At 35.0% G+C, this 56533-nt stretch overlaps 3 protein-coding genes and 1 long non-coding RNA gene across 5 annotated transcripts; 2 read left to right on the top strand and 2 right to left on the bottom strand.

Moving 5' to 3' along the window:
* Positions 1-22188: 22188 nt before the first annotated feature.
* LOC110805773 (uncharacterized) lies at positions 22189-25497 on the top strand. Its single transcript, XM_022011395.2, has 3 exons — positions 22189-22486; positions 24756-24865; positions 24939-25497. Exons 1-3 carry the CDS (start codon positions 22318-22320, stop codon positions 25233-25235), a joined length of 576 nt encoding a protein of 191 aa, XP_021867087.1. The 5' UTR covers positions 22189-22317; the 3' UTR covers positions 25236-25497.
* Positions 25498-26008: 511 nt separating this feature from the next.
* Positions 26009-38229, bottom strand: LOC110805765 (uncharacterized). 2 transcript variants are annotated; one of them, XM_022011387.2, is made up of 8 exons: positions 38098-38229; positions 37839-37976; positions 33653-33733; positions 33003-33078; positions 32784-32880; positions 30474-30526; positions 29248-29310; positions 26009-26745 (listed from the first exon to the last, which is right to left on the bottom strand). In XM_022011387.2, the coding sequence occupies exons 2-8, from the start codon at positions 37949-37951 to the stop codon at positions 26266-26268; spliced, it is 963 nt and encodes a 320-aa protein (XP_021867079.1). In that variant the 5' UTR covers positions 37952-37976; positions 38098-38229; the 3' UTR covers positions 26009-26265. The 2 variants fall into 2 exon arrangements, with proteins under 2 accessions (XP_021867079.1, XP_021867080.1); XM_022011388.2 differs by having other exon boundaries at positions 26163-26745; positions 33030-33078.
* A 6988-nt stretch (positions 38230-45217) lies between these two features.
* LOC110805767 (uncharacterized) lies at positions 45218-48691 on the top strand. Its single transcript, XR_002538103.2, has 5 exons — positions 45218-45721; positions 46264-47091; positions 47191-47404; positions 47492-48060; positions 48334-48691. It is a non-coding gene; the product is annotated as an uncharacterized lncRNA (long non-coding RNA).
* A 1890-nt stretch (positions 48692-50581) lies between these two features.
* Positions 50582-53079, bottom strand: LOC110805769 (ribosomal protein S1, mitochondrial-like). Its single transcript, XM_022011390.2, has 2 exons — positions 52176-53079; positions 50582-51117 (listed from the first exon to the last, which is right to left on the bottom strand). The coding sequence occupies exon 1, from the start codon at positions 53062-53064 to the stop codon at positions 52195-52197; it is 870 nt and encodes a 289-aa protein (XP_021867082.1). The 5' UTR covers positions 53065-53079; the 3' UTR covers positions 50582-51117; positions 52176-52194.
* Positions 53080-56533: the final 3454 nt, after the last annotated feature.

Here is a 56533-nt window from a genome sequence, read left to right as displayed (position 1 = left end):
TCTTGCATTCTAATCGTCTAACGTTTTCTATGCGTCCAATTTTATAGAAAACTCCGAATAGGGACCATTTTCAACCTTTGACTTTCAAGTTCACTTGATAGACATTTCTTAGTCACAGGACTGGTCCTGACAGTCTATCTTGAATATATCGTCAAATTTGAAGGGACTCATCATTTAATACTAAACCAAGATTAAATGGAATATGAAAATACATTTCATATATGATAAATGTTCAACCCCAATGTTTTATAACCATGGGCCTCAAACCCATCTTCTAAAACAATTCATGGAATTCAAAGCTATGCTTGATTTCCAGTGCTACAACGTGAGTGTTGCTTCTCACTTGTTGCATAGGTTTAGTTATCATGCTTTGCCAATCTTAATATCCTTTTCATCGAATGTTCTTCGAGATATGATGATAAGATCTTTTCGAGTTTGTTTATTATGTGATCTAGTCTTTCTTACTTTGATGGTGGTTCTACGCATTTTGCAATGAAGAGCCATCAAGTTAGCAGACATGTGATCCACCAAAGTTCAATGAAGAACTCATTAATATAAACAACTCTGTTTTATTGCTTCTTAGGCAATAAGTACTTTTACTTCAACTGTTTAGGTTGCTAGTGATGCTTTGTTTGGATTTACTTATCCAAGCAGTTCACAGACATGTGGAAGACTTTCCAGCTGTATCTTAGAACATAGAAATTATTATTTTAATTTCCCACGCAACAACTCATGGTCTCCAACCCATGTTGCCATTTTCAAAACACGATGCTCTATAGCTCGTCTTTATCAATGGTTAACTCCAAAGGGTCTTGCTTGATCCTTTGCCAGTGTTTATGCGTGTAGCATCAATATTTAGCATATCTTTATTTCCTTGAATCAAGAACTATTCCTATGTACCTTTTCAAGTACCATAAGTATTCTTGATCTCAATCTAGTTGATCTTTACTTAGATCAATAGAGATTGGTATATGTTCGTCATGGCTAAAGTCACACGATACATTTTTGGCGATCCTCATATTATATCATACATGATAAATTCTTTTGCAGAATAATTCCCAATTGAATTCTATTCATGTAACTTTAGCTCATTCAATTTCAGTAGATACTGAATCCAGCTAAATTCTTTGACATATAATATAGGTGAAGAATCTCATTAGATTCTTTGATGTTTTAACTTAGTAAATGCTTATACATAGTTCAAACATTCTTTACTTAGATTTATTCACATGGGTCGAATATCTCCAATGGAGACTTTCGTGTTTGATTTAGTAAATGCCATTTACTTAATCCAAAACAATATCATAAGATCTTTGTAAATAGATCTTAATACCCAGTATGTACTAAGTTTCGCCTTGGTCTGTCATTGATGAATAATCTCAAATCTAAGTATTTAGCATTTGAATGTTATTTCACAATAGAGAGATATGTGTGTGATACACATAGGACCAATTAAGTTTTACGTACTCCCACTAAACTTCTTATACATCTATAAGAATCATGTACATTTTATGAAACTAAAATACTTATTAGCTTCACTAAAATACAGTTCCAACTCCCAATTGCTTGCTTAAATCTGTACTTAGATTTCGTAAGCTAGCTTTCTTTTCAAGCATTTATTTGGATCCACAAATTCTATGACATACCATGTACATATTATATTCCAACATTTGACTGAGGAATACGTTTTGTCATCCAATTGCCATATGTACCAATATGCAATCATTGCTTGAATTATAGACTTAAGTATTACGATTTTGCATGAGGTTTCAACACAATCCATGCCATGAATTTGCTTGTAACCTTTAGCAACTAATCTAGCTTTGTGTGTGAACACAATTCCATGTTTGATGGTTTTTATCCTTAAAACAAACTTGCAACCAATAGGTGTGAAACTATTCTTGCAAATCAACAAAATTTCAATTTTGTCATCAAAACATTGAGTATGTTTTATGGCCTTTAACCAATTAAACATATAGTCTATATATGGCCTCTAACCATTTTAGGGAATCTGGGTTTCGTCATAGCTTTCTTACAAGTCACAAACTCATTAATCTACATGATAATAGTTTGACTGCAAGTTGTAGGTTTCTTCACTATTTAATAGAAGAATCTCATAGTTTCATTGACCTGATCTCTATGTTTCTTCACTATCTAATAGAAGAATCTCATAGTTCCAGTGACTTGAACTCTATGCCTACTAGGGTATAGAACATCAAACAATAGAATATCAATAGCCACTTGAAAGTCCTTTGAATATTCTGTTCTCCTTGAAGCACTTGTAAAGTCTTCTAAGAGATGTCTATTCTTTAAAGCCACTTCTAAAGTCCTTAAAGAATAAGTTCGGATTTTCTGAAGCACTTCGAAAAGCCTCCGGAATGTCCGTTTATGTTTGTTGTTCGCCTCGAAGACTTTCGAGGTCTATTTTCTCCCACTTGTCATTTTGGAAACGAATCTCCAAAAGGACATTATTTCGAGCAAACAAACATTATGTTCTCAAAAATTCGTGGTAGAAACAATACCCTTGTGCCTCATTTGAATAAATCACAATGAAACATATATCTATACTTGGGCCTTAGTTTGTCGAATGACAAACACTAAGCTCCCACTGAGTTTTGCAACTCTCTAGATATATTTTATGAAAAGTTATTCTGAAATTACTTTTCAATAGCTTTGACGAATTTGGTTTAGTTTGGTGGTAGTTGAGCATTTTGTTTTAGAAATTATAGGAAAAGTCTTTATGATTCATCATTAATCGAATCAAGTACTAATTGACTTCGATTATTCCAACTAAGATATGCCATATCTTATGGACCTAGATTGTGAAATTACACCACACAATCATTGATGATCATCTTTGGTCTCAAGTAATCATCAACATGATCTAACCTAGATCTTTTATGATTTCTTGCCAAGTGGATTTATACTTCTGAATCTTTGAACTAGCCAAACAGATTCAAACTTATATCACGTTGAGTAAATAAACCTATATTCACTCAAATCTGTGTGAAATAATAAAGTCATAAAATCTTTCTTTAGCTTTGAACTCTATTGTCTAGGCGTTCTAACAATAGTTCATATCTTTTGTTACTTTCAACAAGTAAGACTAGTTGTCTTAAAATGATCTAGAAATCAATCAACTTTCAAAAGTCCATCAAAATAGAGCTTATGAATGTTAACTTGTTGATATGGTCTAAGCAACAATGCCAAAGATTAGTGGAACTCAAATCAAGGGGTTGATTTGAACCTAGTAAAGTTCTTTAAAGAGTTGTTTGTTTTAATCAAGCATATTGACTCAACCTGTAATTGACCATTTCATTCAAATAAACAAACAAACATTGTCTTTGTTTTTCTTGAATGTGAGTCTTTCTGTGTTTGAAGCAGAAATTTAGGTATGCTGATTATGTAACAAAATAGCCATTAAGTTCCAGCCTTTGAAAGGACTTAAAACAAACTTAGATGACCCTACAATTAATGTAGCAATGCCATGCTTCATTTCCCACTTGTAGGTCATTAGTGTATCCTAGCTTCCATTGTTTGAGTTATTACCGAAGTAAGAACCTCAAGCGGTATATGATACCAAGGAAGTTTGATTGCTAGGTCACTTCTCTATAAACATAAATTTATAGGTAGAAACGGAATCGTAAATTCCTTTCATTTGTTCCTCGTTTTCCTATTTCTTGTACCCTTTCTTATAGTCTTAAGAATTGAATTCTTTAGTGTTGACTTTTATACTTTGTTAGACATGTCCAATGTCACCAACAAGGTTCTTTACCATTTTAATTTATGTTGAATATTTTGTTTCAACTAGATGATCTTACCAGAAGCTTCTAAAGTTCTCTAAGCATCGATCTATTCGAATGTCTAGGGACTAGACTCATTCGAGAATTAAATGGACAAAGATATTAGGTTGTTAACCATTGGTAAAGCTGAGCGTTTAAGCTCAATGCTTTATGATCTCAAAACTACATTGTATTTTGAATTCACAAGCACCAATTGGTTTGCCATTCGATTTTGATATTCGAAAACAACCATAAAAGTCGCTATAAGAAACGTACATTTTAAATTGCTCACTTTCTCTCATTTCCGTGAATCGTTCTTGGATTCACTACCAATCGAGGAAATTTACTGTTACCTTTCTAAAAGGATTTATTGCAGTGCAAGATATTTAATTATAAACAATAATTAAAACATACATTGAAGCATGCAAAGTCTAAACATTTATCATGAATAATAACTTGAAATTAAAGCAACCATGCAATTCAAACAAGTTATTAGCATTTTATTCGATTTTATTGTTCCGGCAGGTGTGAATAAAATGATTCCAAGACCCTAAAACCATTGAAGAATTAAGCACAGTTTGTCGACTCAATTCTAAAACATTTTAGGTAAGCAAAAGCCTTTTGCTAATAGTCTAGAAACTACTCTTGGTTGATAGGTACGTCTAAGAACTTATGAGGTAAACCTATCGATTTTGCCACGACATAAAAGGACTCCTTACTTATATCGTTGAGTTTCACCAAAACTAACATGTACTCACAATTATTTGTGTACCTTGCCCCTTTAGGACCAATAAGTAACACCTCGCTGAGCGAAAACTATTACTAGATTGATGTAAAGGATATCCAAGCAAGTGTATATTTTGGCATGGCACCTTTTAACTCAATTTTTAAGTTTGGAACTTAAGGCTCTTACTATGTTGGTTAGATTTTAAGTGAACTAAAATCCTTAATCATGCAACATAATCAAGCTTTTGATCTCATGCATTTTAAGACATATTTAAAAGCAATAAATAACTTAAAACATGCATAAGATTAAATGTGATCTAGTATGGCCCGACTTCATCTTGAAGCTTTGACTTCAAAGTCCGTCTTGAAAATCTCCGTGGGAGGCACCATTTTCTTCAAATAGGATAAGCTATAACTAATTACAACTATTTGATGGTACGCAGACCATATTTGAATTGAAAAATAACTTTGGTACTTCAGACCAATTACATTCAAATTAATGGTACGCAGACCATATTTTCTATCCTATTTGGGCCATACTAGTCACTTCATAACCTGCAAAACAGTACATATACAATATATACCATTCACCCATTCATTATCATGAATGGCCCACATAGCTGGTTAGTAAAACACATTATGCATCACGTAAACATTTGCAGCAATTAATCAAGGGCACCAATAATCTACCAATTATTCAGTCCTTATTAATTCTAATCAAGTTGTTTTAACCTTAAGGATTTGTAGACCTAATCAAGAGTTTATGACTAAAAAGCGCTCCCACTTAAACCAATAAATTCATATGCTTTACTAATTTTAAACATAAAAATGTATTTCTAGTCTAACCGGAAACATACAAATTTAATTAAAATTTAAAGCTCATATAAATTTATAATTGAATCCAAAAAGTTTAATTTAATTTCAGTCGTTATTTAAATTAATTCATGATTTTAATTTTAGTAAAATAATTAGAATAAATAACATTTATTATAATTACAATATTCAAAATTAAAATCCAAGAAATAATTTAAATTATTAATTTTAAAATTAATTAAAATTATGTGAACTGAAATTTTCAAATTAAACATTCAAAACGATCTAATCGTAACGCAAACACCCTACGCATTGCACGCCCATGGGCCGCACGCACACAACCATCGCTGGCCATGTACGCGCAGCCCATGCGCTCGTCGCATAGCTGCTGCATCTCCATCGCAAGCCATCGCACGCTGTGCTGCTTGCTGCGCGCGCGCCAGCGCTCGTCGCACGCGAGCCATCGCTCGCTGTGCGCGCGAGCCAGCGCTCGCTGCGCGCGAGTCATCGCTCGCTGGGCGCGCGACATCGCTCGCTGCGCGCGCGACATCGCTCGCTGTGCGTGCGAGCCATCGCTCGCTGTGCGCGCGAGCAACGCTGGGCGCAGCGCTCGTGGCACGCGAGCTTGCGCTCGCTGCGCGCGAGGCTGCGCGCTCTTGCGCGAGGCAGTGCGCGTTGTGGCGCAGCTCGCTTGCTGCCCACACGCGACTGCCTTGGCTCGCCCTTCGCCCATGCCCATTCATCCATTGCTCGTGGCCCACGACACAAGGCAGGGCTGCTGCCTTGTGCTCGTGCACTACGCCCTTGCTCATTGCATTCGTGCCGCACGGGCGACGAGCTCCCTTGCTCGTCGTCGCATGCCCGCATTATACAACACCCCTTAAGGGTAACACGAAGCGTCCATTGCTTCGTGCGTGCAAGTTTTATGAACGAATCGCATAAAAAATTTAAAATTTATATTTAAAATTAATGACAAATTAATAAATAATATTAATTTCATAATTTTAGGGCGAAAAAATCGAAAATTTATTATCCAATTGATTTCCGATTGTTATGGATTCAAGTCTAGGTCATAAAAATTTAAAATTTATCATAAATTTACAATTTTTATGGTGGTTTTTAATCATAGGTTTCTAATTAAATTACAATTAATTATGAAAATCAAATTAATTCTAAATTATTCTAATTTTCAACAAATTAATCATAATTACAAATTAGATTGCATAATTAACAAGACTAGGCATTCAAACTTGTTAAACATATGCAGTAGGTCAATCAAAAATTCAAGATTTATCAACAAGAATCGCAAATATTTAATTTAACATCTTAAATTTACGAAATTTTGCATTCGAAAAACTAAAACCTTCGAAAAGTCATAGTTAGGCTTCGAATTTGAGAATTCTGGGTTCGGCTGAAAAACTCAATTCCTTTTACATGCGGAATTGACACAAAAATCACTCAATTCGGATGAGTAACGAAGAAACTGCCGAAAAACTGCGTACGTATAATTAAATAAACGCAATTTGCAATTAATTAACAATTACGAAAATTAATCACCCCTTTTAATTCTTGCAAATTTGTAATATTTAACCATGTTCATGCAATTTAGATTATGAAAATAATAAGGGGCTCGTGATACCACTGTTAGGTTATGATACATATGACATTACATAGATCATGCGGAAACAACCATTAACCCAGGACAACATATTATTTACACATAATCATATAGCATAATTTAGATGCATACTCTTTGTTGCGTGCCCTCCCTAGCTGCGCCCGAACCGAACAAGAACAAGTCTTTAGGACTCCAAGTGTCGTCCCTCCGTAGATAGTCCACAGCACGTCCGGATCCGCCTTAAGATTGACCAACTAGAATCGCCCTTAAGGTACTAGAAAATTTCGGCACTTTTATGAGCAAGATGTGTGTTTTAATTTTCTCTCAAAAACTCACTTTTTGAATACTTTTAAACTCGTTATAAATTGTGAACCCAGGCCACATATTTATAGGGGTATGGAAAGGGAATTGGAATCCTATTCAGATACAAATTAATTAAACCTAGAATCCTACAAGAACTCTAATTTAATTAATTTATCAAATAGAATTAGGAATTTAATCATTAACCGAACTCTGCACGTTTTAGGAAACGTGCACGAATACAAACACTTACACACGCACACACGGCAGCCACGATGGGCCGCCCATGCGTGCGCACGAGCAGCAGCCCACGCAGCGAGGCCTGCGCGAGCTGCAAGCCCACGCAACTCCCGCGCGCGCTGCGCGCGCTGTGCGCGCTGCCACGGCCTGCTGGGCCTGGCCTTGCGCTGGGCCTGGCGTGGCTGTTTGTGCGGCGCGCTTGGCTTGCTGGGCGATGGCCTGGCTTCGTGCTGGGCCCTCGTCCGGCAGGCCTCGTCCGATGCTTATTCGTACGATACGCTTCCGATTAAATTTCCGATTCCGGAATTCATTTCCGATACGAACAATATTTAACATTTCCGATTCCGGAATTAATTTCCGTTTCGAACAAATATTTAATATTTCCGTTTCCGGAATTATTTTCCGATTCCGGTAATATTTCCGATTCTGACAATATTTCCGTTTCCACTTTTAAACATTCATCACATGCTAAATTACGTACTTGCAATACATTAAATCTAGGAGTATAGCTCATAAGTAAATCACCAATTTGACTACAGTCATTGTTTATCAAACCCCATCAATAAAACATGTATCATGTAATTATACGAACCACATATCATAATAATTCCCATATTCATATACTATACAAATAGCATGTCGCACATATTCACGTCAAAACCATATTTCTTTACAGGGTTTAGTAAAGTGGTGAACGTAGTAGCTTACCTTATTAAGCTTAGCTTCACAAATCACAAACACGAACACTAGTAGTGATCTTCCCGCTCTACGGACTCTACAAACAAGTATACATCGTATATTAGGAGCTATCTATCTAGTATTTTTAGTACCCTAAGCTTTCGTATATTACCAATATTAGCGTCACGTGTTGTATAGTATATATCTATCAGCATAATAATTCATAGTGGGTGTATTATAGTGATTGTTCTCTAGGTTTAAGAAAGACTTTAATATAAGAAAACATCACCCGTAACAGCGTCAATACTACTACTCTATTTATTAATTTATTTTTTTTACCAAAATATCAGGATTTTTAGAAGAGTAATAATAGAATAAGAGAGGTTTGATCATGGTTAAGATAAGGATGTTGCCGCCGAAATTACAACTACCTAGTTGAGTGAAACTATGAAATGCGATATATATATATGAACGAGAGACCAACTTTGGTTGATTATCGTACCTCTGTTTATTGACGGTTCTTAGAGAGGAATGGTCGGTTACGAAGAGGGTCGTGAGGACTATGAACTAGTGTTTTTTGCGGTGGTTTCGAGGGTGGTTTGATGGTGCTTCGGTGAAGCCGAAAGTGGCTAGAAATCAATTTCGGCGATCGAGGTTTTCTTGCGGAGCTTTCTGGTGGTATTTGAGAGTATAAGGGTTTTTTGTTTTGCAAAACTAGTGTATTAGGGTTTTTGACTATTATTTATAGGGAGGGGTTCAAGAGATAGAAGTTACGATTTAGCGGTAGATAAGCATTATCTGTTCTAGCTTATCAGTTTGTTACAAAGTCAAATAAGGTTTGTAATTCAAATCTCCAATTTGGATAGGGAATTAGGAATGCACGTAGTTAGCTTCAAAATAGGAATTAGTTGTAAAGATATGCTTAGGGAGTTCTAGTATAGATAGAGGTCTAAGAATCTAGGATAAATACGTTAAGCTTCCTAGAATATAGGTAAATACAAGTGAGAAAAATAAATGGTTAAGGATGCTCCACTACAATATACTTTCTTCAACATTGATTTATTAATTTGGTAAGGTAAAAGGATCGTAATACACATAAGTGAAGCTTACTGAGTAATTTATTATGGTGGATATTTAAAGTGCATAAATAATATTAATAGCTAACTTTGTAAGGGAGTAGGAAACTAGTTTTAAAATACGGTACAAAGTATTTAGTATAAAGTATTACTATGTATTCAAGATGATAAATATTATTTTTGATAGTAAAATACGGGATATTACACCTAGAGTCAGCTGTTATTGTGTTCAGTTTGAATGATTTGGAGACATTATCTTTATGGGGCAACATTTGAGATCCTTACCAACCATAAAAGTCTGAAACTTTGGCAAAAAAGTCTAGTGAATCTTGGGGACGACATTGAAAATGAGTACTGCTTTCCACCTGCGATCGATGGACAAACTGAGATTACTAACGGAAAATATGTTGAGAGCCTGTGTTATTGACTTTAAGGGTAATTGGGAAGACCATCTAGATTCGATTGAATTTCTTGCAACAATAGTTACTATGTGAGCTTTAAGATAGCACCTATTGAGGCATTGTGTGGAAAGAAGTGTAGAAATCTCACTTGCTACGATTTTAGTGGACATATAGCGTTGGGGAAATGATTCGATAAAGTAGAAATATCCAAAGTTATTCCCTGAGATGAGTTACGAGGGCGTAACTCGATTTCTTTAAGGGGGGTAGAATGCGATAGAAATTCGCGCTTTTTACCTATTTTTATGGTATTTTTATGCATTTTTATGCTTATTTTAGCAAATTATGCACGTTAATGCAAGTAATTAGATTCTCTGCATAAGAAAAGCGTGTTCATGAGTAACACAAGCAGCTTTGACTTGGCAAAAGAGTCACATAGGTGGCATAAGTACTTCTCTAGTAAGATTAAGATAAAAGCTTTTGGGGAAAATATGGGAAATTTCGTGTCAAGTTTCGGGACGAAACTTCTTTTAAGAGGGGTAGATTGTAATCCCCTGTAAATTTATAAATTTTATTAATATATTTCAACGTATATTATTTATATTTAAATAGAATTGATGAATTTTAGTAATAAATATATAATTAACGTATATTTATTTTATTTTAATTACGTTCTAAATATTTAACGATTTATGAAATCAAAATAGTTTTGAATTTTACTTTGAAAAGAATTCGAATTCAGAAAACAATCCGAATCGATTTTTGATGCATACACTCAAACCCAAATCCAAATCCTAGCCCAATTTTGGAAAAGCCCAAATAGATAAAACCCAAAATTGACTCACAAGTTTCACTCCTCTCAAACCCACATACAATTCACGTAAAACCCAAAGCAACCAAAACCCTTATATTTCACGTGAACAGGAACCGCAAACCCCTTGCTTCAGCCACCAGCCCTCCTCCACCGTCGCACCACAGTACCTGGTTGCAGCCTCCAACACGCCGTCGCCTCCCTGCCCAGCCGCCGGCCTTTCTTCCCTGCTCCATTCTCCTTCGCGAGCACCATTGTTCCCTCCTCTCCCTCTTTTCTTTTTCTTCTTCACTGCTTGCACCAACAGCCACCTCCGACCACTTCGGCAAGCCTCCTCTGCAAACCAGCGTCGTCGCGTCGACCAACCACCGCCTTCAGTTGGCCGACGTCGCTGCCCTTCCAGCCAGCAACACCTCTTCTCCCCTCTCGTGTCTTCTCTCTTTTACCCTCCTCCTTTCTTCTTGCGCGGGTCAACTGCAGCCCCCAACGCGACCCTGCACCGCAATGGCACCAGCCGTGCACGCCACCTGTTGTCGCCGCCCAGCTTGCTCCGGCCAACCTTCCCTCCTTCTCTCTTTTGGTTAAATCTTAAACCCTAAACTAATTAATGTTTTAATTACGTTTTATTAATATAATTCATGTTTTCCTTGAATTAAATTATAGTTTTTATGGGTTAATGATGAATTTTAGATTTTATGTTTTGCATAATTAATAATTTTAATTTCAGATTATATGATTGAATTGAAATAAGCATTTTAATTATTAAAATATGAATTTTTAAGGTTTTTAATGATTTCAAATCATGGTAGGATGTTTATGAATTATTAAAGTTATGATTTTATGATTTTAAGCATGTTGAATATATTTTGGGAGTAGTTGAAATTAGTTATATTGCTGAAAATTTAAAGTACGATGTTTGCAAAGAGTTTTCAACGAATTTCAATCACTAATTCAATAATTATGATGCTAGGAAATCAAAGGTTTAAGTTTTGATATTGGGGAATGTTCTAAATATGTTTAGGATGCATGCATTTAGAATGCTTTATTATGGTTGCCAATGATTAGAAATTGATTGGGATTATTTGTTGGTTGTTTTAGGATGAGAATTCTCTTTAGGCGACTTTTGAATTATTAAAGTGGTCTCGCATTTTGTTTACACAAGGTACGTACATACCTGTGTGCTTGGAATGTGTGTTATCTGTTGAAACCAAATTGAAATTTATTGATGAACTTGATTGTGTTGGAATTTCATGTTTAATATTGTTGGATGGACATGTTGAAGATACGTATTTCGTTACAAGGATTATAACATGTTAGTAGATGATTGATTTAGATCGATTGTTCATTGTTCCCTTTTAGTTTTTCACTACTTTATGAGGGTCGTGGACCTTGTTTAGTAAGTTGAAACCTTATACCCATATAGAGGGGTTGATCAGTATTAAAGGAAAGGTTGGATTTAATTGGAATGAGTCTTGTTTGATACCTTTGTGATCACTTACTTAATTCCAAGATAAAAGCAGTTGTGAATAAATGTGGATTGTATGCCTTATGTGATTGTTGAGTCATAACAGAGTTTCAATTTGTAAATCGAGTAAAGTGAAACTGAGTAGCAATAGCTTTAGACTGTGCACGTCTAAAGTGACGGACAAACAGGAGTTGGGGTTCATGGTGGTAGCCCATGGCCTTCATCTCGGACCGAATTGATCACCGTGTCCTATTTTTATTCAAACGTTCCTCGATATCGCAGGTCACTGAGGTTACGGAGTCGCGCCCGTACCTCGTCTTCCTTAGTGAAGCCTCTAGCTAGAAAACTCGGTCCATTGTCTATTTCAATTAAAATAATATTATTGTTATAAAAGTTCTAGTCCAGTCTAGCCTAGTCTAGTCAAGTGTGATCTTCAAATTAATATGCTTTACCTGCGCTTATTTATGTTCATTAGTATCATGTTAGGATTGTTCGTTTAATAGTATCATGTTAGGATTATTATTGTTTTAGTATGTAGTACTCAGCTTTGCTGATTACGTGCTTTGTTTGTGTGTGTTGATCATGGCTATGCCTTATTGATCCTGTGATGACCCATCTTTGGTGAGCAGTCTCTAAGGATCAATAAGTGTTGCTCATCTACAGGTTTGAAGATGATGCATCATGGGGATCGGGATTAGAAAGCTTGTATTTAGTTTCGCTTTGCTAAGTAACTTGGTTTGTTAATTTAGACTTTAAACTTATCGTACTATTTATATTCCCTTATTTTCGTTGGTTGATTTTTGGGATTAAACCTGTAATCGATTATTTATAAACCCAAAGTTAGTTTTATGTTTTCCGCTGCAAAATTCTGAATAAGCCGTTACGTTTTCACACTGGCGATAATACTTTGATAATTCTCTATAGTTATATTTATAAAAAGGGTTATTTTAGAAAAAGGGAATTGTCGGGGTATTACAAAGTGGTATCAGAGCCAGGTTTTACTTCAAAAATACGTACTTTTTTTTGGGGGACCAAATTCATTTTATTTTGTTTGAAAGTATACTCATATTTCTTATTTAAGCTCTAAATTAACTTATTTATTCAAAACTTTTCCTTTATGTGAATTAAGTACGTTTTTCTTTCTTTTCGAAATTAAATTAAATATATTCAAAAAAAAATCTTATTCCTTAAGAATATTTATTCGTTTAATAAATATTTATTCGTTTAATAAAAATTTCTTATTATTTATTCGTTTTTTTTTTTAAAAATAAAAATTATTTTATTTATTCGTTTATTATTAACTCGTTTAATAAAATTATTTCTTACTAATCGTTCTTGTTTTATTCTTTAAATTCTTCAATGTTTGACCTATTATGATTTATTATGAGAGATGGGTAATATAGGAAGGGGCATATAGGATAGAATTATATGTGCATTGGTAGTTAATTGCTAGCACAAGAATTTATTTGTTATGTGCATGTTTTAAATGTTTAAGTGTTGCATTTAAATGTGCATTAGAGAGATTGTTTGATTCCATCGAACTTATTGCTTTATTGAACTTTGATTATGGTTTGGTTGGAAAATCGTTAGTGAGACCTTAAGTTGTTTCTTTCAGGAATAAAATATCTAGCATCCATCATTGTTCATTACTTACTTAACAAAATGCCATACCTAGAGCTCAAGAATAGGTTTAAAGAGATGAATTTTGAGGATGAAACCCCAAATTTGGCTAAGTATGGGACTAGGGATGGTGAGGTGGCAAGTGAGTCTCATCAAGATGAAGACATGGGAGAAGACTCAGACCCGGAGGAAGAGTTTGACGATTACTAAAGACCTAGATTTCACTCCGCAAGTTTCCAAAGAAAGAACAGATAGGCGAAATGCCACAAGAGTTTGAAGTTGTAATAGTTAATTAATGCTTTTATGTTTTAAGGAATAAGTAGCAAAGCTACATCAGTTTAAAGTTAAAACAATAGAAGTTTGAGTTGTTCTTTATTGTTTTCAAGCATGTAATAAACCTTTATAGAGTTAGCAATAAAAGTTAAAGCATTCGTTTCCAATTTGAGAATTCCATAATTCGCCCAACAATAGTTTAAATTTATGTCATAGAACCTTTATTTTATTTTAGGACAAACACAATGTTACGATTTAGGAATTGTTATCAACATTTTGTTTCGAGGAATAAAAGTTAGAATATTGATAATCCAAATGATCAAGAGTTTATTTTGGGCACGCGAATGGGAATATTATTACTTAATTGTTGTGATTGAACTTCCATTCATTGGTTTTCAAATTGTAGGTCCTTGATGGGGATATTTTTCATGAATGAGTGACGATGATTGCTCTATTATTGGTGTACATTCTTGAATAAGTGTTTGTTGATGCGATCTCTATGATCAAATCTAAATTTCTTTCGTAGAGGTGACATATGAGTTATGTATCGTAGAGTCATTAATTTTAGGTCGCACACTAGAATGGCAAGCAATAGTGAGTTAGTTGCTGCTATTCGCCTTTTGGCGGAAAGGCTGGCCCAAGAGAGAACTAAGCGTCCCGATTCTGATGGGGACATGTTTGAGAGACTAGCCAAGGTTAAGCCACCGTATTTCAAGGGTCAAGCAGATCCTACCTTCCTGGAGAACTGGATTAGGGAGTTTGAGAAACTGTTTGAGGCTGTGAGTTTCCTAGAAGTATGAGAGTAGGTCAAGCTGTCCTATATCTAAAGGATGAGGCCGATCTGTGGTGGAAGAAAAAGGGGGTTAGACTTAGGGATGCTGAAGAATTTAATTGGGATTCCTTTGTTACTGCTTTGAGGGGAAAGTTTTATCCTCCTTTTATGAGAAAACAGAAAGCCCGAGAATTTATAAACCTTAGAATGGGGAGTATGACTATTGCAGAATATTACAGTAAATTTATAACACTATCGAGGTTTGCACCTGAGGTTGTAGCCACGGAGGAACTAAAAGCTCAAAGGTTTGAGCAAGGGTTGACTGATGAGATCCAATTAGGATTAGGTGGGGAAACCTTTACATCCTTGGGTATTGTGTATGGGAAAGCTGCTCATATTTATGGTTTGCAGTCTAGAAGGGACAAGAAAACTATTGTTGTTGGGGAGAAAAGAAAAGAGTTTAATGTTGGGGAAAACCAAGAGAATTTTAAAAGAAATATGAATGAAAATGGGAATGAGAATGGAAACTTTCAAGGAAGAAACAAACAGGGTCACAACAATAGGAACCAATCTAAGAGAGTGTATCACTGTAAGATGTGCAATAACAACCATCCTGGTAGAAATTGTAAGGGAGAATTAATGAACTGTAACTATTGTCAGAAAAAGGGGCATAGGAAGTATGAGTGCTTTACTAAGCAGAAAAAGGAACAAAATGGTAATGGGAGTGGTAACCAGGTGAAGTCGTGATTTAACCAGACAAGAAATTAAAGTTCGAAGCCTATAAAGTCGCAGAATAACCTAGGGAACCACAGTAAGTCTGTCAATGAGAACAACAACCAGAATAAGGCTCCGGGCAAACCGTTCATGATGACTAAAAATGAAGCTGAACATTCTGCAGACGTAGTTCATGGTACTTTTCTATTAACTCCGTGCTAGTTAAAACATTATTTGATTCGGGAGCAACTTATTCTGTTGTTTCGTCATCTGTTGTTAAGAGTCTGAATTTAGTAGATTTTAAGGTGATTGATTTACCTGTTAATATACCTACTGGTGTAACCATAGGGTATATCAAGTTGTTTAAGAACTTGTCTTGGAAGATAAAAGATTGCATTTTCCTTCTGATTTGATAACGTTTGATATGAGGGACCTAGATGTAAGTCTGGGGATGGATTGACTAAGTTTGTACAAGGCTAAGGTAGACTGTGAAATTCAGAAAGTAAGTTTAAGGAACCCTATTAGAAGGTTGACCTCATATAGACGTTTTGGAGAAGTCGAATAACCTTTAGTTATTTCTGTAATGCAAGTGAGGAAATTGATGAATAGAGAGTGTGAACGATTTTTCTGTAATGTGTTAGAGGTGAGTAAAGAAGTTGGAGTGAAAATCGAGGATGTTTCCATTGTGAGTGGATTCATTGATGTGTTTCCGAGTGAAATTGCAAGTATGTTACCAGCTAGAGCATTTGAGTTCACTATAGAGTTAAATCCTGAAACGACACCTATAAATGAGCTAATTAGGACACAATTGCAAGAGTTGTTTCGTTAACGGGTATATTAGGCCTAGTGCGTCACCGTGGGGAGCTCCTGTGTTGTTTATTAAGGAGAAAGATAAGAGTATGGAATTATGCATCGAATTTAGAGAACTAAACACCATCAAGAACAAGCACCATTTGCCTAGGATAGGTGACATGTTGGATTAATTGAATTGGGCGAGTGTGTTCTCGAAGACTGAATTGTGTTTGAAGTACCACCAATTGAGGATAGCTGATAAGGGCCTAAGGCCTCATTAGGATTCGTATTGTCATTATGGGTTTAGAAAAAATGCCTTTTGGGTTAACCAATGCACCTGCCATAATATGGATTTGAGGAATAAGATTTTCTACGAATTCCGAATTAAGTTCGTTATTATGTTATTGATGATATCCTGATTTATTCAAGGAATGAGAAAGAGCATGACAAACACTTGAGGATTATTTGGAGACTCTTAGAAAGAATCTAGTTTTACTAAATGAAGTATACAAATCTTGAAGTTATGTGTGTATAAGTAACACCGACGGAAAAGTGAAGGATTGAATTGATTGAAAACTACGTTACGTAAGGGAATAAATTTAAGAGAAGATTTGAGTGGTCCAGGATCGTTTGAAATCAATTGTTGTCTTGAAAAGATGGGAATGTATGAATTGGTGAAAGTGCTAAGAGTTAAGCCCAAGAGTTATACATCCATGAACGGCGTAGTGAGGTTCACTAGAAAGGGAAAGCTGAGTATAAGGAGTTTCTGTAGATCCTACTAAGAATCAAGCTGTGAGTGAGTGACCTACTTCAAAGAAACGTGTCTGATATCTGAAGTTTCCTAGGCCTAGCTGACTATTATAGGGGGTTTGTGTAAGACTTTTCGAACAAAGAAAAAAAAACCAATGACCAACTTGATGAAAAAGGAATCGAAATTCGAGTGGAGTGAGAAATGTGAGAAAGCTTTCTAGATTTTAAAAGAGCGTTTGACCTCCGCACCTGTCGTCGCGACAATTGAAACCTCATGAAATCAATTACCCTACCCATGACCTAGAGTCAGCTGTTATTGTGTTCAGTTTGAATGATTTGGAGACATTATCTTTTTGGGGAAACATTTGAGATCCTTACCAACCATAAAAGTCTAAAACTTTGGCAAAAAAGTCTAGTGAATCTTGGGGACGACATTGAAAATGAGTACTGCTTTCCACCTGCGATCGATGGACAAACTGAGATTACTAACGGAAAATATGTTGAGAGCCTGTGTTATTGACTTTAAGGGTAATTGGGAAGACCATCTAGATTCGATCGAATTTCTTGCAACAATAGTTACTATGTGAGCTTTAAGATAGCACCTATTGAGGCATTGTGTGGAAAGAAGTGTAGAAATCCCACTTGCTACGATTTTAGTGGACATATAGCGTTGGGGAAATGATTCGATAAAGTAGAAATATCCAAAGTTATTCCCTGAGATGAGTTACGAGGGCGTAACTCGATTTCTTTAAGGGGGGTAGAATGCGATAGAAATTCGCGCTTTTTACCTATTTTTATGGTATTTTTATGCATTTTTATGCTTATTTTAGCAAATTATGCACGTTGATGCAAGTAATTAGATTCTCTGCATAAGAAAAGCGTGTTCATGAGTAACACAAGCAGCTTTGACTTGGCAAAAGAGTCACATAGGTGGCATAAGTACTTCTCTAGTAAGATTAAGATAAAAGCTTTTGGGGAAAATATGGGAAATTTCGTGTCAAGTTTCGGGACGAAACTTCTTTGAAGAGGGGTAGATTGTAATCCCCCGTAAATTTATAAATTTTATTAATATATTTCAACGTATATTATTTATATTTAAATTGAATTTATGAATTTTAGTAATAAATATATAATTAACGTATATTTATTTTATTTTAATTACGTTCTAAATATTTAACGATTTATGAAATCAAAATAGTTTTGAATTTTACTTTGAAAAGAATTCGAATTCAGAAAACAATCCGAATCGATTTTTGATGCATACACTCAAACCCAAATCCAAATCCTAGCCCAAATTTTGGAAAAGCCCAAATAGATAAAACCCAAAATTGACTCACAAGTTTCACTCCTCTCAAACCCACATACAATTCACGTAAAACCCAAAGCAACCAAAACCCTTCTATTTCACGTGAACAGGAACCGCAAACCCCTTGCTTCAGCCACCAGCCCTCCTCCACCGTCGCACCACAGTACCTGGTTGCAGCCTCCAACACGCCGTCGCCTCCCTGCCCAGCCGCCGGCCTTTCTTCCCTGCTCCATTCTCCTTCGCGAGCACCATTGTTCCCTCCTCTCCCTCTTTTCTTTTTCTTCTTCACTGCTTGCACCAACATCCACCTCCGACCACTTCGGCAAGCCTCCTCTGCAAACCAGCGTCGTCGCGTCGACCAACCACCGCCTTCAGTTGGTCGACGTCGCTGCCCTTCCAGCCAGCAACACCTCTTCTCCCCTCTCGTGTCTTCTCTCTTTTACCCTCCTCCTTTCTTCTTGCGCGGGTCAACTGCAGCCCCCAACGCGACCCTGCACCGCAATGGCACCAGCCGTGCACGCCACCTGTTGTCGCCGCCCAGCTTGCTCCGGCCAACCTTCCCTCCTTCTCTCTTTTGGTTAAATCTTAAACCCTAAACTAATTAATGTTTTAATTACGTTTTATTAATATAATTCATGTTTTCCTTGAATTAAATTATAGTTTTTATGGGTTAATGATGAATTTTAGATTTTATGTTTTGCATAATTAATAATTTTAATTTCAGATTATATGATTGAATTGAAATAAGCATTTTAATTATTAAAATATGAATTTTTAAGGTTTTTAATGATTTCAAATCATGGTAGGATGTTTATGAATTATTAAAGTTATGATTTTATGATTTTAAGCATGTTGAATATAGTTTGGGAGTAGTTGAAATTAGTTATATTGCTGAAAATTTAAAGTACGATGTTTGCAAAGAGTTTTCAACAAATTTCAATCACTAATTCAATAATTATGATGCTAGGAAATCAAAGGTTTAAGTTTTGATATTGGGGAATGTTCTAAATATGTTTAGGATGCATTTAGAATGCTTTATTATGGTTGCCAATGATTAGAAATTGATTGGGATTATTTGTTGGTTGTTTTAGGAGGAGAATTCTCTTTAGGCGACTTTTGAATTATTAAAGTGGTCTCGCATTTTGTTTACACAAGGTACGTACATACATGTGTGCTTGGAATGTGTGTTATCTGTTGAAACCAAATTGAAATTTATTGATGAACTTGATTGTGTTGGAATTTCATGTTTAATATTGTTGGATGGACATGTTGAACATACGTATTTCGTTACAAGGATTATAACATGTTAGTAGATGATTGATTTAGATCGATTGTTCATTGTTCCCTTTTAGTTTTTCACTACTTTATGAGGGTCGTGGACCTTGTTTAGTAAGTTGAAACCTTATACCCATATAGAGGGGTTGATCAGTATTAAAGGAAAGGTTGAATTTAATTGGAATGAGTCTTGTTTGATACCTTTGTGATCACTTACTTAATTCCAAGATAAAAGCAGTTGTGAATAAATGTGGATTGTATGCCTTATGTGATTGTTGAGTCATAACAGAGTTTCAATTTGTAAATCGAGTAAAGTGAAACTGAGTAGCAATAGCTTTAGACTGTGCACGTCTAAAGTGACGGACAAACAGGAGTTGGGGTTCATGGTGGTAGCCCATGGCCTTTATCTCGGACCGAATTGATCACCGTGTCCTATTTTTATTCAAACGTTCCTCGATATCGCAGGTCACTGAGGTTACGGAGTCGCGCCCGTACCTCGTCTTCCTTAGTGAAGCCTCTAGCTAGAAAACTCGGTCCATTGTCTATTTCAATTAAAATAATATTATTGTTATAAAAGTTCTAGTCCAGTCTAGCCTAGTCTTGTCAAGTGTGATCTTCAAATTAATATGCTTTACCTGCGCTTATTTATGTTCATTAGTATCATGTTAGGATTGTTCGTTTAATAGTATCATGTTAGGATTATTATTGTTTTAGTATGTAGTACTCAGCTTTGCTGATTACGTGCTTTGTTTGTGTGTGTTGATCATGGCTATGCCTTATTGATTCTGTGATGACCCATCTTTGGTGAGCAGTCTCTAAGGATCAATAAGTGTTGCTCATCTACAGGTTTGAAGATGATGCATTATGGGGATCGGGATTAGAGAGCTTGTATTTAGTTTCGCTTTGCTAAGTAACTTGGTTTGTTAATTTAGACTTTAAACTTATCGTACTATTTATATTCCCTCATTTTCGTTGGTTGATTTTTGGGATTAAACCTGTAATCGTTATTTATAAACCTAAAGTTAGTTTTATGTTTTCCGCTGCAAAATTCTGAATAAGCCGTTACGTTTTCACACGGGCGATAATACTTTGATAATTCTCTATAGTTATATTTATAAAAAGGGTTATTTTAGAAAAAGGGAATTGTCGGGGTGTTACAATTACCCTCATATTTGGGGGGAAAAGTATGGGCCGAAAAACTAACCCCAATCCAGGCATTTGGTTAAAGCCCATATTTATTACCCCATTAATTGTTACACCGCATTCCCCCCAATCCAGGCGGGCCCTTAATGTGTTGAGAGTATGAGATCCGAGGTGACATAAGCGGTCATGCCAAGTGCTAGTGGTAATGGCGACATATCTAGAAGGGAAAGACTGCTGGGTAATTGGCGGGGAATTGGTGATCGGGTACAAGTCTCCTCCATGGCTGTCACATCTCATAATAACCCTCTTTGTTCGAAGATCTTTCACAGAAACCCCAATGAGATCAAACTCAACAAATACTTGATTATCGGTAGCGAATTGTCGTACTGACACAAGATTTTTGATTAAATTGAGTGCAACAAGAACATTATTTAGGGACAGGGATAGGGATGTCAGTGGGGCGGGTTTCGTGGGAGACCCGCCCCGCATCCGCCCCAAGTAGGCGGAGATGGAGGTAGGTTTGGCGGGTGATGGGGCGGGGATGGGTATAGAAATCGTACCCGTCATGGGTGATGGGGCGGGTGTGGATTTTGTGTTGAACCCGCCCCATCCCCGCCCGCCCCGCCCCATCCCCACTCGCCCCGCTTCATACCCGCCATGGGTGATGGGGTGAGTTTGTATTTATGTGCATGTTTAGGTGATAATATGAATTTAGGTGAGAATTTTAAGTTTTTTGTTTAGATTTTTTTTGTTATGACGGGTATTTTTTCGATTATATATGTCTCTTTAGTCGTAAGGTATTTTTTTTCCTAAAGTTAACTTTCATTACTTCGTACATATGGAAAATATTTGCTTAATAAGAAAAATTAGGCGGATATTGGCGTGGGTATGGGGCGGGGATAAGACGGGGATGGATACCCAGTTGGGTGGTGGGGCGGGGATGGATTTTAGTTTATACCCGTTGGGGCGGAGATGGGGATGAATTTTGTACCCGCTATGGGTGATGGGGCGGGGATGGGGATGAAAATTTTAGGTGGGGATGGGGATGGAGGGACATACATCCGCATCCGCCCCGCCCCATTGACATCCCTAGACGGGGAAGGGTAAGGAGGGGTAATTGAGAATGCCCCAAAGTGGTATTAGGATTTAGGAATTGTCTGGTCATTACCAACAATAATTTGACTTGAAATTATGGTACTTAGAGAGTAAATGGAGATTATCTGTATAAGAAGTACGTCATATGAGACGTTGCTCCCATATCAAAATACCATAAGTTATCGGACGGCGTAGACCTGATCAAAAGGCGGGCCGGGCCGAGGACAAAGAGTTCATCCCATTATGCCGGGCCGAGACGGGCCAAGCTTCGGCTAATTTTTTGTGCCCAAAACCCGCTATTTCGGGTTAAAATTAGCGAGCTTTTCGGGCCAATTTCGGGCCGGACCAAATTTATAACCAACTTTGTCGTTTTACGTTTCCCAAAACCCCGCAAATTTTTTTAAAAGTCCAGGTTGGGCCCGATAATTGGGCTGAAATAATCATCCCCAAACCCGGTTTTTCGGGTCGGGCCGGCCCGGGCCAGCGGCCCAGGTCATGTCGATCAGCTCTAGGACGCGCGAGAAAGAAGAATCTAGGATATCAGCCAAAGACACAACCAGTTGAGTTGACACGTAAAATCCAGCGAATTAGGGTTTATCGTCCTTGAAAAAATTGGGCATTTCAACAAAACTCTTCCTTTTCTGTCTGTCAAATTCCTTTAATTCCGACAATGAAGAACACTAAACCAAACACCGAATCCATCAACATGAACAACAACAACTACAACAATAAGAATAAGATGAAGAAAAACATGCAGAGATTGGGCGGCACAGGCCTTTCTCTTGAAGCCTTTGCCAATGCCAAATCCAGACAAAACTCCTACAATCCTGCTTTGCTAAGTATGTTATCCTCTCTCTTCGTTCCAAAATGCAGTCTTCTTTGATTTTTTTTTTTTTTTTGTTTTTTTATTTTATTTTGGAATATGGGTATTGTTTAATTGCTCGAATTTCGGGGGGTTTTTTTAAAAAAAATTCTGGGTGTTAATCGTTCTTGGTTTTGATGACATGATTGTTGATTGTGGGATATTTTGTTTCGCAGTGTTGTGATTATTGGACTAATTTTTATTGGTTGTTTGTGCGTTTGTATTTGTCATATTGATTTTTGAATGAAGATTGTCAATTTACTGGGAAATTTGTTCAGTGTTGGGTAGAAGGAACTGGATTAAATTACACACTAGAGGTTCTTTCATCACTCTTGTTGATACTGAAGTAGCTGTTGGTTGGATATAAAGGGTTCATTTAGCAAAGAGCGTCAGTTTATTAGTTTGTTATCCTATGTAGGTGCATCTTAGGATTCTAGGGCATTATTTTTCAGCTTACTGTAGAAGTGTAATTTATGGTGAAGTAGATCGACCAAGGCAGCTCTGGCGCAAAGTACAAACCTTATAAGTCTAGCGCAAAGTACAAACCTTATAAGGATCCCAAATCACCAATTGTCAATATAGGTCGGTTCACAGGCTTCGGCAGCATGTGATTCACTATTAGGAAATTGTAATTTAATGAACTTTGACATAGGACAGGTGATACATACCTTCATTTGGTCAGTAATATTAGGTTTAAGTGTAACAGATATATAGCAGAGATGGGAAGCAGTTTAGTGAGCTCTTCTAATTGTTGTTTGTAAAATCCATATTTTGTTAGATGAGATTGGTTGTTTGAGGTCAAGTATGAGTCCAATTATCAACTATTCTACTTAGTTAGAAACCTGTGCAGTCTTTTCAGTTTTTATTTAATAGTCTAACAGAACCGGAATTCCAATTTGAAGAACCTCTAACAGTTTGTTTTAATGACCATGTAAAAACGATGACGCAACTTACCTGCAGTGAGTCACAGATTATGTCTTAGACAGCAGTCTCAGTTAAATTTATGTATATAAGGCGTATATGAGATTGTCATCATCAAATATGTAGCATCAAAATTTCCTAACTGCATGTGTTAATCCCGCCTTTTAAGTCATCTACCTTACTAATTCAGGTTTTAAATATTATGTAGTTTAATATTTGGATTTCTATTAGGTGAAATTTTTATCATACCATTGCTGTTTCTCTAAGACTTGGACTAACAGGTTAAGTGGTTTGTGTGGACTTGTTTTCCCGCTGCCAAGAACTTTCATTTATGTTCAATAGGTTCTTTAGTGTGTGTGCGTGTGTGTGTGTGGTGGGGGGGGGGGGGGGGGGGGGTTGATGCGTTACTGCATTTCATAACCTGTGGATAGCAAGCACATTCGCTGAGTGTGTCTGCTGATTGAGGAACTTTGCTGTTTTCCAATCAGCTCAATACCTCCACCCAGATTAAATTGTAGAAAGCTTCTCCTGGTTTACTGGAGATAATGCGAGTGAAATATTGTGATTTATTGGTCTCTAGTGGTATTTCTTTATCTAGGGAGTGCGAAAATGGAGTGACAGCAAGGCATGAATGGCGGTGAATTGATGGCGAGTGGTTCGTTTAGGTGGTGTAGGTATGTCATGTTGCATTGAGACTTGAGAGGGTTAGAGTTACAAAAAGGAAATGCACTTAAAGACAATAACAAAATTTTCATTTAATCTACATTTATTTTTGAAATTGCAGTTGCTTATTGCATATCATGAAAAACAAACAATTTCGGATTGTAAAGTTTTGCATGTTTATGGCTGAGGAACAAACGTTTAATCTGTTAGGGAAAGTTTGCGGACAAGTTTACTCAGACTTGCCTATTAGTACAAGTGCTAGACTGGCATTTTTTGGTCCACGGTGAAGGGTCAAGTATTCGTACTTCATAACCCATCTCGTAGTGCTGAGTATCTAAGTAATGTAATACTACGTACGACACTCGAGTTGGGATGAAGAGTTTCTGTAACATAGGATGTTTTAATGGAACTTCTTGATTTGGTATCTTTGACCCTCCAATAAGATGAGATCATTTCGTTTTAATTTCACGTTCAATATTGACCATGTGAGAAATTTAGGAGCTGTTTGTTGGAATGTTGAGTGAAAAGAGCCTGTGTCTTTACCTTTTATTAATTTATGTTGGTGTTGCAATAATATGTTAGTTAAAACTTATCTGGGTTTTGATTTTTGCTGTAATGGTGATATACTGACATGATATATTTACATCTTTCCATCATTTTAGAGAAAAAGAGAGAATTTTACAGGAATGCTAAACATGTAAACAAATACAAAAAACTGCTGAAGCAACAAAATCAACCAAATGATCAATCCATATCTGTCGAACCTGATGAGGTATTGTACTCCTTTTTGTTATCTTAAATGAAAGCTCGGCGTGAGTGTAACATTCAATGTTGGGTGGTTGTAGGTGAATGAATCTAGGGTTACCGGTGAGACAAGTAAGGAAGACAAGAAAAGCAGAAAAGGATCATACAGTTTGCAAGACTTGTATGTGAAGAAACACGAAGAACAAGAGAAAGCAAGGATGGAAAGAGATTCCTTTTTCAAAGCAAGGAAGGAAGAAAAGGATAAGGCTGAATCCCGCAGAAAAGATTTACGGGAAAAGATGTTTAAAAGAACACGGAAAGGTCAGCCAGTCATGAAATATAGAATTGAGCAAATTTTGGAGACATTACAGGGTTCTACTTCTACTTCTACATCGTAGTTGTCTGCTTCTTTCTGGGTCGAACTTCTAACTGCAAGAATCTGAATGACGATCAGCTCTTCGCTTATTTGATGATAAAAATTAAGTCATTTTAAGTTGAATCCGTCTGTAACAGTTGAGGTGTGAATCATTTGATGCTCTGGTTGTAGTTAGATCCTGTAAAATTTTGCTCTATAATGCATAGCAGAATACACAATTTTGGACCAAATCTCAACTTTAGATGCTTGTTTCCAAATGTAAGAGAAAAAAAAGTTTTGTTTATCATCGTTCTAAACTAACAAGCATTCCATATGAAATTCGAAGAAATAAAGATGTGCTTGCTGAATGCTCACCACTGGCATAACCAAGAGCAATTCCAAGTGCCCTTCCATTTCCAGAGTAGGGTTGGACTGTTTGTCCGTGACTCTTTTTCAAGTCAAACCTATTAAACATTTGATAGAAATCGTCATTTAGGATGTTTGGAAGAAAAAAAACTCACATTTCCTATAATGGTAAATTTTATAATGGATTTCTAAACACACATTGTAAATGGATATCCTATAAATGGATTTGAGAAAATGACAGAAACAACACTTCTACTTTCTTAATTATGAGTTAGGACACAGTGGCAGCTAATTAGCTCAGTTTGAAAACACAAACACCATTGTTAGCATATGCCCAATACTTGAGTCCTAAATGAATCTGGACATTCACAAGCCACCAAATGGTATAAGGAAACTTGAAAACAAAATGGCATGTTTTGATACTTTTAGCTCAGTCAGTCACAGCAGCCATTTGATATAATTCGTACTATTTTTCAATCATTGAAGACTTGCACAAAGCGCCACACAATGCAATATGTAACAATTGCATAAGGTATGTTATAGTAGTAGTTCACTCTTAAACTCTAAAACATACATGTTTGAAGATAACATCGTGATCATACAATTGCATCGTGTATCCACATTGAATTGAATTTTCCATCCAAATGGCTGAAGCAGTAATAAAATGCGATATGTTGCAAAATCAAACGTCACTAATTCTCTACCAGCTACTTCGGATTTTCTGAAGAACTGATGATCTCTTCAAAGGTTTCCATGTCGATGGTCATACCATCATCCACTTCAGCATCTACTTCGGACATTACTTCATCCCTGTCTCCTGTCACTGCGTTTTCTACTGATACGGAATGTGGAGGACAGAGGGGCTGAGGCTGAGGCTCAGGTTCAGATTCACGCAGAGCTGGAATATGGGGAAGAGGTTGAGGCTGAGGCTGATGCCGAGGCTCGGGTTCAGGCTCACGCAGAGGTGGAGGCTGAGTCTCAGGTTCAGGCTCACACAGAGGCGGAGGTTGAGTCTCAGGTTCAGGTTCAGGCTCACGCAGAGGCGGAGGCTGAGTCTCGGGTTGAGGTAGAGGAGCAGGCAGAGGCTGGGCATCCACAACCTGTTCACTTGAGGCATCTGCTAGTTGCACATTTGAGGGAGGATATGGATCCGTAGATTTCATTAGAGTACTTGTCACCAACAGATTCTGTGAAACATAAAATAAACACGTCTCAGATCGGTACCAAAGTGTACAAATTCTTGGAAATATTATTAGTAAGATGCTTGGTTGCAATATGTGTCTATACTACAACATAAACATCCAAAATGAGCATGATCGAGTAAAGCAGCCTCAGAGGTAACTCAAAACTAAGAAGTCTAAAGCACGTCAACAACAGCACCACACTCAGCAAGGAAACTTTGCCTTAAGTCATGATACTAAGGAATCGAGAGGGGTGCTTTCTCCAGCTGCAAGCTTGTTTCAGATTTATCATTCTAAGGGCACGCTTGGATTGGGTGTAATGGATTATGAGGGTAATAAAAGTCAAACCACCATAATAAAAGGACAATGAAGGTGAATTGAGGTGGTTGCAAGGAGGGTGGTGTGGTGGTATTGTGATGAGAAGTTGTGGTAGTGGTGGTGTTGTGAGGAGAAGGGAGAAAGGGGGGAAGTAATTACCCCCCAAATGAGGGTAATAATAACCCTAGTGGGATGGTGGGTAACTATTCCCCCCATGATGAGGGTATTTGTTCCCCCTTCCCTTTTATTTTCTTCTTGCCAACACTAGCTTGTTCCCTTTGCCACCACTTCATACCCTCATCATCACCTTCAATTACCTTAGTTTGACTTTTATTACCCCTTTAATACATTACCATCAATCCAAGCATGCCCTAAAGGTAACCATCTTATTTCTACAGACTCCAGCACCGAGCTAGTTGGATATTCTAAAAGGATTTAGACTGAAGCAACAGAAATGACTGTCACTCAATTCAAGGAAGAGCACCCCTGTGAGAAGTGACTGCTAAAAACAAGATATTTTTCTTTACTTAAGCTGTGGTGGATCCAAGGGGGGGCCTATCTAGGCCAAGGCCCACCCCATGAAATGGTAAAATAATTTATCGTACGTGAATCACATAAATAACAGTTGGCGCAATTGTGTTTTTACCAATAACTATTAGCCAGTCTACATGTAACCCGCGTTCGATTCTTCCGCACTATCCTATTTTTTTCTGCCCTATACTACTATGTAGTATAGTACTCCATATGTTACATTACATATATCGACTGACATTAATCTCTTTGCATTCATTCCAATTAATAAAATATTTGTAATGACTGTTGCATGAAAATTGTTTTATGCTCCACTTTTTTATTTTTTTGCTGAAGACTTTGTTCGATACTCAAAAATTGAAACTTATTGTTTTATATACTTCATACTCCGTATAACTTTTTGTTAAAAAATTAATATTTACTCTGTATTTCAATTAAAGCATGGGTAATTGGGTATTCATACACTGTTATTTCAAGATGTAGCAGATAAAATATGTTTAGGTCAGCAGAAACAGAGCTGGATATCATCATGGAACACAAAATAACCATTTCACCTGGTGAGTGTGTGTTGGGTTGGGTATGTCGGTTTCCAGCAGTTACGGATCCTGGTTATGTTGGGTCATAGAAGTGTTGAGGTAGACTGGGTCAAGTCAGATATATTTGATGTGAGCTTCATGGTAAGTTGGACATGATTGGGTTAGGTCATTTTGGGGATAGTATGGCTTCAACTCATACCATACCAGATTAGCTTTGTTAAACAATATTATTTTAAGCATATGCACATTGGATGATTGGATGCATGATATTTACAAAAGTTTTCCTTGTCATTTAAGGATAAGCATATTAGCCTTGAAAAAAAAAATGCTCCTTTGATTACTTAAGTTATATGCATATTGGAAGCATGACGTTACATTTACTACATTTTTCCTTATCATTTTTTGGACAAGCAAACTTACTACATTAGCCTAAAAATTAGCTACTTTGATCACTTAAAGAGAAGACTCAATACAATTATATTCAAACTCTAAACCGCAGAACCAGCAATTTTTTGGTCCATCCAAATTCCTGACCATTTCGATTCGGCTCAATTGAGCTTCTAGCCAATTTGGGTCCAGGTTTGGGTTTAGGTTTATTCAGTTGTCGAGTATAATAAGATTTCAGGTTAGATCAGATCAGATCAGATCAGATCAAATTCATTTTAGATAATAGAAATCTGATTTCACTCCAGATACTAAGTGGTGGGTGAGATGTCAGGTAGATTAGGTTGTTTTCTTCTACTCAAGTATGGGTTTACCACTGGAAAACCTGATATAGAAATCAACGGGGCCTTGTTGTCGTCTATTTCCGGCTTACCAATGCGGTGATCATTGCATATGAATTTACGGTGATATCATCTTCTGCTTAATGCATATATTCATCTTCTGGTTATCCTTTATTATTTGGTTCTTTCTTATTCATTGTGTAACGTAGATTTGAAGGATTCAAAGACAGTTAGGATGAAATTATATGTTAATATCACAGAATGAAGAGCCTGGTTCCTTTGGAATAAAGTTAATGATGAGTTGATGACCAAATCATGTTGGGGGTTTGGGACAAATTTCAAGAAGCAGCTAGGCTAGTAAGTTCAAGAAAGTGTGAAGCATTAGAACTATAACATACCTTTTCTAGTGCCAGAGCAAGTTTGGACAAATTTGGGTAGATATTCTGAGCATTCAGTAATATCTGTTCATGCACAAGGTTAAATTGCAATATTAGCCACGTCAAGATAAGTAAAAGATGGTGTAAAAATGACAAGAACGCAAATATGCAATTATATATCCAGGAACATCAATATCTGCTTTAAGTAAAAATAGGTTTCCCTTGGACCTCGGGGCCAAAAAGTAGATATGTGACCTAGCACAGAACAAGTCTGCTGTCCAGATTCCGTTTCACCCAACCAAGCAAGATACAAATGCAAATTTTAGTTTTTCTGAGCAGAATAATATGCATTCTACTTTTTGAGGAAGGAAATGTACCGCAAAAATATATTTCACAATACTAAATCATAGAGGATATTCCTTTAGGACTTTGAGGATACCAAACTGTAAAATTACACGTCGCCATGTCCCTCATTTGTGATCTACCAAATACACTTATAATACTTGGAAGTCCTTTTCTCATCCCTTCTCCAAATAGAGAACAAGGTGATAATATCAGTAACCTCCGATATGGATTTGGAATCTCTTTGATCTAATATGCCTAAGTAACATAAAAGCAGAATGGTACTCTAAACAACACGTTGTTGTTGCAACTAGATTTTGATAAGCTCGTGAAATTTCACGCCGACGAATTGAAATTGTAATTCCATCATACCGCACCTGACGCAGTTTATAAGTAATACAAGCTCGTGTAATACAGAGAAAAAGAAGTGCTCAATACAAGAGGTTCAGTTTCAAAGTTCCATTATTGTAGCTATTTCCAACATTAAAAAAGATTTTCCAGATTTACGAATGACATCAATTAATAGCACGTTTACAAGTTTGGTTTCGACCTTTTTATTTATTTAAAAGAGCAGTAAATAATAAACTATTCAAAAGAGTTGCAACGTCAAATAATTTAGACCCAAACTCCAAACAGCACCAGAACTGAATAAAACACAAAAAACACTAAAATTCTTTTAATTTAAATGTACGACAGTGAAGGGCCTTTATTACTTTCTGATGTGAATTGCTAAGCTTCAGCATCATCCTGTAATTGAAAAACTTGTGTTTGAGCCCCTTTTACTGATGCAGTTGGATAACTTCTAGGTCCCGAAAACTTATAACTAGGTTTTAACGCTAAAAATTTAGCAACTTATAACAATTAGAGTACAGAACTGAAGCAGTCAGCAAGAATAATCAAATTACCTCGCAAAGCCTTTGCAATGTGAATGGTGGCCCGTCTAGGAAGCTGAAAAGAGCTGTACATAAAAAGAAAAGCTTCAGAAATGATATATCACTTTAATTGCTCCTAAAGGAAAGACCACCACACAACAGATCATCAGTAGAAAAATAAAATCACACTTTTGCAACAGTTAGCAGTCTTGGCATACTAACATTTCCTAATCATGGCATCATTGATAAATCATAATTTCTTTTTAAATAGCTCAACTCAATCACATAAACATGAAAACATTTGCCCATAAGTACCTAAGTTATTCAATTTCACATATGTAATAGATTAGAATCCCTACTCCTAAATGCCTCCTTCAAGCAGTACTTTAAAGGATATATGATGGCACCGAAGCCAAAAGTGTCACATTCACCAGCAGCATAATTTCTCACTTTTTTTAAGCTACGAGATGTCACTTTAACTGGTTCCCTGCTTCATGGATGGAAGACATAACAGTGGTCGCTGTGCATGAGTTAAATAGTTCAAATAAAGACGGCACAAAAAGGAGACTGAAAATGATTCCTAAAGCAGGGGAGCGATGCGTTGACAAAGGACTGGGACGACATGCATGTCATTAGGAAACTATAAAACGTATCAGTGCAAGGGAGAACACATAAAAAAACCAACAAATAGGAGTATGACATCAAAACTACAAAAAGATTTCTATTAACCCTGCTAACAGACAACTACAGGCTGTGATACGCACAAATGATCCAGGGATTCGAAGTAAGTGGCATTATCCATACTTTCCCAACTCAAGAAAAGAAATCACTGCCTCTACATTATGTCATCATCAAACATATTTTCTTCTCAAACTGAAGGAGAGAATTCCTCATTTCCATCGTTTTCAGTAACTAGAATAAGGAACAATACTAGTGTCAGATTGTCAGCTGAAATTTTCGAAGTTTTAGGGTGTGTTATTTCCAACTTATTTTTACAACTTTTGTTTCACTTTAGCTCAATTCCAGAAACTTATAAGTTCATATTCTTTTATTATGATTAAAATAATTGTTCTCAATATTTCTCCATTCCCATACAAAGTGGCATTTAAGGTTAATCACACAAATGAAGTAGTTTGTACTTCGTAGTTACTGCACCAGTATTAAAAACTGACAAGTAAATGCATCGAAATCTTAGTTTTAAAAGGCGCAAAAGTCCCTGGAGCCTAGGCACAAGACGAAGGCACACGCCTAACATAGGCAAGGCACAAATTTTTATTTATTTTGTGTGGTATTTATTTTCTGAAAAAAAATCAAAATAGTATTACTCGCTGTCACAAAGGAGTAAAATAGTAACTATAGTAAAATTAAAAGGCTTTTTGAGGAAGAAAAAAAGCAGAAAGGGGACTTACGAAGGTTCACGTAAAGAGACAAGAACAAAAGGGAGAAATTTGGGGTTTACTCTCTCGTCTCTTCATTATACGAAGTAGTAACTTTTAAAGGTTGGAAGCCATTAAAGTCGCATGGTTTTGACCTTTTTTAAAAACAATTATTACTTGTTGGCAATTGGAATGGAGCCGTATAGGCACTGCGCCTTGGAAACAGCGCCTTTCGGCTTTCGTAGGTGCATGAGCCTGTCACAGCTAAGGTGTCAGAACCTGCGCCTTGAGCCTAGGGGAGCCAAAGGCGCTATTTTCAAAACTAAGCTTAAAATGACAAATAACAGTGCAAGACTGTTTTAAATGAACGATATTATGGAACAAAAAAGTTAGTTAAGTAATCATATAACATATGGCGAGAGAATTAACGATAGCAATCTCAGAAAAGTAACAATAACAGAAATTTCATTCTAGTTCAAATTAAAATAAATATGTGTTCAGTTCCATTCTATACATTTTAGTTCAGTTAAATTCAGTACAACAAAACACACCATTAATTATGTGAATCCAATTAATGTTATGTAAGAGCATGGCCAACAGTTTTTGAAAATCACCTTTTGGACAAGCCTGGATGCTCTATCTAGCCTGTATGCTCTCACCATAATGACACTGATTAATGAATACACCTAATCTTAGCCTATGCTGATTCCTTTTGTTTGAACAATAGTAGAACAATATTATCTATCAAAAGCTTGAATGTTTGTCAAAGAAAATAATAGCCAAATATGCGCAGATTTCTTTCTTATATTTTGGGTGGCAATCTGGGCATACAGAAGACTAGAACAATCAGCACTAAGAATTCACAGCTCCGACAGGTAGCGGACTACTAATGGCTAGTGCTGATGAATATCAAAGACAATACCGAGATGCAAAATGCAAGACAGTGTGAAACTTAGCAAAAGAATACCTTCTTCCAAGCTTTTCACCAACTGTGTACGACTCTCCCCCATAGAAGGATTTTGTTGATCAGTAGGAATTCTTGTTTCTGGATATTCCGAAAGAACCTTGATGTTCAAATTTACAAGGGACAAGAAGATATCATAATCACAACAGAATTATTGAACTACAATTATAATTCCACAGGGAGAAAAACATATTAATACCAGCATTGTTAAATGATATAGACCTTACAACAAGCATACCTCACCATTACCTGCTTCAGCTGAAACAACAGCATGTTTTTCAACTCATCCCATTCATGCCTGAGTGACAACATAAGTCAAGGAAAATATCCATTCAGCAAGAAAGGCATAACTTCAATTTTCCAACTTTCACACTTATTCCTCCCACAAAGTTCCCAAGAAAAAATAGCTTTTGCAAAGTTGCAGTTATACGACTCCCCAGTTTCTACTTTAAGTTTAAAAGCAAGGTCTTAACATGTATACATTTGAGCATGTATGAGTGTGCCACTGTGTCAGTATGCATATGTCTGTGGGCGTGTATGTTTGGTTGCGTGGCCATGTATGTGCATCTGTGTGTGTATGTGACTATAGAGGATTAAGTTCAGATGAGAAGAACCATAGTGTACATAATTTAGAGCTGCAGCCTGCAGGTACATTTTAGAATAGGTTCATATATTTTGAACAGTTAGTTCATTAATTTTCTTTACTTGCAGAACTGCAGTACATCCGTAATAGTAGATAAAGCTATCCTTCATGTAGGTACATTATGTAGTTCAAAAACAATGCACTTAAAGCAGAGAAATAACGAAGCTTGCATCTCAAACATAATGAACTTATCCTTGTATGAAACAAGAAGTTTGAAATAGAAACGTACCAAAACTTTCCAGTTGACGCTATAATTTCCAAAACCCCCTTCACTTCTTCTGCAGATACCTTAGGATCAGATGCACCATTTCTAGAAACAAGAAGAAACGAGATGATAAGCAAATAAGGGAGGCTCGGATAACCTAAGAAAGACGATATCAATTCAGAAAGTAGACAAGCTAAACTCCCGTTGGCCCTTATAACATAAACCTACAAGGCTACAACAATATTGTAGCAGAAGATTACGTACTCTGACCCATATTTTAATTAAGGTTATTTGACAATTCAGGGTTTGGTTGAAAGTGGTTTGGCAATAAATGAGCAGATTCGACCTTAACAGAGTTTTGAACTCCTCAAGCCGCTAATTCACGCATCGGCGCTTAGAGGATTGAAACCTAGTGTATAATTCAAACATATCTTCCCATCATCACAAATAGAGTAATTGCAATTTACTTGATAAGATCTATAAATGATAAACTTTTACCTCAAAACTAGTGTTTACCTAATACCCTAATCACCCCCACGAACCACAAACCAAAAAAACGAATTACTCCCTCTGTCCCTTAATACTCGCATCGTTTTGACTTTTTGCACTATTCACATAATTCACTTTGACCCAATTGTATTTCTAGTATATGAAAACAAATGTTATTATATAATATATTGTTGGCGTCATCTTAATATATATTTTCAAAATATTAATATTTTATAAGTTTTTATAATATGTAGTTAAAGATATTGGTAGTCAAAGTTTTGCATTGGCAAGCGTGTCCGGTCGAAACGGTGCGAGTATTAAGGGACGGAGGGAGTATAACATCAAAGTGGTAGCTTTTTTGCCTAATTTAGCAAACTTGGTAGCGAATTGCGAACCCATACCCAATCTTATACTAGTTAGTCAGGTAACTATGATAAAAACCATGAGTAGGAAGAATAAACATCACCCAAAAAAATAAAAGCAGAGTAACTAAAATAAGGCATGGTAATAAGTACAAAGAAGTACAATAATATTGATTACAGAATTCATCCGCCTACCTAATTTCTTTCGTTCAACAGAAGATTCAATTATATCTTAAGATAGAGATGAGTGGGTAATGGGTTCTTGAGTTGACAAAGATGGACGAAGGAATAGACCTGGATGTTTTCTGCTTTTTTTTTTAATGGGAATAGACAGTGAGGGTTGATTAGGCTCTTAGGTTAGTCAAAGCGATATCTAAAGAGAAACGAAGGAAGTATGTTGATTAGGCTCTTAGGTTAGTCATATGTACAATCCGATTTACTATTCCTAAGATGTGTACAAAACTAACATTTTTGTTGGAGCCCCTTTCCTTCACTCTCCACTTAATAGGCATATTCAAAGTAGTAAATCTATAATAGGTACTCGTGTCACTACGGGACACAATTTTGTTGCACAAACCAAGTTTGAAAAGATGGAATGTGACACGAATCTTAAAGATGCACAAATGCAACTAAGTTCATCTAAGCAAACTCAGATGCAACTGAAGTCAAACGAAGTCAAATGCAAGCATGCAACTACAGTTTTTAAACAACTTTGATGGAAAATAAAGCACCTTCTCCTCCTAGAAATATTTTTCTACAAAGAATGCTAAAATAGTAGTGATTCTATAAAATATATATATTAGATGATACAACCAGAAATTACATATAGGTTTACATGCTAACAATTACATGCAAGTGTGAGCAGAACTAAATCACTTTGTACAGCATAAAACCCAAGAAGCATGGGATTGATAAATAATTAAATCCTAAGAAACTAAAAAGGTCAATTTTGTCTGCCAAGCTACAATCTGCAAGGAAAAATCGGCATGACAACTTGGAGGCGAAAGAATCTGAGAGCATTCAAATTTCCAGAGCCAAACAAAATAAAAGTCATGGTGATAAGAGGAAACTAGGAAAAGTTCACCTTTATTATAAATGAGTTTAAAGATCCATCATTCACCATTCAAGAGTTGATGGGATCTCTGGAGACACATGTGCATCTTGATCTTCCCAGAGAAGAGTGGCAAAAAATAGGAGGTAGATCAAGCTAGTAAACATAGAGGAAGTCAATATGGAAGGAGTCGTGCTCAAATTTTGGTTATGGTAGAGGACGAGGTAGAGGCCTAGGACAATATCAAACTGTCAACCCGTAATTGCCGTATTATTACAAGCTATGCTATAATCATCAGAAAGTTATCAAAGACGCGAAAAGAGTTGCATCCCAGAACACTCCCCCGGAGTTTGTTGACGGAAAGCAGGCAGAGCGAATTTCACACAAATGGAGAAGGTGAACAAGTATTATATGCCGAGTTAAATCTGATGATTATGGATTCTTCAACCGTGGATGAAGCACTTCAAAGAAGAAGGGATCAAAAGGCAGCTGAATATTCAAAGAACACCTAAACAATTGGTATCTTAAAGAAAAAAAGGCGCACTATTTCTGAGATAGCAAGGAGCTTGATGGAAGGAAGAGGTCTGCATAAAACTAATGTGATGGAGCAGTTAATAAAATAGTCAATCAACTAAACAATTTATACAAGAAACCTTATGAAGCTTGGTAGATAGCCGGTTGTTACTCAGATCAACTGATCAAGGTACAGATTAGTTTTCTGGGAAAAAAAAAAAACTTTGGGGACTACGTCAATCAACCAAAAAGCTGTTGTCTCCTAGGTCCTCGAACTATGGAAATAATAGTTTATGAAAATGGATGATGAAAGAGTTCAAAATCACAAGCATATATTCAACCGCAAGAAAAAAGCTAGCCCTTAACATATGCACACACCAAGAGAGGAATAACCCAATAAAATAATAAGTTAATAATATTCACATGGCTAAGCATGGAAGGGCAAAGCCCTTAGAATCAAGAACCTTGACAACATGACAGCAACCATATTCATGACAATAAAGGAAACAAAAACAGTGTGTCTTTCCATCAATAAAACTTAGTCCACTGAAACAATAGGCTTCATTGAGGAACAAAAGGCCTTTCTGAATAAATTGATTGACAGTTAGTGTATAAAGAAGTTGTTGACTGTACCAAAAAGAACAGTGAACCCTGAAATCAAAACTCCTTTCATGCATATTCTACACATTGTACTTGCGCACTTCGCTAAGTTTACCTTGTCAACATCATAAAACTTGCGCACTTCGCTAAGTTTACCTTGTCAACATCATAAAACTTGCGCACTTCGCTAAGTTTACCTTGTCAACAACATAAAACTTGCACACTTCGTTAAGTTTACCTTGTCATCGTCATCAAACACCCTACCTCCTCCAAAAAATTCCAACCAAGTTTGCTTGATATCAACAAGAAAATATTGTGCATATGACAGTTGAAAAATAAAGAAGTTTATCCCCTGTCTACCAAACATTCCAGGTACTAACACATATGACACTAGAACAACACTAACCAAAACAATAGTCTAGTTTCAGATGCTAGCTTACAATTCCACAATAATTTCTATTTATACTAACAAAAGGTTATAATAATAAAAGGTCGTATATAATGTTGTTCCCTCTGATTAACATAAGCAATGAATTTTTAGCCAATTTTGCAGTCGCAATTTACTTATATTGCCTTGGCTCAAAATCTGTATTCCCCCAACATAACCACAGAGAGACACTAAGAGGAGCGGAGAGCCGGAGCATACCTAATACTTGTATGAGTAGATATCGATTCAAAAGTTGATCATAAACTTTACTGAATGCGTACTTAATGAGCTCTATACCAACTGTCAAGTCAAGTTCAAGCTGGTTTGGTATGTAGTTCTTTCCTTTCAATATAGTACAAGGTAGTAACATATTCATGAGAAGTAATGACCGACCCGCTTTTTTTATCTTAGCTAAACCCAATCAAAGTAAATTAGCAACACATGCATCTCTATAAGCTCAAAACCTAGATACATTACAGCCTCCAATTCACTAAAAATAGCTCAAACCCCAATTAAGCATGATTCTACATAAAATTAAATTATTAACCAAATTAAGCATAAATTATGGAAAACCCAGAAAATTGAGCATGAATGAAAGAACCCCAACCCCAATTAAGCATGCTTCTACATAAAATTAATCAAAAGTAAACCCAAAATAACCAAAGATGCCCATTATTAAGTGTCTAAAAATTAAACAAACTCAGCATAAAAATTATATATATAAAAAAAAACAGAAAAGTGGAGCATTAATTGGAAAAGAAAAAGTACCCATTAGAATCTGAGACTTGAGGAACAAGATCATCTTGATTATGAGGCACCCCAACATCGGAAGAATTGGGTGTGGGCTGAGAATGAGAATCCTCGATTGGTGGAATCTCCATTCGAGCAGGATTCTTTTTTTTTTAACTACGGAGTAACAGAAACAATTACGAAGAAAATTTGAATTAGATTCAAGAAATAAATATTTCAATTATAAATGAACAACAGTATTAAAAGAAGAAAATAGAAATGGAAGTGACAGACGCACCAGGCACCAGCCGAGAGAGAAACTTGGAGAGATTTGGATTTTGGAGTGATTGAAATTGGTAAGCGGGTGTTTGAACTTTGAAGTGGCGAGTAAGTGGCAATCTATACTCCGTATTACTCCTCTCTGTATTTGTTTAATGGAACGTCTTTTCCGGCCGTATTTATTTAATAGATACACTTGTCATTTTTAGTAACTTATAAACCCCACTATCTAATTAAATAATCTATCTACACCCCACCTCCCACTCCCTAACATACACGGTCCCCACTTGTTTTTCTTATTAAAATATCTATTCAACCCCACTTGTTTTATTAATTCATTTCATTTAAATCTTCTCCTTAATACTCGTGCTCGGCCAAGTGTATCTCTTAAATAAATATGGAGGGAGTATTAAAGTGGAGTGTTGGCTAATGCGAGGGCTTCAAAACCCCAATTACTACACTTGGTCGGGTACGTGTATTAAGAAAAAGAATTGAATGAAATAAAGTAATAAAACAAGTGGGATTGAATAGATATTTTAATAAGTAAAACAAGTGGGGACCATGTCATTTTAGGGGATTGGGGGTGGGGATGGGATGTAGATAGATTATTTAATTAGATGGTGGGGTTGATAAGTTACTAAAAATGGCAAGTGTATCTCTTAAATAAATACGGCCGGAAAAGGCAAGTGTATTCCTTAAATAAATACAGAGGGGGTATCTCTCAGCTACTCTCTCCTCTTGGAAACAATTGAAAAAGACACGAAGGATTATTGACTAAATAAATCTAATATCTATCTATCTATCTATCTATTACTATATACTAAAAGAGACACCAGGAATGGCACGTGTTATATCCTGGTGAAAAATTTTCCCGCCAAAAACTCTTTTCTAGAAAGACATATTTATTTTGTTCTTTTTATTTTCTCTCCTTTTGTATAAATGTTTATATATAGAAAAATAAATATAGGATTATGGAATATGCCATTATTAAAATTTTGGTAAAATTTTAGTCAAACTGTCATGTCAATAATATAAAATATCCTTACTCGATATTTTGATCAAATTAGCATATTAAATATATCAAATATTTTAGTCAGATCATAATATTAAACATATAAAATATATAATACGTAGTATGTTTAGATTATCTTTCGCAAACTTTTATAAAAAAGATGGTCAAATAATAATGTTTAAATATCCGTGCGTGCACGGGACCTAATCTAGTATATATATGAAGGAGGCATATTTGCCGAAATATTAGAGCGCGACATAGGATTACTATTGGTTTCGACCAATGAAAAATAAGATTTCTAATTTATTTTTGAATTAAAAAAAATCGAGTGCTACGTTCTCTAACATTCTAATCTAATATATATATATAAAGGAGGCATATTTGCTGAACTATTAGAGCGCCACCTAGGATTACTAATGGTTTCGGCCAATGAAAAATAAGATTTCTAATTTATTTTTGAATTAAAAAAATCGAGTGCCACATAGATAATTAATTAGGTGCCACGTAGATATTTAAATTAATTAATTAATTACTAATATATACAATTCCATCCAAACATATTTGCTGAACTATTAGAGTGCCACCTAGGATTACTAATGGTTTCGACCAATGAAAAATAAGATTTCTAATTTATTTTTGAATTAAAAAAATCGAGTGCCACATAGATAATTAATTAGGTGCCATGTAGATATTGAAATTAATTAATTAATTACTAATATATACAATTCCATCCAAAATCAAGCGCTCTAATAATTAAAGAATAAATCTAAAATAAAATTCATCCAAAATCAAACACTAATCTAAAATAAAATTCAATCCAAAATCAAACATTAATCCAATATTAGAGCGCCACGTAGGAAATCTACTGGTTTCGACCAATGAAAAATAAGACTTCAAAATTATTTTGAATTAAAAAGTCGAATGCCACGTAGATAAATAATTAGGTGCCACGTAGATATTTTTATTAATTAATTATTAATATTTCTTATATACAATTTCATCCTAAATCAAACACTATAATAATTATAATCTCAACAAAAAAACACTATAATAATTAAAAAATAAATCTAAAATGAAATTCAATAAAAAAAAACCAATCTAATCTAATATAAATATAACAGTTGATATATATAGGAATTTTATTTTAATGTAACAATTTAATAGAAACCGTGCATCGTACGGGCTAAAATCTAGTAAATGAATGTAAAAGGAAAACAATATCAATCAAACAAGAAAAAAGGAAAAACCAAGAAAAGTAATGATGGACTGTAACACCCCGACCTCTAAATCACTTATTAAGGCATACTTAGCAGCAAAATTGACCTAATTCGGTCAGGACATTACCTGCCGTAACTCCGTCTTGGGAATTACAAGGCAACCATCAATCATAAGCTATTAAACTCCAAAATTAACATAATAATCCTTTTTAATTCCTTAATAAAAGTACGTAACTTAATCAAGAATCTTTACTTAAACTTGTTACAACTTAACATTAACTTAGGTGAACATTGTAATAGTGAAATCCTCGCCACTACTCGTTTCCGTGGTCCCCAACAGTACCTAAAACAGAAAACAAAACGGTGAGCCGAAGACTAAGTAACGAGTTACCCTAGCATCGTAACATCGTTTCAATTCATTTTATTTAATAAACAGGGAGAATAAAATATAGTAAAACATTTAATAAATAAACATTTCAGAAGCATCATTTCGAAAATATCATTTCAGGAACATCGTTTCAGGAACATTATTTCAGGAACGTCATTTCATTAATCTTTTTCCTTTTTACAATATTATTCTGGTCGTCAGGACTTTACAGGAAAACATGGTAGGACGTCTCCTACGAACAGGGGAAGCCAGTGCTTCATAACAGGGGGAGTCAGTGCTCCATAACAGGGGAAGCCAGTGCTTCTTATCAGGGGGAACCTTGGTTCCATATCAGGGGAAGCCAGTGCTTCTTATCAGGGGGAACCTTGGTTCCATATCAGGGGAAGCCAGTGCTTCTTATCAGGGGGAGCCTGGGCTCCATAACAGGGGAACTTGACCAGTTCTTACACTTTCAATTATCATGTTTACATTTCTTTTACGGGAACATTAATCAGGAAGAATCTCATTCATTCAGGATATTTCAGTAAAACCATTAAATCTCGTTATTTCATAAAATCAATTCTTTCAGGAATAATAATTCATTAAATCAATACTTTGCATAAAAGCTGCATTATCATAAAACAATTCATTCAAATCATACTTGTAATCCCGCAAATCATAAAATATCATTATAAAACATCAATCATTCATAACATCATTCATAAATACATTTCGAAGGGATTGCGGGTACTAGCAATAACCGTTACCTCAACCGTAGTTTTTATACTTCCTGTCTGATGGATCGTCCTTCCCGAGCCTCGAGTCCAATTTCCAAAGCCCAATTGATTAGAATGGCTCAACTGTATATGGGTTGGATGAGAATAAAATCAAAGTTGTAAAACCAAAATTTGATTTTTGGTTTCTGGGAAGGGAAACACGACCGAGGAAAGAGAGGAGGGAGGAGGGAGCTGGGTTCGGTTTTGGGTGGTGGCCGGTGGCCCGTGGTGCGCCGACAGGAGGGCTTCGCAGCGCAGCAGCACCGTGGTGCTGTACGTGCGACGGTGGTTTGCGGGAGGGGGGGAGGAGCTGGGCACGGTTGAGAGAGGAAGGCAGGGGAGATGCAAGGAGGAAAGAGGGGAGGTGGTGAACGGGATATGGGCGGCGCTTCGCAGCGCGAAACCGTGCCGGAGAGAGGCGACGGTGGCGGTGATTCACGGCGGCAGAATTAACGAAGGGGAGGGGAAAGGCGGGAGCAGAGGAGAGGAAACAGGGGAGTATGAGGGGCGGGTTTTGGGGCCGGTTCTGGAAGGAGATGGAGGCGGTGATGGGTTTTGGAGTTGGTGCAGGTGGCTGGGAATGATGGTGGCAGTAGGTGGTGGTGGAAGATGGTGGTTGCAGTGGTTGTTGATGGTGGTGATGGTTCGAAACACAGAGGAGAATGAGAATTGAAAATTAGTTTTGATTTTCTGATGTTGAATTCCAATTGGTATTATGACTGATTTGTATAGTCAAGAAGAGTAAATGGGAAGGAAAAGTCCTTGGTCTCCAAGGCATGAATGTAGACAGATTTCAAGGAAGGGAGTGGAAACATACGTGGAGAGGGGGATGAAGAAGAGAAATAGAATTTTTTTTCTCTTTTAAGGGCATTTTAGTAATTTAACAAAGTTAGGCAATTTTCAGAAAATTGGTTGCTATTTTTGGAAATTGATAGAATGCTTAATTAAAATAAAATTTTGAAATAATTCTTTATAAAATATCGTTAACGAAAAAAAAATAACTTTAGTTTTCGAATAAAATAAGAACGTTCCGAAATTATTAAAAATCCGAAATAAATTACGAAATAACTAAGATGTAAATAGTAGCTTAAGCTCGTAAATTAAATTGTTAAAATATGAAAGGTAAATCGTATAATCTATATTATAAATTCAAGTGAAGTAAAATTTCGTTAATTAAAAATAAAGCCCGAAATTAGGATTTAAAACGATTTTAGCTAAATAAAAATAATTAAGCATAATTAATCGAATTTTAAAAATTCGGGGTATTACATGGACAAACAAATAAAATAAAGAAAAAGAAAAGAATAAATAATTGTAACCAAAATCAGTTGAAATAACAATCCAAAGTAATAAAAGAATAAGACAATTATTAAAAGTTGAAGAATACTTCAATGAATCTTATACATGGAATAAAAAGTTCGTTGACATTTTTTATAGAGAAGTATTATTTAGGAAAATTAGAATCACTTATGTACTAAAATACTAATTTAACAACATAAACTTAATTAAATGTGGTGTACTATTTTTAGAGGTGAACATAGTCGGGTTTGGTGCGGTTTGAAACACTCAAACCAAACCGTAAAAGTACGTGTGTTATATTATTTTGTCAAACAAAACCAAACTACATTACATGCCCAACTGGATTAAACCACTCCACATTAAAATGATTTGGTGCGGTTTGGTTTTCAGTTTAACAACTTTGTTTTTGTTATAGTAGTTTGTAACATCTTTTTAACTAAACGTATTAAAAAAATGCTTGAGAAAATCAATATACCGCAGAATAAATCACATAAGTCACTATTCATACTTTTGGATCAATGTACATTGTATATAGTTCTTTAAAATATAAAAGAATATTTTATGCTTAAAAGGATATATTACGATTTGCAGTTTGAATTTCTTTTCCAAGCTTAACTGCTAAAACCCGTTTATTGCGGTTTAGACCAAACTCTAAAAACCCCTAAATTATTTTTGAGAAGGAGAAAGAAGACAATAGGATATCAGATAGAGATAATAGAGGTACTAAGTCCAACTATGTTTTGTGAATTTTATGCATTATTTTATTAGTTTCTATAGGAAATAAGGTAAAATGAATTACATATGTGTAGGTAATCGAAATATTTTCCATTTGCATTTACTCATTCTTAATTATCGAATAATTTGCAAATTTACAGATTACTTAAATTTTTGAGATTAACTTTAGTGATAGGTTGCTAATGATTCATGTCGTTTATTATTCGCTAAATCGAAACATGACACGTTTTTTAGGTGTATTTATATTAATTAATAGTTGAAGACTTTATATGAAGACCTAATAGAAGCACATCTAGTACGATTCTATTAAGATATAGGTAGACTATTATAGGAAGACTTAATAGAATCAAGTATTCTCCATTTGATGATATTTTAACTTTTTTGTAAAATTGATTGAATAACGACATTTGAAGTTGAGTGTATTGTTGTTGTTATATTAATTTAGCAGGATTATTTATTAATAGATATCATGTGCATTAGCACGGATACAAACTATTTATTGAATTATACGAAGTATATCCGAGAGTACCGTCCACCTTGTGCTTCCGGGATTAAAAACCGACAAAGTAAAATAAAACGCGCGTGAACAAGAACGCAAACGCAAACGCAAACTCAAATAAAGTAACATGTGAAACAACATAAATAATATAGAAATTAAAGTAACATACAAAATGAAAAAAATTAACCTAACATGACTAAAAATTATAACGTATCATTAGACTGAAAAACGAAGAAAGGTGAAACAATTTTTGGCGATTTGCGAGCTTTCTATCTTCTCTCCATTTACATTTCTTCAATCTCCATCAAAAGGTGAAACAATTTGAAGATTTCTGAAGTAAATATGCAAAAAAGCAATATGAAAATCATCCAGAAACACAAACAATTGAAGAACACAAGTGAGTAACACTAATTTTTGAATAATTATGTAGTTTCTTACTAATTTTTGTTTACATTCATAATTTTGAATTTTTTTGACTTATACACCCTAATTTTGGGAGGCTTTTTCTTTTTAATTGAACAATCTATCTATATAATATACTAAAATAGAGAAAATCAATGTGGTGATTACAAATGTCTCTCATTGATTGGTCTCTCTTTTAATTTTAAAAAAAATTAATTATTAGTCTACATTTGTTTTCTTAGTGAGGAAGAATCAGAGAGGATATTATTGATTTCCATTATAAAACTTAAAGATTATGTTGATAATAAATATTTTAAAATACTAGGTACGTAGTAAAATTGCAAACTATCAAAAATTCCATTATTAAACACACATATATTATTCTGAATATTCTTTTAAATTTGTGTTTTAAGGTACGTAGTTCCATATTTGTTTTGTGAACACAAGTTTAAACATCATTAAAGCTAATACGAAAGAAAGAGAAAATAAGGTTTAGACTTTTAATAGGATGTTAATATTATGACCGATCATGTATTATATGATTGTACTTAAATTCTTGTGTAAAAGCGTCTAACTAAAGTTCGAATATTTAGAAGTATATGAACCTCGATTTATATTTGATAGAAAAGATAAATAAATCCAATTGAAGTTCGATTTTATAGTTGTATATGAACCTTCTTAAGTTTAACCGAAATTCAAAAGGTTACGTTATTAATGTTCCCATGAACCCTGCTAAGCCAATGAACTAAGCTAATACAACAATAAACATTATTAAAGCAAATATAAATCTCTACTCTTTTAAAAGTGGCAGCCAAATTACTTTCCTTATGAACAGTAACACTTATGTCTCTTTACAAATTTAACCCCACCTTAGAGGAAGAGCAGAGCTCTTCACATGCTTCCCTTTCTGTATTCTTCAACCACTTTATTCAAGCTTTATCTTCCTCTAATTAATGGAGTTTCAATTCTTCATCCCATTCCAGAAAAATCATAACATCCCCATTTCCATCCCCATTTTCGTTCGGTGTTCCTCTCTCCTATTTGCTTTTGGTTCTTTTTAATTCAAATAGCTAAATGTTGAAAAATACCAAGTTAATTCCAAGAACCTGGACATTTCAATTTCCCCTTCTGTAAAAGAAATTGACCTTGGATCATAAAAGGGGAAAGAGAAGAGATTGAACTTGGATCATAAAAGAGGAAAGAGATAACGAAGAAGAAGCATGGGTTTTGTTGACGAAGAAGAGGTGTGGGTTTTGTTGATCTAAGCTGGGTTTACTCACTCGAACTTCATATCACTTCAAGCAACAATCTCAGTTTCAATTACGGAAATGTCGAGGTACTTAAACAGTTTTATAATTTCCATTTGTGAATTAAAGCTTGGTGAATTTTTCAATTTATGGGATTAAATGTTTGGCCTTAATTTACATCCTTCTCTTCTATTCTCTACTCTTTAAAAAGTATCAGAAGAACCGAAAACCCCCAAATTTTTGGTTTATGTAATTGTTTAGTTTTTAATTGTATTGCTTAATTTTACCCCTTTCTTCATCATTGTTTCTGGAATTCTGTTGAATTCCTCCTGTAATGTTAGTGAAAAATTTACTTTGAAGTTAACTTTACCTTAGCTTGTTTTCATGACAAATAGATTTTGATATTGTTTCGTAAAATATGATAATTTCTTAGCTGAATTTTTGTACTGAGTAGTCGATCAACTGAATTCTAACAGTGCAGGCGTTGTACTGCAGTGTAGTGCGTATTGGAAATAAGTAAATGCCACATTTAGCTATGAAGCATGTCTTTCTCTTTAGTTGAGTTATTAGTACTCACTATGACACAATTATGTGTTGCTATCTTCCTAAAACTTTTGATTGATCTTTGTAGGGTCTCTTTGCACTATAAAGCTTAATTAGCCAAACCATAGAAAGAAGGCCAACAAGCACAACATCCCTGTCTGTGAGGAAAAAGTTACAGAGAAAAAACTTTATTAGGTGAAGAGAAGGGTGAACCAGTTGCAGGTTTCAGTTGTGGCATTAGCTCAAAGGAAGTTAGAAATAAAGAAATTAAATGAAAAGTTAAGCTCCTTGGAAGACCAGCCGAAGAAATACCAGGAAGAGGCCCATGAGGTTTGCGGAATTGTTAAATCTAAGAAAATTGAAATCGAAAACATGACTGAAAAATCAGGCGTGAAAAGCTTACTTCTTTTGAAGGACAACTAACAGTACACCAAGAAGAAGCTCGTGAAGCCTCTGGGATCGCTGAATCAAGAAAATCTGACATTGAACAGTTGCAGTTGTGGCATTAGCTCAAAGGGAGTTGGAAATCAAGGAGTTAAATGACAAGTTAAGCTCCCTTGAAGACCAGCTAAAGAAATACCAGGAAGAGACCCTTGAGGTGTCGGGGATCGCTGAATTTCGTAAACTTGAATTTGAAAATATGCTTCTGAAATTACAAGAGAAGACGAAAATGGTTGATAAACTGCATCTTGAAGCAGGTGAAGTTGAGACACGTAACGGAGCCTTGGCTGTGGCAAATATAAAACTCATTCAGGATCTAGCTTTGGCTGAGACCGAATAAAGTGATCTTCAAGCTAAATTGTCACATGCTCTGGATGAGAAGGATGCCATTGCTGCAAAATGTTTCTTGTCAGAGAAGGCAGTTGAGGAGTTACGCCAGGAGCTAACTTCTGAAAAGGAAAAGCTCCAGTCTGAGGTTTATACTTCGCACCTCAAACAATTTCATATTACATACGAAGTATTTTTTAATTTATTTTACAAAACATGATTTAACAATAAATTACCTCTCCTACAGATATCCGCAGCCAGCTTCACAAAACAATAAAGAACTTCAAGCAATTGTGGTCAAATTAGAAGAGCAACTAAAAGAATATAGAGGAAAAGAAGATGCTTCAATGATTGAGATTGAAAATCTTAACGTTGAAACTTATGAGAAATCTTCCCTGCAAGCAAGGTTGAAGGAACTTGAAGAGAAATGTCTGACAACTGAGGCTCAATAGAAATAAGAGGTTGGTATTAAATGAATTGTGAACCTTAATTCAGGTTTAGTTTGTCCGTCTTAAGAAAAACACACTTAACTCTCTATTTTTTTGCAGGTTAAAAATGTACATACATCTGCTACAGCGAGAGAGGTTGATTTGACTTCTCAGTTGGAAAATCATATGCAAAAACTCCACGATCGTGATTCGTTGTAGGAAAGGGTTGTGAAACTTGAAGAAGAGCTGCAGCTTGTAGAGACCACCGTAACCAAGCTGATTAGTTAAACGATTTTGCTTTATGCCTTCTTTTATACAAAATGCTCATGACAATAGTTTCAGACATATGTCTTCTTGGGAATAATTTGTTGCCAATCTTCGTAATCTCCAAACACTTATCAAATTCACTGAAAAATGTTAATCATCTGGATTGCTGGTCTAACAGAAAAAGGAGAGTTCCGCAAAGATATCTGAATTGGAAGTTGCCAAGAGTCATACGGCTGAAGAGCTTGACGCCAAAAACAAAAAAATCATGTTTCTCGGAAAGAAAATTGAGGAAGTTAGCTGTGTTGAAGAAAATATATCGTATTGTGAAACCTTGGTATACTCACCTTGCTTTGGCTGGCACTATCGGAGGAAAATGGTGGATGTGGATTATGAAGTATGAACTATGGAAGGATAACATCGAGGTATACACCATAACTTGTTCTCCTAACTTCTTTCAGACTATTATCTGCTGTAAGCTGTCAACAAATATGAAAAACTTACGCCCCTGACAGTAAACCTGCCAGGCCTAGATAATTTAGTTGAAATTTCCCAATATTATTAGGAAACCCTTTTTGTTACAGCTCAAATAGTTAGAGTCTTGAATACAAATTATCTACCCAAAATCCGAAATAATATGAGATAAATTACCCTACCAACTGAATTAGATGAACTGAATCTGTATTGGTCTTATGCAGGTGCATCTTGAAGCTGCACCTTACAGAAAGTATGGATGTCCACTTTAAGATGATCTATGCAAAATATTTACAAAGCCCATAGCTACTGGAAAATATGCTTTCTCACCTGAGATGATTACTCTAGTCACTAGCTCTACTTCACGGAAAAAAAAAGGCTTAAGCTTGTACCTATTATAGCAGTTGGATATCATGTAACAAACTACCTTAGAGTGGTTTGATTTAAGGAATATAGGCCCAATAATTTTGTAAACACTAACAAACTACCTTTGGTTTGATTCAGGGAATGTTAATCCCTACTTTTGTAAACTTTATGTTATAACTAAGTGTTTGTGCATAGTAAATAAGTTCTTACTCAATATATTCATAAGCACTAGAACATCATCAGCGCCATAACTGAAATACCCAGCTACACCGCATGCAACGCGCGCTGCCTACCACTAGTGATAGAAAATGTGTTTTAATATTTTAGAAGGGCATCAATTTTTAAATTACGGACATTTTGGATTAAAAGGTTAGTCTATCTAAAAACTTTTAACCTAAACCTTTTTATTTTTTAATTAAAGAACGAAACTAAATATGGTTCACATTTGTTCTTTTGGGGACTAAACTTTTAACTATGGGGACTAACCTTTTAACCATGGGGACTAAACTTTCAGATTTATAAGTTGATTTTAGCCGAATATAACGGTGAAAAAAAATAAAAATAGGTCCTTAACGGTGAAAAATTGCAAAAGTGAGACCCCATTCTTTAACTCTGACATAAGTATTAAATCTTTTCCATCCCACTATATCAAAAACAAAGGCTAACCAGGACATCAAATGATCAACATCTATCTTATAGGTATTAGTTCATGCTTCTTGGTTCTTATACTCTGTAAAACAATAATCAACGCATCTATCTATACCTAGTATTTAAAAACTGAAACCATAGGTTAGGATGTGACATGTAATCATATGTTATAATGTGACATGTGTCTTCACATCACAATCTTCTCTTAAAGAGAGTGATGGATAGCTCAGTTGGTTAGAGCTTCCATCCCGGTTCCAGGTGATCCTGGGATCGATTCTCATCCCCGCCCTTGTGGCTCATTTGCACCAAAAAAAAAAAACAATCTTCTCTTAAAAAAAAAAAAAAAAAAAGCCAAAAATCAAATACATCATTATTAATGTGCATGTCCTTGTGTTTAAAGAGGGAAAACTCAAAAGACTTCCCCTCCCCCCAAAAAAAACATGAAAAAACTAAAAGACATTCATACAAATAAATAATCATAATTTAATGAGCTAAGTTAAATTGTTATTAATATTTCATAACAATAACATTAATAAACATTAGTTCTTACTAAATAGAAGACATAAGAAGCTAAACATCTTGCCAGGATGAGCCATCAACTTCTCATCTTCAATGCACTCCTTATAAATAAATTGACTAACCACGTACCATTTTCGTTACATCACTTGCACAATCAACTATATATAATCACACATTTTCAGAGGTAATGTGTGTTTACTTTACGTGTCTATTTTTTTTTTATATGGCTAAATATCAATTTTGGTCAATTTATTATGATTATTTTAATAACCGTTTGTTTTTATAGACATTATATTATATGCTACATTTTTATCACCTTTGATTGATTTTTCTCACTAAATTTTGTTATATTAACTTAGTAATAACCTTAACACATACAACCTGTGATTTTATTTATTTATTTATTTATAACTTACATTAAACAAAAAATTACGAATACACATAAATAATCTAAAATTTCACAATATCTAAGTTATTGTATGTCGAGTAATGTAACTATGTAAATTCTTATAAAACTTTACAAAGTGCTCCCGTGCAACGGGTCAAAGTGCTAGTTCTCTTTCAAAATGAAGGACAACAATCCAAAACACAATACTTTAATCAACTACTTTAGCATGATAAGTTAGACATTCAAAAAGAAATATTAGTTCTCAGAAACTCATTATGATGTGAAAATTACTTGTCAGTTATCACAGACTGCATTACTTCTAAGAAAGCTGGAGATATTAATATAAGTTCCCAGAAACTAGTTTCAGCAAAGAAATATAAGCAGTTACTGTAGTTTAAAATTATGATTTTTTAATTAAAATGCCGAATTGTGATCACCTGTAGATAAAAAGAAACCTATCCCAATTCTGAAAAATAATTATTCAAGCATTCTCCTGAAGAGACAGAAAATATTAAGCTTACCAGCAGTTTTTCAAACTGAAGCGACATAAATTGTTTTAAATAGAATGATTTCATGAGCTATTATGACAAACCATGACTGAAATAGTAAAAATGGGGAGCATTTTCAATGCATCACAAAATTACAGAAGACAAGAAAATCAATACAGCCAACCAATACATTCCAGTCAGAACTCACACTATCCCATAGAGAAATACCTCCCTTTCCAATTGGGTTGATAATAATCAAGTTAGTGTCGCACCTAACCCTATCAAAAATAACCTTATCTACCTCTACAGCTAGTACAGTGACAAGCTAGGATCGAAATTCACAAGGACGGAAAAACTTGAGACACTACAAATGCTAAATGAGGTGGAACTTATTAAACCAGAACTACGAAACTACACTAGCAATTAACCACTAGGCAAAGGAGCACAAAAAGGAATCAAGAGACAACCATGCAAGTACGGCAGGTCGTGATTCAGTCCTAGGCATGGTCAAGCGAAGCACGACAAGTCATTGGTGAGAGTAGACCCCTATTCGTCTCCCAACGCGGGCCAATTAGTGTGACAAAATGTGGATTCTCACCCTGCATACAATCATCCTTACGTAAAGTTCAAGCATAAACCAAATAATAGTCTAATGCAAGGTCACAATCCCTTGGTATATATTCCTAGGTCAGCTACCTTAAGGTCAATGATACACAATTACTCAAGTGATCAATTTATATGCAACAAAGTTTGAATGGATTTGAAATGCAATGAGTTTAAACAAGCAAGCTTGAATCAAATCAAACCCTCAAGTCACAAAGTCAACCAAATCACCCTACCCGTAGCATGAAACTACGCATTCATGAATCATGAGATTAACTATTTCAATAACCAACTTCGTAAACATTCCATGGAAATATTCACAATCAATCTACTAGTTGAATAAACGCAATGGTCAAAGCACTCAACAAGGGAATAATCAAAATGAGAAATCTTTCAATACAATCCCAAACCACTTCCTGAAATGGCTGATCTTCTCCACCTCCACCATCTTCTCAACAGTCAAATTCATGAATTCATGAACAATGGCAACCGCTCGTTTCTCTGATCCCTTTATACCATTTTTTACTCTCTTCTTCTCTCCTGCCAACTCATATGGCCCAGTATATGGCATTAGTTGAGTACTACTGCTAATCGCTACAAAGGAATTGTATCATGTAGAGAACAAGTTCGATACATGTTTAATGTCTTGTGATTAATAAGCAAACATCAACAACAGATAAGAATGTATCAGTTAACCTCTGAAATTTGTGAATAATGCAAATAGACATTAAGCACCCTTTTTCCAAGCACCTCTTTAAAATCACTGTAGCAAGTCAGGGTAATTAAACGAGTAGCCATCTAGATATGGCACTCTATTCATAAATTCTGAGATTAAGAACTAGAGCAAGCAATTCCAATGAGGCAGGCAGAAGATTCAAATAATTGTAGAGTAGTAGCAAAATGACAATTTCTTGATTTGCTTCACACAGACAAGAACACAACAAAATGCCTTTTAGTTTGAAACTACCGTCAAATTATTCGCCTAATTGAAGTATTTGAAACATAAACTATCATAAACAAAACAAACTGAAATAGACAAGAGAGAGGAGAATACTCTTGATTGTTGCTGTTGTTCAAGTTACACTGACCATAATATTCCCAGTTTTGTGGTTAATTTTCTCAATAAGAAAAAGATCATTTGTCAAACTTATTTGACTAGAACGAAATGGAAGAAATGCAACAAACCCAGCAATAGCAACCGAATAACCTCCTCTCACTTTCCCCACAATAAAACCTTTCACCTTCAAATTCGACCGGTATTTATTCTTCAACTCCATCCAAGCACGCTTCTGCCGGTATCTTCTTGGAAGAACAAGCAGTGGTTCACCTGCAGCAACAGCATTCACATCCGCCGACCCCCCAACCAAATCGTTAAACCTCTCCGTTGCGCGCTCTTTCGCCGTTGAATCTCCAGCTACTAAATCGATGAAAAACCTCTCTAGAATCTGCTTGTTTATATGGGATTCACCCGTGACTAAGTCCAGGAATCCGACCCGGTTTTCGAATCTTATTTTCTCCTTGTTTTTCACCCCGATTAGCTCGTCTTGTAGGCAAATTCTAGGGGTTCCTATTCCGGAATCAACCAAAAATACTTCCTCGCTTAGTCGAACGATATTCGCTTGCAATGAATTTCCGCTGCTTAATTTGAAGCTTGAATTTGACATTGGATATAATTGATTCATGTAAGCACTGTGCTTTGAACCAGAGTATTCCGATGTTGAAGAATAAAGTCGAATTTTTCCGGCATTTCTGGGCAAAATGTTAGGGCTTTGCGAGGGTTTTGAGTCCATAGATCCGATTGCAAGTCCGTAATGGGAGAGAAGATTCGCGCTCCGGTGATGGAGCACGGTGGAGGAAGAGGTGGTGGAAATGGGTGGAGGAAGGGTGGGTTTGAGAAGAGAAGCGGGAGTAACCCTACGAGAAAGTTCCAATAATCTGCTCATTATTTTGTTGGTCTTTTTTGGATCTATCTATATACTTCGTATTATAAGGAAATCAATGTTGTGATGACAAATGTCACTCATTGATTGGTCTCTCTTTTAGATATAAAAAATAATTAAAAATTAAAATACTTGATTGTAAATTATTTTGTTACTTTTTATCCAATAAAGTATTTGATTCTTTTTTCCTTAAAAAAAAAATGTCATTCTATACATGAGGAATATTTTATAAAATCTTTTTATATTTTGGTAACAAATATAACAATATATGATTATATTTTTGTTAAAAAAATTAATCCATTATACGGAGTACGTAGGAGGATATTTATAAAAAATAATTAATGTAATATACCGATTTGTACTTACATAATTAGAATACAAATAAATTAGAAAAGCAACGAAGTATGAATAGTATAAAAAAGGTTACTATTATATTGTATAATATTTTATCAACTAAATTCGATAATTATAAGACAAATTTGCTAAAAAGAACCTTTTATAACCCAATTTTTGCGAGAAAGGACCTTATATAATTTTTTTTGTGAAATCACACCTTAATGTAATTTTTTTTGCGATAGACAATCAAAAGTAAGTTTCCGGCATTGAATGAGCTTTTCCGGCCATTGACTTGAACCTGTGGCTTTATTTTGCTAACCACACCCAATTTTCCTCCAAAATTCTAAGCTATAAAACCTAAAGTTGAAAAAAAAATATAGAAAAAAAAATCAAGTTTGAAAATTCAAGGCTTGGGAAAAATCAGTGTCTTTAGCCAACTTAAGCCACACGTGCTGCTCACGTGCAAGTCAATGGCCGGTAAAGATCAGTCAATGCCGGGAACTTCCCTTAGGTCCTTTCTCGCAAAAAAAATTACATTAACGTATGATTTCACAAAAAAATATATAAGGTCATTTCTCACAAATTTGAGTTATAAAAGGTCATTTTTGGAAAATTTACCTAATTATAAGTAATATTTTATTACTTTAAAAAAGAAAGTACTTCGTATGTAACTTCCTTAAACACGAGAAAAACTTGCGTAATCTAATCTATCTAATACTCTACTATATAACTCCTCAATTTTTTAGATGCAACTCTTTTATTTTTACACAACGATTATATTCACACATCTCTGTGCTTTTTATGTTATTTGGTGACTATTAATATAGATGATGAACATAGTCATGTACTCAGTATCATTTTGTTGGATTTGTCTAAATACTCATAATATAAATTTAATACCCATATCATTTACTGCAAGTATAATCTCTTTAATAAACAATAATCTACTTCCAAACATTTAATATGACAATAAATGTGATAATAAAGTTCGTGTATTTTTTACTTAAACCTTCTAATTTCTTATGGTAAGGAATCAATTACAATATGAAATACTTATTTACTTATGGCAATAAATTATTTAATTATTTTTAATACTACTAAAATAACATGTTGAAATATGTGATATATACTTCAAGATCATTGACTAAAAGTTATACTAAAAATCTACTTCAATATCGCATTATTTACAATATGACAATAATCTGTTTAAAATAAGAATAAAAACATTTTAACAAGGTTGTCTAAAACATCTTTTTATTTAAAATATTTAACATCTCTTAGCATGTACTCCCTCCATTTCTTTTTGATGTATCCATTTCAGAAAGTGGGGAGTTTTTAAGAAAATTGGAATCTTGGTTTGTATTGGTATAAGTGTAATGATTGGGTGTAAGAAAAATGATTGTATGTAAGAGATTATAATAAAAAAAAAGAGAGAAAATAATAAAGAAATAAGGTAAGAGAGAGGAGTGGTAATGATGGGTGATAAAGGAGGTGAGAGAGTGGGTATATGGGGGAAGGGAAAAGAATTAAATAATAGGGGTGGGAAAATTTAGGTGGGAATATGGGTAGAATCTTTAGGTATTTTGGTAATTAGATAGAAATGTAAGAGTATTTTAGGATAAAATGTATGTCCAAAAATAGAAACGGATACAACAAAAAGAAACGCTTAAAATGGAAACGGATACAACAAAAAGAAATGGAGGGAGTATTAAAATATTTAACTTAAATTTACTAATGACTAATTGTATGTATGTATTGTCAATTTTTTATTTAAAATATGTGTCTTATATCGACCGAGGATATGTATAACGAATATTTATCTTTGCTTTATTATTCGAGGTAGTATTTATCAAAGTTTTGTAAAACATGCTTATTGAAAAAAGTAATTGTTTAATAACTTTGTATCTTTTCTTTGTCGAATTTATAATTTCTACTTATCCTTTTATTTAATAGCTCCTTAATCTTTTAAATGAAAATAATTTAAAGATTTTATAGTTTCATTTTATATTATTCGTTTCTTTGTCTTTGATCATTTGATGGGTAATATATTTGCCTTTATTTTACATTGTAATCTAATGAAAAATCTTTACGCGCAATTTTGGACAACAGAAATCGATGTGGAGCTATGTCTCTCTCTAATTCCCTCTCTTATACTTTATTCTAGACCATATAAGCTTACAATAACTTATCGCATAAAACTCCGTGAATAGACTATTGCAACAATTAAATCCGGACGAAAAGAGTACTTATTATAATGTTTTGTTTATTTACTCAATTATTCTAATAAGATAGTGGAATTGTAGAAGACTCTGTAGTAGAATTTTAAAATTCAAAACTCTCTTACCAAAATAAAAATAAAAATAAGTCATAGGGTGGGTTTGAGGCGAGTGTAAATACACGGGTGGGTGATATATACTTTTTTGAGAGAGAACCTAACATATATATATACTTCGTAATACTTAACGCGAACATATCTTCTTTACAAAAGGTCTTGCGCGCACTAGGTGTACAATAAATTTATTGTACACCAAGATAACTTTTACCCAATTTTTTGTAACTTTAACCTAATTTTGATTAACTTTTATATTAGTAATAAAAAATTTGATAGATAAACATTTTAAAGGGTTAAATGATTAATTTTATACATTATTTGTCATTTTAAAGAAATAAGTTTTACTAAAATGAAAAAATTTAACACTAAAAAATACATAACTTTTACATATATAAGCTTAACTTTTAAGCATTTTGAGTTAACTTTTACTTTGGTGTACAATATTTATTGTACACCCATTGTAAATAAGAATTTGTGTCTTCTTTAACCTCACAACATTTTCCATTTTATTTGATTTAGTTATTTTGAATAAATATAATAATACACAATACTACGTACATTGTTATTTTATGGAGTCGAAAGGATCGTTACTTAATACAAAGCGAATACATATTTATGATATAATAGCTTCTAATGTTGTCTTTTTATATGTGCAATAATATGCTATCTAGGTGACGGAGCACTATCTAGCTAGATAAAGTAAATAATTTTTTCCTAAAAAAAGTAAAAAAACAAATTATAAAATTTATAAGGAAGTCTCTCAAAGTCATCTATAGTCAAATAAAATAGACGATGGAGGTAGGT

The sequence above is a fragment of the Spinacia oleracea genome, chromosome 6 (genome assembly GCF_020520425.1).
Source record: "Spinacia oleracea cultivar Varoflay chromosome 6, BTI_SOV_V1, whole genome shotgun sequence".
Classification (NCBI taxonomy): Eukaryota; Viridiplantae; Streptophyta; class Magnoliopsida; order Caryophyllales; family Amaranthaceae; genus Spinacia; species Spinacia oleracea.
Note: the sequence above shows the minus strand (reverse complement) of the source record. Positions and strands in the feature narration are given on the sequence as shown.

Bases quoted from the DNA above. Each gene is read 5' to 3' on its own strand.
- LOC110805773 (XM_022011395.2), top strand. From the start codon at position 22,318: ATGAAGAACACTAAACCAAACACCGAATCCATCAACATGAACAACAAC. The intron at 22,487-24,755 runs GTATGTTATCCT...CCATCATTTTAG, and splicing joins CTACAATCCTGCTTTGCTAA to AGAAAAAGAGAGAATTTTAC. The intron at 24,866-24,938 runs GTATTGTACTCC...GGGTGGTTGTAG, and splicing joins TATCTGTCGAACCTGATGAG to GTGAATGAATCTAGGGTTAC.
- LOC110805765 (XM_022011387.2), bottom strand. From the start codon at position 37,951: ATGGAGATTCCACCAATCGAGGATTCTCATTCTCAGCCCACACCCAAT. The intron at 32,881-33,002 runs GTCTATATCATT...TTGAACATCAAG, and splicing joins TGAGGTATGCTTGTTGTAAG to GTTCTTTCGGAATATCCAGA. The intron at 30,527-32,783 runs GTATTCTTTTGC...TTTTATGTACAG, and splicing joins GGTGAAAAGCTTGGAAGAAG to CTCTTTTCAGCTTCCTAGAC.
- LOC110805769 (XM_022011390.2), bottom strand. From the start codon at position 53,064: ATGAGCAGATTATTGGAACTTTCTCGTAGGGTTACTCCCGCTTCTCTT.